This window comes from Pleurodeles waltl, chromosome 4_2 (genome assembly GCF_031143425.1).
Source record: "Pleurodeles waltl isolate 20211129_DDA chromosome 4_2, aPleWal1.hap1.20221129, whole genome shotgun sequence".
NCBI classification, from domain to species: domain Eukaryota; kingdom Metazoa; phylum Chordata; class Amphibia; order Caudata; family Salamandridae; genus Pleurodeles; species Pleurodeles waltl.
The window spans coordinates 355,526,328-355,598,416 of NC_090443.1; positions in this window are offsets into that span (position 1 = coordinate 355,526,328).

Below are 72,089 nucleotides of genomic sequence, written 5' to 3' on the forward strand. Positions count from 1 at the left end.
TCTGCCTAGAGCTTGAGTTGAGAGGGTTCGGTTCAGCTGTGGAGGAGTGGCTTTGTGAGAACATGGATCATGCATAAATGCTGTTACTGGCGCAGCCACGACCGAACAACCATCCTTTCCTGTGTTTACTATTAGTCTGCTGTTTCCGGGGGTAGCAGTTTCTTGCTTTGCCATTTTCGCTCTTACATCAGCCACTTTGGTAGGTTGGAACCTTTGCCCATGTGTATAACTTGGAGGTGGCAGCTTTGTGCTTTTTTGTCTAGTCTTGACTTGTTGGGCAGAAGACCTGTCCCACGTGAGGCACCTTAGTTGTTTAGTTGAACTTGTGTTGCTTGACTCCTGCTGGCAGGCTGAGGGAGGAGTATGAGCCTGCAATGGTTTCTGCCCCTCCTGCGATCTGTGGTTGGTCAGGTTCTGCAAGTCCAGTGTGACAATGAGGGGGAGAGGGTGTTGCCCTTTGTTGATGGACATGAGCTGGTTGTCAGTGTTGTCTTGTGTTCCATGTGATTCCGGCCAGGTGACTTGGAGTTGGGACTGAACAGTTTGTAAATGTTGATCCTGTTGCAGAACAATTTTTCTCTGAGTCTGGGGGTAGGTTGGAGCCGGCCTGTTCTTGTTCCTGAGATGTATTGCATTACGGGGGTGGTGGAGTCTAGCATTGATACTGACAGAGAAGATTCTGCCAGAACTGAGGTGCTGTTATAATCCTTTGTGCTAGTGTCTTTTTCCACCTTCTTTTGAGCAGAGTTTTCAGATTGTTTAAGGAACATTGGATATATTCTATTTCTTGTTTCATCCTTGTGTTTGGATTGTTACTTCCTGGCTTTTCTTAAGCGTTTGCATTGTCTTTTGGTTATTTTCAGAAAGGGGAATAAGTTGCTGTTTGTGGATGACTCTTCCAGTGAGGCTTCTTTGAGACATGACTGAGTGGCTGGGATGATCGTGCAGGAGTCGCTGATCGGTTTGTTTTGAATGAGATCCACTTCGTGTGTTTTGTGCGTCGTCATTATTACTTCAAGTTTGCTGTCAGGCTGTAGAGCTTTTAAGATGTTTGACATTCTCTGTGGAAGTGCTGCTAGTTTGTCAATAATTGGGCCACAGGAACAGTGCTCTCAGATTGATGTAAAGCCTGCCTGGAGTTGCACTATTAAAGATGATAGAGTCTCCATTTTATTATTTATGCCTGCAATTTGCTCTGCCACTAGGTTCATGATGTTGATATGTGTGTCCAGCTTGTTTGACTGGAAATTTAAGACCTCACTGGATGATTGCAAGGTTGCAAGTAAGCTGTACCACCACTGGGGCATGCTTGATGCTTGATTGAGTGCATGATTAGGAGCTTGAGTTGTGTCTTCCCGGCTTGTTTGGTCATTTTTCCAACAAGAGGGAAGAGGTTTGCTGAAGGTTTTTTTTAAAAACACCTCATTGCGGACCTGCCTGGGTGTGCACTGTATCAAGTGGTTAGCTGGAGAGGTCTTGAAGCAGAGGGGATCTGTGGTGCCCTACGCAGAGACAATGCCAGGGCACTATCCCCTTTTTCAGACCCCAATAGTACGGATATCGGCTTGATTTCACGAGCACTATGTGCACTGTGAGTCTGTACTGAGGGTCCTTGCATTATGTAGCCTGGTGCTGGAGTTCCCTGGAGTTTCACAGGACGAGATGGATGGTTTTGACTTCTAGGGCCTGTATCATGTTGGCATTATTTGAGAGTGAGAGAGAGCATGACCAAATGTCATCTGTGTACGGACGTACCCAACTGGGGTTGTCGGCAAGGAGCAGGCAGCTGTGGGATCCTGGGCTATACAATGGGTTGGGGACAGAATGTAAATGTCTGCATTGGTCATTGTGGGGGGCCAGTGGACTTGTGCTGCCGTTACTAGTGTATTTGCAAGATGCAAGAGCAGAGGTGATGTGGTTGGATGCTGTGTGGTCTTGGTTGGAGGCTCATGGGTTTCTAGGACTCAAGGCAGGTGGTGACGCTTGATGTGTACCTCTTGTGCCACTTGTATCCATTGTTTCCACTATGACACTCCTCTTGAGTGGGATAATAGTACTGGGAAGTGCTGGTGTGTCGTCTGGGATAGCGTAGACCATCCGGGTGATATAGTTTGCAATTGTGCTCTTGCTATGAGCGGGAAGGTGCTTCTTGTGTGGCCTGTTTGTAATTGTAATTGGCTGCCGGTTCATACCAGATCTCATGTTCCTTTTATTTGCGTTCTACTGAGTAGTATGCCGGGATTGTTCGAGGAGTGCTGCATGCACCTGCAGCTGTGCCTGCACCTGCACTGTGCGCCTACTGCACCTGTTGTGGGGTTCAATTGGGCCGCACAAGTCTGTGTGTAGAGGTGAGACTCTGGAGGGAGGGAGCTTCACCCCACCACAAACTGCACCAACACCTAGCTTGGCCACTTCTGTGGTGCAGAGCTCAATCTGCTTACAGGGGGTCTAGTGCCACGCATACCCTGCTTGTTCAATTTTGCTGCAGCCTTTCTGTAGCTGGGCTGTGCGGAGCCAGGTATTGATCTAAGGGGGAATATATGTTTGTGAAGGCTGCTAGCTCTCATGAGGTTCTTCTAGGCCCTCCTAACGCTTCTCTAATGTTTTCTGCACCGCCTTTTCTCCTGGTTTAACCTCTCTTTCGGGAGTGGGGTGGGAGGGGCACGAGCATGCAAACTGCATGCAATCAGAAGGTCAGAATCAAGGTCGAAATCAGAGACCATGTTGTGCCGTGTCAAGGCAGCCTTGCAGCCGGGCTGGGGTGGATTAGAAGTGGGTAGTAGTGGATGGTGGGTGGCAGGCAGGGGGCAGGAGACAGGTAGAGGTGCATTGGGCACTCTCCCTGTGGGCTGCCGAAGTGGGTCAGGCCAACCAGCGTCGCATACCACCTCAGAAAGCTGTGGCCACCTCGGTGCACAGAAAGCACAAGATGCCACAGAGATCGGCCACAGTAGGCCGCCAGCAGTGCCTTCAACCACCTCAGAGCTGACCACACCAGCTCCATGCCCTGGAAGTTGGCGCGATCAGCAGCAGTGGTGGTGGCAGTGAGGGCTGACAGGGGCTGCGGTGAGCAGCAGTTGGCAGGCAGGCAGTTGACAGGCAGTGGTCAATGTGGTTGTGGGGTGGTGGGGTGACTTCCTACCTGCTTCCTACCCACACTTCGAGTTCTCAGTGCTCAGCGCATCCTCAGTGCATCCTCAGAGCTGCACTGCACCTCGCGTCTCATGTCACATCAAGTAACTTGAAAATTTTAATTAGAAGTCCGGGGCACTTCTAATGTAGCCATGTTTGATACATTCCCCTAGAGTTCTGCAAATTGACTGACAACATATCCCATTCCACCAACATGTGAATGTCAACTAGTACACTATGAAGTTAGGCTGAAATTAAATGATCCATTACAAAATGTGTCACAACAGCCTCAGATTAGCAAAGGTAAGTATGGCAAAGTAGAGCCTGCAACAAAATAAAAGGCACAAAGTACAAATTAACACATGATGTAGGTAAAAAAACATTGTATGATGCACCCATTTAAGTACGGTCCTGACCTGTGTAGCATGGACAAAATACGTACCATAAGGGATGAGCAGACTAGCCACCTACCTTTTCAATACCATATACACGGTACAAATTGTCTGAACACATGTCATTGATAGGTCCTGTACTGTTAATGTATCATTACCATCACGCATGATGTCCATCCTGATCAAACATCACATTTGCTAATGTATAGTTTAGACATAACAATGGGGACACTTCTTCACATCTCAGAGGGAGTGTAGCAAGTGTGCCATGTCAAATTCCTGATTGGGATAACACCATCACATGGAGTTTCCATCTATTTCAGAACACAGGAATATTTTGCCCTGTTACTCATCTGTCAGACTCTATGTTGCACACAGAGTTAGATCAAGTGGAATAGAAATGGTCAGAGACCATAGATCTGGACAACTTGCCAATTGGGTATATGGACTGTGGCTCAGTAGGTGGGAAGGGTGACACAGCAGGTTACACATATATACAGCAGTGTAGAGGTATACATATGACACAGTTACATGTGCATCACCACATGCTGTCATACGATTTGGTCAGCATAGGTGAGTAATATTCCCCTATACACAATACTATGTACACATCTGTATATCAATGTTGGCAACTGTAGTACTATCTCTTCCTAGGACACCCTTTACCTGTAGCACTTGTCACAGCTGGGATACTTAGACATCATACACTTAACTGGCAGAGACATGTACATATGTGTAGTCAGTACTTACCCCCTTGTGACTGGCTGATGTGCTGCCCTCAAAAGCCCATCCACCTCAGGGTAGGCCACCTCCAAAATTCAGTCCATTGGGGGGTCAAGTGTGAGAGATCAACCTCTCACCTCAAAAGCAAGTCATCTGCAGAGACGATGACAGTTCCCCTGTCCTCCCAGGACACTTCTCGGCACTGTCGATCTTAAAACGGGAGTCCCGGCAGGTGTCCCCAAAGACTGGGTTATTTGGATGACACAGACAGAGAGCGAGAGAGAGAGATACTGCCTATGCTGCCTGGTCCAGCCAGGTTCTACACTTGGGGGTGCAGGTGGTCGGTGTCACTACATTGTTGAGGAGTCAGGAGTTAGTTCAATTTGGGAAAGGAACAAGTATGAGTGACATGCTGCCCACTAAGCAACTAACACTTGCACTCTCACTCAGACCCCCAGATAATCACCTGTCACTCAACTCGCTTCCTTGTCCTTTCTCTCCACCCCATAGGGCTGGCAGGAATGCACCACTATTACCTGGGAATTCTCTCTGTTCTATATTGTGTTAAGTAATCATTCTTGATTTTGCTGCACACACTAAACATGTAATTTAACTAAAACACACAAAACAGGAATATTTTCTTCCCACAAGCAAATATGCATAAGCACTAGAAGACGTCCTGGATCCTGGTTGCCGAGCAAAAGTGAGAAAGCCTTGGGGAATTCTCTGCTGCGCTGGCTCTCGAACTCAGCTTAGTCCTTTCCCTGGTTGCCTGGCAACAGTGAAGAAGCTTGGAAGAGTTGGCTGACCCTCTTGAGCTCAGCTCCGCAGAAACAGGAAACAAACCCAAGCACTGCCTGACTTGTGTGAGGCTATTTATAGTCTCTCTTGGAAGAAGTCACGTATAGCACATGGCAAACAGGAGGGTGTTGCCTAGCAACCAGGACAGCAGCTGTCTAGAAACGGGCAGAGGCTCAGGTGTTTCCAAACCAGCCTCCTGGGAGCAGAATAAAGCAGAGTAAACAAGGTTTGGCAATGGCAACTGTGCACAGTAACAACAAGTCAGCAACAGCAATTCAATGCAGTTAACTGCATTTATTATTTAATGTAACATGATTGAGCCAGCACTCCTAGCGTAGCAGGCTGGACACAACACAAAAACTAGACCTAGATGAGGAAATCACAACATCAAGGTCTGATGGGCACCCCTCCCTCGTTGGGAGTACATCCCCAGCTGGACATTTGCTGTCTTCTGGGTCCAGCATCTCAGGTCCTCCCAATGCTTCCTATGGTGGGTGCTCCACCGACTGTGGCCCGCCAGGGTCCGCACTTGTTTGGCGAGTGCATGGCAGATTACATTTTTTGATGGGCAATGACCTGCATGGATGACACAGACCAAAGGAAAAAGTTATGTCTACATGCACCATCCTAACACAAGTGGTCAGTACACTTCAGTTACTGCAAGTATGCAAACGTTCCCATCCTCTTAGTTTACACTCATGAACAATGTGGCATCTGCAAGCAGTAAAACCTTCACAAATCAACATTTCAGGTACCCCATCACACACCCACATCTATCACACATTGGTATACCATTAGACTCACCTGCTACTCTGTTGCACCATATGGCTGTCCGTACAAGGGTAGGACCTCCTTCAAATTTTTGTCCAGCTCTTCTGAGGTGAAGGCTGGGGCCCTATCGCCTGCAGGACATGGCATAATAGCTCCCAGAGGCAGAACACAGCAGCTCAGGTAGTGGAGGTCTTGCTGGCAGCAGTGTTAGGAGTCAAGTGAGCAATACAGCAGAAGATGGTGGTCATGTTTGCCACATACAGGACCGTCACTGCCGGCGGACATCACCATTGGCCCAAGTCCACCAAAGGCAGCAATGTGTTCCAATGGCAATTTTCACCACAGATGTGACTGCCTATTGCTATTATGACATCTGCCAGCAGAGTTAGGTCACTTCCACATGTTCAGTACAATAAGTCAGGTGGCTGCCAATTTGAGCACATTTCATGTATGGAAAAGTTTTGGAATCTGCGTCATGTACGATTTCCTATATTGTGCTAAATAACAATTAGAACTGCGTTCTGATTTAGTAGTCTATTTGTGCATGTGAGTGGTTAAAGCTGTGTAACAGAGGTATTTGTGGTGATAAAAATGTACACCTATTCTCAACATCCTTTGTGCATCGTTAATGTAGAATAGGTGCTACAAAATGTGTTTCACATGTAAACTTGTTTGGACTATCAAACACTGTCAGTCACAGTTAAATATGCATGTAGTGTACATTAGATAATTCAGGGAATGTCCACCAATGGGAGTTTCATAGAATGCATAGCAAAATGCTGTACTGTAGATGTCAGATATTGTAACTAACCTCAACTTCAGATATGTGTGACTTGTATATGGATATTTTCATTATGTGTGCATTGTTCATGTCTGATACAACATTTTCATTTTTCCACATAGTTGCCCTGGCACGAGGAGAAGAAGACAACCTCCAATGTACAGCCCACTAGTAGACCTACCCACCATGGACGAAAGGCATAGTATACAGACATATCGCCTGAATAGCCATACAATCATGGATCTTTGCGATCAGTTGTAGACAGATTTGATGCCTGCCATTCGCAATCCCTATAGCATGCAAACCATCATTCAAGTCATGTCAGTGTTACACTTCCTGGCCACTGGGTCCTTCCAGTATGCAGTGGCCCTAACTGCAGGGATGTCTTAGCTCATGTTTTAATTTGATTTTGAAGGATGTAATGTGTGCATTGTTGAAACGCATGGACAGCTACACCAGGTTTCCCCAACATGTGGATTTGGCCTATGTGAAGGCACACATTCCATTGATGGCACCCATGTGGCCTTGGACCCCCCCATGCCAATGAACAGGTATATGGGAACAGGAAAAACTATTATTCCATCAACGTTCAAGTGGGTTACTTGGCAGACCAGTACATTTCACAAGTCTGTGCAAAGTATCCAGGAACAGTCCATGATTCCTTCATCATGGGGAACAGCAATGTCCCACTGCTGATGAAACAACTCTACACAGAGAGGGCCTAGCTAGTTGGTAAGTCGGATTTGACATGTGTGTTTGCAAAGTATATCTTCTGCTATCACAATGTGCATGTCCTTGATATATGTTTGTGTTGTTTGTGTATGTCTCTACAGGGGACTCTGGCTCTGCAAACCATCCTTGGTTGTAGACACCAGTAAGGTACCCAACCACCCAGAGGAAGTCTGCTACAGTGAGGTCCACTGAAGGACGAGGCATGTCGTGAAGCAGACTTTTTGGTGCCTGAAGGCAAGATTTCGCTGGAGCCCTCCTCTACTCACCCTACAAGGTATTTCAAATAATTGTTCCATGCTGCATGCTCCACAAACTTGCCCTGAGACATCAGATACCATTCATACCAGAGGAGGGGGAGGCATCAGAACCTGTGGGTGGAAATGCAGATTTGTCAAGTGACAATGAGCCAGATGAAGATGAAGTTGGAGACTTCAGGGCAGATCTCATCAATGAGTACTTCAACTGAGTCAAGGTATGTGATGTCTTCTTAATTGCTGAGATTTCAGTTTGTAACCTAGAGTTGATGGATAGCATGTCATCTCTTCTTTTATCATCATCTATGAGGTTTTAGGTAGCTCCAATGAGTTAGTTGGCCATGCAGATTGTAATGAGGTATTGTGTACAGAACAGAGTGGTTTAAACTGTCATGATTTGTTGCTGCACATGCAAAGTCACACTTGTGAACATGACTTGTCTGAATTGATTAATGTTTTCTGCTATGTCCTATCCCTTATCTCTGTCAAACACAGCTTTGCCGAGTTCCAGTTTGGCTTTTCTTCCTTGGTAAGTCACAGACAGAGTCAGAAGGAGATGGGGATTGCAGGTAGACATGTGAAGTGCACATGGCTGAAACCAGGTACTACTTTCCATGAGTCTGTGGAGTTTGTGGAGTGCAACTAACATGGCCAGATTGTCTGGACACTAGGATGGAAATGATTATTCACATCAAGATGACCTGTAGGTTACTGGAGGTGGTCAAATGATGTAATTTGTGTGTCGATGTGTGTCTGACACATGTGAAAATGTAGAACCATTGCCTCAACCATCACAATGGCTTCTGTTGTATATAATCTACCTTGTACATAGCTGTCAGTGTGTTTCTACTTTGCAGACCAATGTGCACATCATAGGTGAGTGGCAAGCCTACAGGTATGTGACCAATGTAATTGGATGATCCCTTGAAGGGGGACATCAGTACTGATCTCTGTCTGTACCATGGGGTATGATCATTAGGAAGCTAAGGTATGGGTATGTGATAAGGCTTTACCAGGTGACACAAAGGACCAATCTGTATGCCTCCTGACTTGTAGGAAGACTGACATGCCTAATTTCTGGATCCTGCGGTTTAGTAGTATATGAGACCTTAACAAACATCCTGATGTCACTATCTGTTATACTCTATGTGCTGTTTGCATATCTAGCAATATATGTTTATACCTGTAATACACACCTGTTTTTTAATCTGTCCATGTTACAATCCAAATGTACTGAGACCCCTGCTGATAGAGTCCATTTGTGTTGTCCATAACAAAGGTTGTACATTATAGAGGGACATATTGATACAAGAGTTGGCATGCATAACAGTTGTACATGGTTGAGTGATGACACTAACACAGGACATGTGGACAATAAAACAATATGTGTGATTAGTAATTAAAAAAACACAAATTAAACAGTGAAGGGTTCAGTCATAGTGGCTGAAATCATCAGGGTAGCTGCTACACCATTAGGAAACAAAGGTCCAGTGCCTTGCACTACTGGAAATTGGAAATAGGTTTCAAAGCAGTCAACAGGGTATATCTGTGGCACATAAGGGGAACTAGTCAGGAGAGGTTCACTTCCTGGCCATGGCTTGTGTCTTGACATCTGACCCTCCTGGATGTCTGGGTGGACGTCCACATTTGCAAGGGGGGTTCCTCTGCTACAGAGGGTGGGGTGTTTAAGGCAAGTCCTTCCCCCGGCAGGGCATCAATTCCACTAGCAGCCACAGATGTTGATATGCCTGAAGAATCATTACTAGTGGAAGAGGCCTGATGTTGTCTGGCAGACCTACCCAGGGTAGTGTTGATGTCCCTCAGCACCCCAGTAATGGAAGCCAGGATAGCATTCTGTGTCTGCCACTGCTGCATGACTTCCTGGTGGTTGTCCCTCTGCAGCTTTTGGATTTCCCCCATCATGGTGATTACCTGGCCCATTATGCCTTGTGAATTTTGATAGACTCCCAAGACTTGTGAGATGGTTTCCTGGTCAGTATTGTCCTTTTGGGCACCCATCCTCTGGGCTCCCTCCCACACACCCTACTCCCAAGTGCCTGTACCCCTAGCATAGTGTGCCCACTCCCAGTCGTGGCAGGACCATCATTGTCAGGGGTGATAAGAAGAGGCTGTGGTACCTGTACTGTGGGGCACATGATGGATGAGACAGTCCTTGAGACACAGGTTTGTGGGCAACTAGTTGCCTGTGATGTTGACGCAACAGGGTTGACAGGAGTCGATGTGGGCAGGGTGAGGCTGACAGTTGTTGACTGACCAGGTGTGCCTGATGGGCCAGCTTTGTCTTCAGTGTCCACACATCCAGGGGGGTAGTGAGAGTCTCTGGTATTCTGTCCATGGTGACAATGGCAAGGCAACCTGTGGGAGAAGTGGAACACAGAGTTGCTGTTAGATTTAGGGTATTACTGATGTTGTGTGAGACACAGACAGTGCCTTAACATGATCCCCAGAAATGTCAATGACAGCTGCTGCACAATCTTACTTAGTACAACATGAGATTATGTAATTTTAATACCATGCACCATGGTTAAAGCTGTTTTACTATGTTGGTAGTGTTGGACTGCTGATACCATCTTATGTTGTCTTATTATTGTCATGGGTGTTCATCTTTGTTGCCTAGTGAAGTGTCAGACATGATACATGCAGAAGAAAGAGCACAATGCACATTAGTGCCAGAGTAGGGATGCAGTATGGGAGTAAGCACTACACATTAAACAGTAACTGGATGTACTGCATGTGCATCCACTTTGGCATCTAGATTTCCACCCCAGATGAGTACATTTCAATCTTAGGAATCTTTATTAAGAGGGCATTAGGATTGAGCACTCAGTTATAGCTGTGTTTTGCTTGTGATGATATTGGGAGTGGGCCATTGCATTGCTGTCATTGGCATTAACCGTTTCCTACTTGCACATACAAGATAGGTTAGATTGGTAGTTAGTTTCACGTGCATGACGTATCACATTTGGTGCAATGTTCAGGTTTTCACAATGGTGGGATATTCTGGGAGTAGTAGTGCTATGAGTTGCCAGTACTTCAAGACCCATATCACAGGCCTGTGGAGCCAGGTGAGTTTAGTGGATATGTTGCATGCCAGAGAGGGGTATTAGGACATTTGGACAGAGTTGTAGTGGGTGGTATGATAATTGGGGTGGGCTGAGGTGGTGAGGGAGCATGCATGACATGACTCTTGGGTGACATGGATTTTGTGGGGACTTATCCGACTCCACTCCCCCAGGTATTCCTGTCATGCCCTCAGGATGCAGTATGTCCAAGACCTTTTCCTCCCAAGATGTGAAAGTAGGGGGAGAAGGTGGGGTCCCACCGCCAGTCTTGAGGACTGCCAGCTGGTGCCTGGATGCCATGGACTGTACCTTCCACCTGAGGTCATTCCACCTTTTCCTGACGTCCCTCCTTGTGCGTGGATAGCTATCTACAGAATTGACCTTGTCAACTATTCTTTGCCACATCTCCATTTTCCTGGCAATTGATGTCTGCTGGATCTGGGCTCCAAGCAGGTGTGGCTTTACCCTGACAATTTCGTCCACCATGACCCTTAACTCATCATCTGTGAAATGTGGTGTTTTTGTGATGGGACATGGTAGTAGTAGTGAAGTTGGAGTGGTAGGGTTCAAAGCAAAAGGCTGCAGAAAAATTGTAAATGGTGAGGTGTAGGCACTGTGATGTGAGTGGATGATGGTTGTTGTGGATCATGTATGGTAGTAAAATGTGTGTTGTGTATGTTGTGTAGGTGTGTGATGTGTGCATAGTGAAATGTAAATGGGTGCCTATTCCTGCTTTTTGTATTCCTCTAAGACTTTGGTTGTCTGTGGATGTGTGTGGCGTTCTGGTTGCAAAGGACTGTGGATTGTGTAGGAGTGTGTTATATAGTGCAATGTGTAGGTGTGTTGGGTGTGTGGATGTGTGTCAGGTGTGGGGTATTCGAACTATCCAATGTGGTGTTGTGTTCAGTGTGATGTGAGGTTAGCCAGCCACAGTTCGCACCACCAATGGTTTTCCGCCACTATTGTGACTTGTAGATTGTAATCTGATGGGTTGAATTTTGTCAGGCTGGTGCTGCTGGTGGTGGAACTGCCTCTTTTCCATGCTCCAGTGTCCTATTGGTTTCGGAAATGTGGCTGTTTTTTGGCAGACCTCACAGTGTGACTCTTAATACAGCGGTCAAATTACTGCCAACATGGTGGTCTTTTGGCAGTCACCACCGCAGCAGTCTTCCCAAAAGACCACCAAACTCGTAATCAGACCCATAATATGGTGGGCATCTTGACCAAAGTGGGCTATGATAACCATTCTGGAAAAGAAGAGGGACCTCATTGTATGGATGATGTGGAAATAATCCTATGAAAACACAGCAACCCTGTATTCTAAATGGAATCTTGGTAAATCAGCAAAACAACCAGCAAAAGATAATAGGAATATTCCATATGACATTATTGTAAGAGAGCTGTAAAACATTATCAGTAGAAAAACAGAAACTAATGAATAATCAGTAGGAAAACTGATCAGGGTGGATCAAAGCAGGCTTGAAACCTAAATACATCCATGATCAAGAAAAAATGATTTCATGATAAGTATAGAAACAATTTGGTTGAAAAAACTACAACAACTACAAACAATGCAGCAGTCGGTGTTCTGGTGAGTGGACAGTAGTGCAGAATACAAAATAATATTAAAATGACCCATAGTGCAAAACAGACCATTAGTTGCAAGGAACAAAAGCATGGACATCATTGGCAATCTGATGATGAAGAGAAGTCATTGTTTTGACCACTCTGGTCGGCAATTGTCAGGGGTCACCTTCATTGTAAGATGATACTTGGAAATACATGTTCTCCTTTCATCTTGACACAGAAGAGCGCTAACAATGTCAAAGATGTAGGCTTCAAAGAGATAGAAGCAGCAAACGTGATCAGTTTCAATTGACTACGTTCTTAACTTACTAGAGATGGATTAATGTATGATGGAACCACGCATGCTTGAAACACGCATGCCTTAACAACACGTTTGGAACAACGACTGTGTTGTTACCACGCATGCTTTTACCACGCATGTCTTTACAAAAATCTTTCATTGTAAAAGCATACCTAGTAAAGGCATGTGTGGTAACAGTATGTGTGGTTCTATCATATCACCCCCTCACCCGCCCTAAGGCCCAAAAGTACCCCACACCAACACCTAAAAAAAAAAAATTGCGCTAGCCACACCCTAAAATACCCAACCTCCCCAGCCCTGCCCCTAAAAATAAGAATTACCCCAACACCCCCACCCATCCCAAGCCCTTAATCCACCCCCCTAAAACCTAAAAAAATATTAGTGCGACCCCTACCCTAAAATGCCCAAGCCCCCGCTCAGCCCAAGCCCCTAATCCACCCCACCCCTAAAACCTAAAAAACCGAAAAATAATGTGGCCCCTCCCCTAAAATGCCCAAATCCCAACCACCCCAAGCCCTTAGTCCACCCCACCCCGAAAACCTAAAAAAATATAGTGTGACCCCTATCCTAAAATACCCAACCCCTGCCCCGAGCCCTTAATCCACCCCACCCTGAAAACCTTTAAAAAATAGTGTGCCCCTACCCTAAAATTCCCAACCCCCCACCCCCCCAAGCCCTTAATCCACCCCACCCCTAAAACCTAAAAAAAAATAGTGTGACCCCTACCCTAAAATACTCAACCCCAACCCTAAAAAAATTAAATTAGCCCAACCCCCACCCACCCCAAGCCCTTAATCCACCCCACCCTGAAAACCTTTAAAAAAATAGAGTGACCCCTACCCTAAAATTCCCAACCCTCCACCCACCCCAAGCCCTTAATCCACCCCACCCCTAAAACCTAAAAAAAATAGCGTGACCCCCCCCTAAAATGCCCAAATCCCAACCACCCCAAGCCCTTAGTCCACCCCACCCCTAAAACCTTAAAAACAATAGTGTGACCCCCTACCCTAAAATACCCAACCCGCCCCTAAAAAAATAAATTAGCCCAACCCCCACCCACCCCAAGCCCTTAATCCACCCCACCCTGAAAACCTTTAAAAAAATAGTGTGACCCCTACCCTAAAATTCCCAATTTCCCCCAACCCACCCCAAGCCCTTAATCTACCCCACCCGTAAAACCTAAAAAAAAATAGTGAGACCCGTTAAAATACCCAACCCCTGCCCCTAAAAAATAAATTAGCCCAACCACCACCCACCACAAGCCCTTAATCCACCCCACCCTGAAAACCTTTAAAAAAATAGTGTGACCTCTACCCTAAAATACCCAACCCTGCCCCTAAAAAAATAAATTAGCCCACCCCATCCACCCCAAGCCCCTAATCCACCCAACCCTTAAAACCTTTAAAAAAATAGTGTGACCCCTACCCTAAAATGCCCAACCCCCCTACCCACCCTGAGCCCTCAACCCACCCCACCACTAAAACCTAATAAAACAAATAGTGCTACCTCCTACCCTAAAATACTCAACCCCAACCCTAAAAAAAATTAAATTAGCCCAACCCCCACCCACCCCAAGCCCTTAATCCACCCCACCCTGAAAACCTTTAAAAAAATAGTGTGACTCCTACCCTAAAATTCCCAACCCCCACCCACCCCAAGCCCTTAATCCACCCCACCCCTAAAACCTAAAAAAAATAGCGTGACCCCCCCCTAAAATGCCCAAATCCCAACCACCCCAAGCCCTTAGTCCACCCCACCCCTAAAAGCTAAAAAACAATAGTGTGACCCCCTACCCTAAAATACCCAACCCGCCCCTAAAAAATTAAATTAGCCCAACCCCCACCCACCCCAAGCCCTTAATCCACCCCACCCTGAAAACCTTTAAAAAAATAGTGTGACCCCTACCCTAAAATTCCCAATTTCCCCCAACCCACCCCAAGCCCTTAATCTACCCCACCCGTAAAACCTAAAAAAAAATAGTGAGACCCGTTAAAATACCCAACCCCTGCCCCTAAAAAATAAATTAGCCCAACCACCACCCACCACAAGCCCTTAATCCACCCCACCCTGAAAACCTTTAAAAAAATAGTGTGACCTCTACCCTAAAATACCCAACCCTGCCCCTAAAAAAATAAATTAGCCCACCCCATCCACCCCAAGCCCCTAATCCACCCAACCCTTAAAACCTTTAAAAAAATAGTGTGACCCCTACCCTAAAATGCCCAACCCCCCTACCCACCCTGAGCCCTCAACCCACCCCACCACTAAAACCTAATAAAACAAATAGTGCTACCTCCTACCCTAAAATACTCAACCCCAACCCTAAAAAAAATTAAATTAGCCCAACCCCCACCCACCCCAAGCCCTTAATCCACCCCACCCTGAAAACCTTTAAAAAAATAGTGTGACTCCTACCCTAAAATTCCCAACCCCCACCCACCCCAAGCCCTTAATCCACCCCACCCCTAAAACCTAAAAAAAATAGCGTGACCCCCCCCTAAAATGCCCAAATCCCAACCACCCCAAGCCCTTAGTCCACCCCACCCCTAAAACCTAAAAAACAATAGTGTGACCCCCTACCCTAAAATACCCAACCCGCCCCTAAAAAACTAAATTAGCCCAACCCCCACCCACCCCAAGCCCTTAATCCACCCCACCCTGAAAACCTTTAAAAAAATAGTGTGACCCCTACCCTAAAATTCCCAATTTCCCCCAACCCACCCCAAGCCCTTAATCTACCCCACCCGTAAAACCTAAAAAAAAATAGTGAGACCCGTTAAAATACCCAACCCCTGCCCCTAAAAAATAAATTAGCCCAACCACCACCCACCACAAGCCCTTAATCCACCCCACCCTGAAAACCTTTAAAAAAATAGTGTGACCTCTACCCTAAAATACCCAACCCTGCCCCTAAAAAAATAAATTAGCCCACCCCATCCACCCCAAGCCCCTAATCCACCCAACCCTTAAAACCTTTAAAAAATAGTGTGCCCCTACCCTAAAATTCCCAACCCCCCACCCCCCCAAGCCCTTAATCCACCCCACCCCTAAAACCTAAAAAAAAATAGTGTGACCCCTACCCTAAAATACTCAACCCCAACCCTAAAAAAAATTTAATTAGCCCAACCCCCACCCACCCCAAGCCCTTAATCCACCCCACCCTGAAAACCTTTAAAACAATAGTGTGACCCCTACCCTAAAATTCCCAGCCCCCCACCCACCCCAAGCCCTTTATCCACCCCACCCCTAAAACCTAAAAAAAATAGCGTGACCCCCCCCTAAAATGCCCAAATCCCAACCACCCCAAGCCCTTAGTCCACCCCACCCCTAAAACCTAAAAAACAATAGTGTGACCCCCTACCCTAAAATACCCAACCCGCCCCTAAAAAAATAAATTAGCCCAACCCCCACCCACCCCAAGCCCTTAATCCACCCCACCCTGAAAACCTTTAAAAAAATAGTGTGACCCCTACCCTAAAATTCCCAATTTCCCCTAACCCACCCCAAGCCCTTAATCTACCCCACCCGTAAAACCTAAAAAAAAATAGTGAGACCCGTTAAAATACCCAACCCCTGCCCCTAAAAAATAAATTAGCCCAACCACCACCCACCACAAGCCCTTAATCCACCCCACCCTGAAAACCTTTAAAAAAATAGTGTGACCTCTACCCTAAAATACCCAACCCTGCCCCTAAAAAAATAAATTAGCCCACCCCATCCACCCCAAGCCCCTAATCCACCCAACCCTTAAAACCTTTAAAAAAATAGTGTGACCCCTACCCTAAAATGGCCAACCCCCCTACCCACCCTGAGCCCTCAACCCACCCCACCACTAAAACCTAATAAAACAAATAGTGCTACCTCCTACCCTAAAATTCCCAACCCCCACCCCTAAAAATAAATTAGCCAAACCCCTCACCCACCTCAAGCTTTTAATCCACCCACCCCTAAAACCTAAAAAAAAAAGTGCAACCCCCTACCCTAAAAAACCCGAATCCCCCACCCCTGGCCCTATAAAAAATAAGCCACCCCACCCCAAGCCCTTAATCCAACCCACCTCTAAAAATTAAAAAACAAAAATAGCGTGACCCCCTAACCTAAGCCCTGCCCTAAAAAAAAAAAAAACACTCCCCACCCTGTCCATAAACAAAAAATAACCCAACCCTCCCATCCACCCCATGCCCTTATTCCACCCCAACCCCTAAAAACTACTCCCCAGCCCTGCCCCAGCCCTACTTTTCTCACTGCGTCCTCTCCCGATCCACTCTGCCTTTTTCTGTGCCTTAACAACACTTATGCGTAGTTCAGCACATGCATTGTTAAGCCACAGAAAAAAAACAGTCGTTGTTCCAGCAAGCCTGGTTATGCTTGCACGGGAAATGTCTGCAATGTTCCCAACGCCTTGTTTAGGATGTTTACAGAGATAGGTTGCTACAATGCAACAACTGGACAGCAGTTATTCAAATATCTGTCAAAAATAAAACTATTTCAAAATAATTGCAGAAACAAAATGGCAGCAAACAAGACAAAGAATTTCAAAAGGCCAATGTTCAGGTAGGTGTAGAGTAATGCAGAATAAAATGCCAATACAAAAGACCAAATGTAAAATGTAGGACCGTCAGTTGCAAAGTTCAAACGTTTGAACATTTTTAGCAATCCAATGGCAAAGAGATATTCCAACCACTTTAGTTTGCACTTGAACAAATCTATCATTAGAGCAAGACAATGTTGAGAGATAAAGTTGCTACCATTGAATTCATATGTGACTGAGAATTGAACCTGAAAGCGCTAGTAATAAACTGAATTAGTATCAAGAATGATTATATCTGTGAATCCGGGAAACATCTAACATAACATACATCTGACAAACCAGTTGAATGTATTAACATAAATGCAAACATCTTTACTAAAATACTGAATAGGTGGTTAGAGTTACGGGCTTGGAAGGGTGTACAATTTTATTACATCAGCGTAGTAAGGAAAATCATAGCATTTCTGCAACTGGGAAGTAGCTGATATTTTCACATTTTACCAACTTCAAGCAGCAAAGTCAAAAATTACTGCCTACCTACCATGGTCATTTCCCACTACTCGATATCCTCCTAAGGCCATCTAACAGAAGGAAATAGTGTCAGAGCACACTGGGAAAGTCTACGCTTTTTCATCATCACTGGTGGTTCTTGGGAAGTGTAGTTGCCATGGACAGGGATGGGACATACAAGGTGGTGACAGGTGGGCCCGGTGAACCTGGCAGTGGTAGAAACAGGATTCAGAGCTGGACCACTAGGAACTTGGCTTGTGGAAAGGGACAGTCTCATGACATGGAACTGTCAGTGGCTTTTGGTTGATGCAGTCACCCCATAACCCTGAGAAGCTATGTGCAGCATCAGGAAGTGTTTCCTGTTCCCACAAAGGGCCATTTACATTTCTCTTTATTTTTAATCTCTAGAAAGCTGTACGCTTTGTATCCTTAAAATAAATATGTGAATTTTAAGAAGTTGGTCATTGCACAACCTTAGGTGCAATCCACCTGACTACAACTGATGAACCCAGCATAATTGGGATTTGTGCAAACTCATAACAATATTGAAAGCATAATTGACCTAGAGGAGGAAATGGAAGGTATAGGCTACAATGCTGTTGTATGGAGTCCATCAAAAAAATTTGATTTGAAGCTAGTCATAGGAAATAAGTATTAGCTAACAGCACTGTAGTATGAAGCAATAGGATGGAATAAGGCAGAATTTTGGTTACCGGAAGCCCAAAACAGGAATGTATCTCTGTTCTTTGCTCTCTCAATAGAACCCTTCATGTAAAAATTGAGGGCCAACAAAGTACTACACCAGCTATGTTTACAGGGTCAGGGGCACAAACTTTTAATGCTTGCTGTTGATATTCTGGTGGTGATGGACTCCCCTCATATTTCTGGTTTCCAAAAAAAAAAAAACTGAATATTTCATGCAAGAGCCGTGGTTCAAAGTGAAGTTTAGAAAATAAAAACATTGAAACGTTTTTTATCTTTCTCCCACACCAGTAGGATGAAAGGAACAGGGTTCCAGGGAGTGTTTTGTGCCTTGTTTCATCTAACAAATTGTGCTATAATTGTCAACTGAACAGCATGGCTTTACACACACCTAGAGAAGGAGGGGTTTAAACGCTCTGAACACTGTCAATAGAAAGTGCGTTCCGACTACTTTAAACCTCGTGGTATGCTATACAAGTCTTCAGAAACTGATTACCTTGTATCAATCACTAACAGGGTGGTGGAGAGCATATTAGTCATTGGCATCAGGTAGAACACAAATATCTAGAGTTTAGGTGGAGACCAGGGACAATAAAACTACAACTGCCATCACAACTTGTAGGACCTTTTTTTCAGTAGCCAGCTTCCCCTCCTCATGCATGAAAGGGCGCTCCTTTACTTACTTGGGTCCAAAATTATGGAACTCTCTGCCTGAGCCCCTCAGAGCCTGCACTTCATTGCTTGGTCTGAAGACTTGTCTTTTTTAGCTGTAATTTCTTCTCCACCCGTGTCTCGCTGTTTGCGCTGGGAAACCTCTTGAGGTAGCTGTGTGCATTACAAATTCTATTATTATTATTATTAATGATAATAATAATATTAATAATAACAACACTTGCAGGACCAATGATTATCCAGAGTTCTGATTGGTAGCACAATGTTCGATCCGGAAGTGCTATAAAAACCACTTCCGCCTGTATAACAGAGCAGATTATTCCTCTAGTGTGACCAGTCCCGTATTCCTCAACAATTTGAAGCTCCTGTGTGCAGGGTGGTAAGTGTTCTGAGAGAGATCAAGATTTATTAATATGTTAGAGGCATAGAAGTTAGCATATGGTGACAAATTATTCTACATTTAGAGTCCTAACAGAGAAAATAGCACAAGTTGTAAAATGTGCATGTTTGAATTATGGTAAACCATGTGGCCGCTATATGTATTAAACACTACGTTGTAACTTGAGAGTTTTGCATTCATATTAAATGAAGTACTTAAATGAGTTAATGTAAAGAGTGTTTTTATTAAGATGTAGATTAAGAATTGAAAGTAATAAATGAATATGAATTAATTGTACTTATATTGAATTATATTAATTTTATTAATGCAAATTACGTGTGTGCAGAAAAAAAAAAAATGCACATTTAAATCAGTTCTAACATGTCATAAATAATGTTTGCAATGAAATAATTTGCAATAGGTTTATTAATGTATGAATGTGTATTAAGGCTTTCTTAGCTTGACTAGGCCTAAATGATTCATTTTGCAGCAGTAATGGAAAATCACTCATTTATTTTGTCCTCTCTGCCTGAATTATTTCCTAGGATGCTAGTCTGCTGTTGAATGTCCTACTGTATTGAAGGCAGAAACATGTTTCAGAATTAACAATGTTGCATTATTTGTTCTAACTGTTGAAGAATACAGGAATCTCATGATTCTTATATAAAATAGGTTTAGTTTCATGAGAGAAAACTCTCAAGTAACAACTAACTACTGAATGTAATAATTTGTCAGAAGTGTGTGAAATCGTCCAAATGACAAAGCACTTTAGCTGATAAAATTTGGAATGGTTGCAAATTTAATGGTTCTATCAACAGCCATTGGATATCGAACTTGACGTCCGAAGTGAGACTACCTGAAGGACCAATTATTGGATCGTGTATACTTCTAATTAGTGAGAATCTTTGAAATTTGAAGTTAGTTCACTCCTGCCTCGAGGCTGCCCATAACCCTGTTTGAGTCTGCTGTCACCTTCTGTTTCTTAAGTCCCCAGATGCGTTTTCACATCTTAGTCTTAACTGCCCCATTCTGTTATGTTGTTCAGTACTAATTCGGCCCACTAATTCTGAACTGCTGATTTTGTCCTATGTGCAGTCAGTGTTCTACATTGTCCTGTTACTGCTGTCAACTAACGCCAGAAGAAAGTGACTGTTCTGCTTAAAGAAATATCGCTGCATGCTGTCTCATGAGGAGAGATATAACTAAATATGATTTCTTGTTTCCTTTTCACATAGATAATTACACCAGCGTATTTTTATAGTGAGTTGTCCTTGTTAGATGTTTTCCAAATTACTTTTGCCTTTCTTTATTTTTATTTTTGCCCACATGTGTTAGTCCGTCCTCACACATGGAAATCTAAATTTGTGTTAGTGATATGAATGGCCCACCTCTGAAACCTGAAATTTGAAATTGAATATTAATTTGTATTATGATGATTTACTGATGTCACCATCATATGCTTTGAATTCAAACAATAATGTGCATATTGTGTTGTTGCTAATTTATATTATTCTTTTGGAGTGTTTAACAGTATTGATGTTTAATAGGTTAAACCTTTTCAGACGTTTTGGTCAGTCTATGGTTTTCATGTATGTTTATAATATAATTTTGTGTATCATTTACGTGACATTGGTTTTGGGATTTTTAATAAAGCTTTGAAACTTTATTCAGTTTGGAGCTTGATTTAGTGTTAATTTGTTTATGGCATCTAGAATTCTTTATGGTTTATGTCATTGATTTGTGATTGAATGATTCTGACTACTACAATCTTCACAAAGTCCAAAGATCTAGTCCACCTTAATAGGTGAGAATAGTGATGGTGCCTCACCTGTGTGTTTGTGGTTTCTGAACCGGAAGCGGGAAAAAGATCTTCCCGGCACAACACCCCAACAGTGCCTTGCACCAACTCGTTTGTTCACTCCGGTCTTATCCTGTAATGATGTGTGAATGAGACCACCTTGGCTTTACAGCGATGGCATGATGTTCAGCAAACCTTTTTCAGGAGTTCTGTGTGATTACAGCCAGATTAAGGCCATCTGGTGTTTATCTCTAAAACTGGTTGGTGTGAGTCTTCCATAGTCCTGGCCTCAGGCCCTCAGAATAGGGCCAGATTCTGTTCTTATAATTTATGGGACAGATGCAGTCATTTGATTTTATCGAGACTTGGGCTTACCAGGATTAAGCAAATACTTTTTACCTGATCTCTGCATGGTGGATACATATGGTGATGAAGCATTGTTTAGATTGCATAAAACACGGCATATTATAATGAAACAATAAACGCTGTTTCAACTATTGAGAGGAGAAAACACTATGATAAAGAACGTGCACACATTTCTCTTCTGATATTCATTCTGGTTATCATTTTACAATTTTAACATGGGTGTCATTGAGTCCTTGAAGTTGGTTCTTCCCCTGTGAAGCAAAGCTTTGTGTTAATATTGGTGGGCATTGCCATATTCATCATAACTGAAGAATAGATTATAGGGAATCTTGGTAAACATGAGTAACAGGCTCTTACTATTTCAGCAAAATACTGAGGGGACGTGTAGTAACACAACAGTACTGTCTTGTACTCTATACATCTCCACTGAGCTAAAGTAAAGAATATGTTTTGTTACAGGTAATACATGTTGAAAGGGATTGGAATATAACATGTCAAAAAAGTTTTTTTAGAGTAATAATTATATAATGTTTACATTACAGGTCTCCTTCCCTCCTGTCTCCTTCTCTTCCTTTCCTCACTTGATTATCTCACGCTTCTGTGCTGTAATAGCAATCAGAATTGAGGCTGTCAGGTGGTGGGCCTTATTGAAGAGCGAGCCGACCTTGGGGGAATGGATTACGAAATATGCAACGTAAATACTGGTCAGTTTCCTGTTCATTTTCACTTGTGAATGCCCCCAGGAATGTAAAAAGGAAGTGGTCAGAGAAATTCTGTACAAATGCGGTAACTTTATTGATGCTCACAATCATTTTAAGTTAATTCTTTACACTAAACTGTGTGCTTAAATTACAATTTTAACGCCAGAATTAAGTACTATAGAAAGTGTATGAAGAACCAACTAGCATCCCAATTTCAACACTGGGAGGCAAGCAGTGCTTAATGTGTTAAAAATTACAGGTCCCAAAGATTCTTACAAGCCTGTGCCAGCTCTACTAAATGTCAGAGCTGCCAAAGGCAAAGTCTGCCTACGCTTGATTCCACCCCATTCCCCTTTCTCTCACTACCTACATTCCCTGTCTCTTTATCTAAGTCTTGCAGGTTCTTATCCTGTTGTTTCCAATATCATAGTTTAATGTCTTCCTTCCTCTCTCTGCATTCTTTCTCTTGCTCTGGGTGAAATTTTCATGATGATAACGAGGTCCAAATCCCCAAAAAATGAATGGTAGCGCTCACCACCTGCGACCACTTGCTTAAAGCGATATCGAGAAAGAAGGACCTTGTTACGGAAAATAGTTTTAAAACAGGGAAGAAAGGATTTTGAAAGTTACTTTAAAAAGTGTAAACATGTATCAATCTCACATGGGCTTATTATTATTTTGCACACATTAATTATACTATAGAATACGTGACCAGGATTGATTTGAAGTGTTTCATGCTGACTGCAGAAACTATAGTGAGTCTCTATGCTGTAGTTAAAGAATCTTTTTTTAAACTATGGCCCAGATTTACAAAAAAGTTGTGCAGCACGGCGGTGCGAAAAAATTTGCAGTGCCGCACTATGCCACTTTTAAAATGCAAGGATGCGCCATATTTACAAAAATACAGTGCACCCTGTGTTTCCATCTGCGCCACTGCTAAATTTAGCTGCCAACGCAGGCATCCTTACACCATAGTACAAGGGTGTCTGTGTTGAGGGGATTGATTGTTTATGTGCAGGAAGGTGTCCCGTAGAACAAGCAAAAATGAGGAGAAATAAAAGTATTTCTCCTCATTGTGCCATGCCAACGTCACCCCTGGAGTTTTTGGTGTTGCCACAGATTTATGATTTCTCGTAAATCTGAGGCAGCGTCAAAAAGAAATGGATCTTGCAGTGGAACATCCACAGCAACACTCATTGCACGCCCCTCTGCCGCAGAAAGCTGCGTCCGAGGGTCCCATATTTACAAAGAGGTGTTCAGCCACAAAAAGTGGCTTAAAGCCTCCTTGTAAATATGGTGCAGTGAATAGCGCAGGGAAATGGCCTCAACAACGACTCTGGAAGAACGATGCCATGAACAACGCAAGCGTAACCACGCTTGCTGGAACAACGACTGCCTTTTTCTCTGCCTTAACCACGCGTGTGCTGATCGGGGGATTGGGGTAGTTCTGTTTTTAGGGCCGGGTTGGAGGGGTCGAGTAGTTTGGTTTTAAGGGGCAGGGTGGGGGGATGGGGGTTGTTCTGTTTTTGGGGGTGATGGGCGTTTTTTTTTTTTTTTTTTTTTGGCTGGGGGTGGGGTAGTTTTGGTTTTAGGGGTGGTGTAGTTTGGTTTTTAAGGGTGGGTGGGAGGATTGAGGTAGGTCTGTTTTTAGGGACAGGGTGGGAGCATGGTAGTTTTGTTTTGGGGTGGGGAGTTGGTGTAGTTTTGTTTTTGGTGGTGGGGCCAGGGTGGGGGAGTCAGGGTAATTTTGTTTTGAGGTGCAGGGTAGTTTTGTTTTTGGGGGTGGGGTTGAGTGGGCAGGGTAGTTTTTTTTGGTGTAGTTTTGTTTTTAGGGGCAGGGGTGGGCGGATCGGGTAGTTTTATTTTTAGGGGCAGGGGTGGGGGGGTCAGTATAGTTTTGTTTTTAGGGTTGGGGGATCGGGGTAGTTTGGTTTTTAGGGGTGGGGTAGGGGGTCGGGCTGGTTTTGTTTTTAGCGGTGGGGTGTCGGGGTAGTTTTGGTTTTAGGGGTGAGCGGTGGGGGTCAGGGTAGTTTTATTTTTAGGGGTGAGGTGTGGAATGTCAGGCTAGTTTTGTTTTTAGGGGTGGAGGTGGGGGATCACAGTACTTTTGTTTTTAGGGGTGGGGTGGGGTCAGGCTACTTTTGTTTTTAGGGGTGGGGTGGGGGATCGGGGTAGTTTTGTTTTTAGGGAGAGGGTTGGAGTAGTTTTGTTTTTGGATGGAGGTTCAGGGTAGTTTGGTTTATGGGGGTAGGGGGTCGGAGTAGTTTGTTTTTTAGGGGCGGTGGGGGCTTGGTTGTTTTTAGGGCAGGTGAGGGGGTTAGGGAAGGTTTTAGGGCTCAGGTGGGTGGGGGTGTTGGGGCACTTTTGTTTTTAGCAGTAGGGGTTGGGGGTTCGGGTAGTTTTAGTATTAGGGGTGGGGTACTTCTGGGACTTAGGGCAGGTGGGGGTGGCATGCTAGAACCACTCATGCTGTTCCCACACATACCTTTACTAGGCATGCTTTTACAATGAAAAATAGTTGCCAAGGCATGCGTGGTAAGGCTTTTGTGGTAAGAACGCAGTCGTTGTCCCAACCGTGTTGTTCAGGCATGCGTGGTTGGTTCTCACATTAATTGTTCCATCATACATTCAATAGCGCCACAGAAGCCCAAGTAAAAGTGATTCTCCGGGGAAGCTAGGGCCTTGTAAATCTGGCCCTATGTTTAGCAATGCTAAGTAGAAGAGACCTCGGTCATCCTGTGGGTTCCAGATATCCGGAAGAATAAACACTTGAACGGCACACCTAAATCATGGGTAACCCTTTGCTCGTTAACGAAGGCTGAGAGCAGTTATCACATCAATTACAAATGAATTTGTGAAAAATCCTATAATGATCTTCTTCACGTCAAGTTGTGAACAAATATAAAGTTTATTGGTAAAAGAGAAGCGCCTCCACAATTAACAGACATACATCAAGGAGAAAAGGCCATGATTTTTTTGCTTTCCTGACGACTTTAAAATAAATTGAATACAAGTTAGTTAAAACCTTTAATGAACAACCTCAACAATAAAAATCTGGATTGTGCTCGTCGCTTTTGTAATTAAACGTCATATCTGCAAGTAGCAATTGCTGTTTCAAGCACATTAGGTTTCCTGGTGAAACACAAGAAATGACACTGCCCCGTTGTTAAAATGTGACTGTACAACAGATTGCATTCAGTTTTTAACTTGTAAAAAACATAAGTGCCAGGACCTAACATAGTTCTCAAGAGGGCATAGCAGCTTCACCATCCACTGTCCCTAGCAATGGTGCTGAATGCCTGTATCAACACTACCTATCAACCATCATCCTTCTACATGTGAAAATTGGGACTATTACAGGTCAAGCAAAATTTTAAAAAGGTCCTGGGCACTCTGGTATTAGCATACTTTGACATTGTTATGACACACTAACCTGAAAATCAGGAACCACCGGAGTGAACGTTGTTTTGAAACTTCACCAATTCCACACACAGTTCCACACCACCATCATGGATATTTGCAGTTGGCCTAAGGAAAGAGTAATTTGGCCAAGAGAGTGAAACAGAAATAATCAATACGGTTACATGCCTGATTGCACAGCTTTCTTTAGCTTGCACTACATGTGCCGTGTTATGTACAATGTGAACTGTCCAAGACTGTGCTTAGCCATACGATTAAATGGGTGTGCCAGGTGCAGACCTGATGAGTGAGCCCATTTACTGTGAATATTATTTTCCCCATGGCAGCTACAAACTCTAGCCTGCCTTTGGGGCAGTGTATTAGTGAAAGGCAGACTAGTTTTTTGAAGCAACCAGTCCTTCTTTCACTTTACAGTCAGCATTCCAGCCCACCTTTCCAAGGTAGACAGAGATCCCCCTATAGGCAGGTGTAATGAATAACCTCTACTATCAAGGGTCATCCTAGAGGCCGTGTACTGCCTGTGCACCACCTCCTTATGGCACACAGCCAGTGTACCCCATGATAGCTCCTTTGCCTCTGCACCTGCATCTATAATAAGGCAAAAAATATTCCCAATTGGATGGGGCATGCTCACATGTAAATGAGCAAATACCTACTTGAGATCATGCAGGTGCACATGTAGCCCTGCCATGATCTATAGTACAGAAAGGGCTGTCATGCGTGTGTGGCCACCATGTAACACCAAGGTGTACTGGGGACAAGCAACATGTGCACACACCTGTGGTGTCCATGGAGCCCTCAGTGGACTATGGCATAAGAAGTATTGATATTTAAAAAGTAAATTAGATCTTCAGCATGACCATCATTTGGGCACTGGCTTTTAAACTTCAAATATTGTCTATGGAATACCTGCGTTGTATTTTCACTCTCAATTATAAATTGTAACTCAATTTTTCTTCTTAGCTGAAACACAATTATCGTAATTGTGAATTACACTCAGGATTAAAATAGCTTGTTTGCACAATAGAACTGATTTCATTATAAGGCAATAACATGTTGCACTTGGTAGATTTTCAAAGTAATATGTGGATGACTATAGCATGAGAAGCAATTGTTACTACTGTATGTTTTGTGTTTAGCCCTGGACAACATATATTAACTAACATTGATATTAGCATACCATATAACAACAATTTAGTGCAAATACGCTTTTACTGGTCATAAATCACATGGGTAACTCATAGTGGAATCCTAAGCCTTGATGTCTTGTGAGACAAACAAATGTTATAGGATTTGCAATCCTACTGTATAACTTCCTGTACAAACATATACATGCTAATAAATTCATAATCCTAATGGAATACTCCTTACAAAACAAGTGCAAGTATATACCCTTACAATATAGTTCTAATATGTCTTACATCCTCTTCACACGAGAACAAATGACAGAATTACAAATGCGAGTTCCACCTGCAGCAACTCTGCATCACAACTGTCAAGCAAGGATGCTACTGATCACTATGTTTTCGAGACTGCTGCCACTAATGACAAGTCTTGTGAGACTCCTGCAGGCTCATGTGACATGTAGTCCTTCTTATCTTTACTCAGGTGTTTCACTGGTGTTGTTCTGACATGTGAGGCATCCGTTCAAGCAGCGTCCATTCCCTGGGCACCCTTCTGTCCTCTTCTACTCTTGAAGACAGGCATGTTCTGGAATCTTGGAGTAGTACATCATTCAAGACCAATGCACATAGATAAATGCATTCCTCACTGCATCCTGACACAATCAGTTATCCATGTGGGGCAACCCTGCTTTCATGGGCTTGGACACTGTTATGATGATAGTCCCATTTATGCATCCATATCTCAATGTCTCAACTCTACCTAGACTAATAGTGCTCACTTTCTTCAATCCTCACCACATGCCTAGCTCGTTGTTTCAGGAATCCCATCAGCAGTTATTTTCCTCTGCTCAGGGACATTCTGACCCAGGGTGCTCCGATTTACTGTGTGGTCTATGGCGGTGGTCTATTCAGAAGATTGGTACATGGTGTGAAGTTGCAGAGGGTATTGTGTATTGCATTACAGTGGTTTCAATGACAAGGAAATGCAAAGAACAGTGAGAGAAGAGTGGCTTCGGGATGGGATTAGGAGGAAGATATAGCGAGGACACAATATATTAACTTTTCCTTCTAAGCAAGCAAATTAAGCAATCAAAGAAAGGTGTGGGTGAAGTCACAGCAAAGGTACAGTGGGCCAGAATAATCACGCAAGTGGAAGGAGAGAGACAGACTTATGTGAAACTGAATTTCTCTTATAAAAGTGAAAATCTTTAGAAAGAAGATGTGTTGCTTAATTATGCTGCTTCTTTACCTTTTGCAAAACTCCCTGAAGAAACATACAATAAACTTCTGTGAGCCTACTAATGAAAGACTGCCCTGGAGAATCAGAACACGTTTTAAACTCTGGAAAGACCCACCAGAAGCAACACAACTTTACACTAAAGAAGGTGTTAGGAATAAGTGCAACACTGAAGAAAGGGGTGAAAAAAACACTTTATTTTTTATTTATGAGAAATACAACGCCTAACCACTGTGAACACTACATTTTTACAAATAAATATTCATGTATTCTGAATGCTGAATCTGCATAGGATTTGACTTAATATAGAAAATAATGCACAACTTGGAAAATGTACCTACTTGAGTGGCCGTCAGCAATCACAAAGTGTCCTTATTAATTGCTTATTAAAATGAATTGACGTGCTCATGTTTAAATTAATGTAGTGGTGTGTTATATTAATGATTACTTATTATGTATTTGCTTTACTAATTGTAGGCCTTAAATTAGCAAGGTCCTGGGCCTAGTTGCACAGCCTCATGCACATCTTAAGTTCCAGAGCTGGCTTACATTAGTTAATTGTGATTATAAGCCAACCTTCACTCCAATGGATTGATCTGATCACAGAAGTGAAACCTCGCAGCTCAAATGTCCACCTTCAAATGCAACTTAGTTATAAAGCAAAATCCAGCATGTTCCATAAATAGCTTTTGGTATGTCGAATTATGGAGGTGGAGAAAAGACATCCCTTCCCAATGTTTCTGAATGATAGTTGCATTCTATCTCCGATGTAAATTGGTGCTTGTTTCGGTCCTAACTGCCACCTCCCCCACCCCCCCCCCCCCAGCCCCAATCATTGCCACAGGCTACACTGAGCCTAATCTAAGGGGCCAGGTTGGTTCTTCTCTGAAAGAGAGACCCACTGAGTATTAGGGTATAATTTAGCATTTAAGTCTCGCCAGGTGACAAAAGTATCAGCTCAACCAATGAGCAGACCATACCGCAGGATACCAGCCACCTTGGCAGGAAGATGGTTTTAGTACTGAGGTAGTACTGAGCAGAAATAATCAGATACACTAAAAAATGAAGGGGTTCGGCCAGCTGTGTAGCAGCACCGATTTAACATGTCAGGTACTTCTTATGATGTGCCTGTGTTTTGGGTGGGAGATAGTGGGGTGTTGATTCATTCTGTATTATTAGCGTCTGCATGTTGGGTGAGTTGCATGGATAATGATGTAACCTTTTTTCTAAAATTAACAGTGTAGCACAGACAAAGCCAGGTGGTTAGGCAGCAGCTCTGTGCCACTAAGGGAATGCAGAGCAGTACCATCGTTTCCCCATCCAGGGAGTCCCAGGCATGTACTACATTCTCACAAATCATTTGGACCCTCCCCCGACACATACGCAGTGTGAAAACAAGGTGCAGGTCCAAGTACACAGTCTTCATGGTAAAATTATTTGGTGCCATCTTTTCGGAAAGGAGAGATCCAAAATTAGGTGTAAGGTGACCAGAATGTTTCAAGACTAATTGGTAGGTCTGACTCTGACTGACTATACAGCCTGGAGCACAGTCCTATGTGTCTGTGATTTACACAAACTGCTGTGATAGAGACTCTGTCAGCACACCATAGGGCACTGGCTAATGTGTTTTTGGCTGTCATGCAATAAGTGGCAGAATCATTTTTCCAATCACAGCTACATAATGTAAAACTGCTAAATACTCCCTGGGCTGACGTAATGTTACAAACTGCTAAAGGAATAACTCCAAAATTCAATAAAGAGCAAGGATTCACAAGTGTAGAAACTTTATATACAAACTCTCCAAGGTGAACACGCAATCCATTTAACATTAACAATAATTTTAAGGGATGGCTGTCAATTGCATTCAAAGTAGCACAATATTTGCTGTGCATGGTCCCCATCACAAATAACAAAAAAATAAAAATAAAAGTGGATTACAAAATGTTGTAATGGTCCTCTGGATGTACTCTCAAGGAATCTTTGGACTTTCTGTTTTGTCAGGCTACCAAAAGCAATGATGATTTGTGGATTGCTTGCTTTGAGATACAGGGTTTTGATTTGACTCCCCTAGATGTTTTTGATTTTTGACCACTTGTTTTTTAGGGCTTTGCTGTGAATGTATCTCACTGAAGCTCACTTTCACTCAGTGTAAGCTTACGTAAAAAAGACGGGAGTGCTGCCCACCACTGTCCGTCTTTGAAAATAAGGTCTGATGCAGTGCGGCTGGAATAGGAAGTTCTTTGCTGATTCCATGTGAACACCTATGCCCGTGTGTGCAGACAGAGTAGCGCTACTTTTCAGCACAGCACCCGTGGACCGATATCCTGCTACTGATGAGACCTTGAATAAATCGGTTAGACACATGCCATGTAATTTAATTTGGAATCCATCTCTATTTCTTTTTGGCTATGATGTGAGTTTGTAGTGCATTGCTGTGAGTCTGATGTTTCATGGCAAGTCTGTACTGCTTTAATGTATTCACATTGTGTATTAAGATGTCATTGGCTCAAGATAGTGAAAAGATAAAAGTCTTTTAACATATGTTGAAAAAGGTCTAGATTGCAAATACATCATTCACGTGGCCATACTCTCACACCTGTATTTATTTTGGATTTTGCAGTATTTTCCCGTGTCAGTCTTAATGAGAATTGGTTTTGATCTACCAAGCAGTGCTAAGTTAGTTCGTCTGCAGGCTAATAGGTAGATCAAAGCCTTCCTCGGACAATAGGCCCATTGGGGGAAATTAGCCTTTTCCTTGCCGAGAGAGAGGGTGGGGCAAAATCTACACAGGATAATTAATTCCTACTTACTGGCAAGCTTGGGCATGCCCCTTGTCATAGAGACAAAAAAGGGCAACCAGTCCTCTGACACCACTCACTCCAGAGGCTTCCTTTGGAAGGTATGGAGGAAAGGAACCAGTTTGCTGCGTCTTGTGGAGGAGTAATGGGTGCTAGAGGAGCAGTTACTAACCAAAAATTGATTTCAATATTTTGAAAAATCCCAGGATGCTATAGAGAGGGGATGCATCAGGGGTGGAGGTATCATTTGGCATCTCTGGATTAGTCAGAGATGTCCACCTTCTGGAACACTCCATCTCTACTTCAAACTGATGCACATTGGAAGAACTTTGAGAACAGGGAACCATAGAGGCAGGACGATGGACCAGCTTTCTGAATAATCCATAATTCGAAGGACTAGACTTGTACTTCTATGGACTTTAGCAGACTGGTCTCTCCAGGGCTAGTGGCACTGTCATCTCCTCTCCCTCTGGTGCACGCAGAAAATGAACTTGCTGTGGACCCTGGAAGAGAGGCTTCTTTTGGAATGTTTATAGGCCGATTTTGTGGTGGGATACCCTTACTCCGGCTGGACACAGAAGCACGATGCAAGGGGAAAGGAGGCAGTGGAGTATGGTGAGTGCAGGCAGGGAACATAAACTACATATAGGGCTGCAGGGTGCAGCTGAAGGAATAACCTGGGTAAATAGGTTACCAGACACCCAAACAGGAGAACAGTTCCTCTGCTCTTGGCAGTTCCCTGATGTTGGAATGAAGCAGCTGAGTTGTGAAGCTGCAAAAGCAGGTAGTTAGGAGCAAAAGGGGAAGGAGAATAGTTCACATCAAACTCCAAACATTTCTGACAATTTAGAGGCTAGGAGGCTTTGAAAGAGTACTTCTGGTGGCTAGCACATGCCACCAGAAGCAAAGCAAAAACCTGTTGAAAAAGACCCAATTGAACTGAAGTCAGCATTTGTACTGACCCTTCAGTAGTGATGGCAATTAATTCAGGGGCCTCCTCAGCAAATGGTGCATATGTGGTGACCCCTTTCTGTTTTTTCACCCTTAGGAGTGTTACTCCCATGGGGGTACTGATGTCTGAAGCCCTGTCACATTCCACTGCTCAGGATTGTCGTAGAGTGCTAGTGTCCCTTGAGCATCTCTTTGTGCCTCCTCCCACTCTTCAGTCCTGTGTGTGGCATAGCTAGGAGCACAAAGCAGTTCATGCCCGCCCACATTGATAACAGGCAGGCTAGAAGACAGGGAGCTGGTTCCCTCACCTGCTCAATCATTGTCGGGTAGTTGGTGTACAGGATGCACTGAATTGAAATTATATGTGCCACCTTCCCCTGACGTGGGTGCCCTACATGTGGGAGCAAAACAAAAGAAGTTTCAAAGAGCAATCACACTAACTGTTACTTTTATGAAAAAAAGCTGAAACAAAAAGGAAAAACTCACTGTCCTAAGGTGGTTGATTCAAAGGGCTTACCATAGGCAGTAAGCCGCGATCCATAAGGCACAATGGCCTTGTATCAAATGTGCATATTTGCCCAAAGTGGTGGTACTGGAGGAGCAGCTTCAGTGGTTTTAGGGGCTGCCAGGAGAGTGGCATACTCCAACAGGAGGCTAGCCTTAAGGTCTGAAATGTGCCCCCTTAGTCTCCCAGGTCAATGAAAAGCGACCTGGAGACTGTTTTTGATAGCAAATCAGACATTCCTGTTGGTAGCACTTTTGCACAGGGGTTTATTTATTGGGTGGAGGGGCGCCTTGGTTACTTGGTTTTGGAGATGCTTTGTAGCTGCACTAATGTTAGAAGAAAAGCTGTCATTCTGGAATGTATTTGAATATTGAGTACATCATTGATAGAAATCACTAACTACTAAATTACTGTCTGTAAGGTTTCCTGTCTATGAAGAATTGTACCATCATGAGGGGGTTTGAATATTGTTTTGTGCTGTGTTTGACTCAGTATTTTGCCCTTACTTATTGTGGCAACACATTGACAAAGCCAGTAGCCTTCATCAATGCATTACTCATCTTTTACCAGCCTCATGTAGAGAAGGTGTCTTCTGTTTTAAAAAAATGGTGTCTTATGGTATACAGGTTTCTCCAGCACATCCATCCAGAGTACTGTTAGGAGCATATCTGACCTGTGAGACATTTCTTTCATTGCGCTTTGGAGGGACTTACCATAAGCATTTCCTTTTGACATGTTGTATATATTTGTTAATTTGTGCACAGTATTTAGTAGTGAATACAATACAGTACTTGCCTTTTCTTAAGAAAAAAACAGGTGTGTTGCTTCCTGCAACACTGAATTCTAAGGGGGTTATTTACAAGAGGCCTGCGCCGCTGAAGTGCCACTTTTTTAGATGCCCCGGTAGTGCAGGTCTCTTAATCATATGTATGAGGCGATGCAAAGCCAACTTGTGTGGCTTTGCATGCCTCATAGATATGGAGTAAGGCAAGGCTGCTTTGCCTTACTCTGCATCAAGGAGGCGTTCCATTGGCATTGTGGAGGGTGTTCCTACACAACAGCAATGGATTTTGACGCTACCTCAGATCTACTAAATTACATACATCTGGGGCAGGGCCAAAACCTTACGCCTCCCCAGAGCAGGTGTAATGAGGAGAAATGTTATCTCGTTTTTTCCCCATTCCATGTTCAGCTACTTCAGCACACTCAGAATGAGGAAAACACCTCTATTGATTTTTTTTACAATCCTGCCAACAATGCAGTCACCCTTGAACCATGGTGCAAGGTTGCCTGTGATGGTGCTAGACACAAATTGTGTGCCAGCACTGGCTGTATGGACAGGTCTGCATTGTATCCCGTAAATATGGTGCATTCCTGCCCTTTTGATTTGGCGTAAGGCAGCCTAGCAAAAAGACTTTCGGTGCTGCCCAACGCCAAATCTTTGTAAATGAGTGTAGGAGGCTGGACTGGCTTGTAGTGAGTACCAAGGGGTACTTACACCTTGCACTAGGCCCAGTTATCCCTTATTAGTGTATAGGGTGTCTAGCAGCATAGGCTGATAGATAATGGAAGCTTAGCAGAGCAGCTTAGGCTGAACTAGGAGACGAGTGAAGCTCCTACAGTACCACTAGTGTCATATGCACAATATCATAAGAAAACACAATACACAGATATACTAAAAATAAAGGTACTTTATTTTTATGACAATATGCCAAAAGTATCTCAGTGAGTACCCTCAGTATGAGGATAGCAAATATACACAAGATATATGTACACAATACCAAAATATGCAGTAATAGTCTTAGAAAACAGTGCAAACAATGTATAGTTACAATAGGATGCAATGGGGACACATGGGGATGGGGCAACACAAACCATATACTCCAAAAGTGGAATGCGAACCACGAATGGACCCCAAACCTATGTGACCTTGTAGAGGGTCGCTGGGACTATTAGAAAATAGTAAGAGTTAGAAAAATAGCCCACCCCAAGACCCTAAAAAGTGAGTGCAAAGTGCACTAAAGTTCCCCAAAGGACATAGAAGTCGTGATAGGGGAATTCTGCAGAAAAGACACAAATCAGCAATGCAACAATGATGGATTTCCAGTCGAGGGTACCTGTGGAACAAGGGGACCAAGTTCAAAAGTCACAAGCAAGTCGGAGATGGGCAGATGCCCAGGAAATGCCAGCTGTGGGTGAATAGAAGCTGCTACTGGACAGTAGAAGCTGAAGATTCTGCAGGAACGACAAGGGCTAGGAACTTTCCCTTTGGAGAACGGATCCCCCACGCCGTGGAGAGTTGTGCAGAAGTGTTTTCCTGAAGAAAGACCGCCAACAAGCCTTGCTAGCTGCAAATCATGCGGTTAGGGTTTTTGGATGCTGCTGTGGCCCAGGAGGGACCAGGATGTTGCCAATTGCGTCTGGGGACAGAGGGGGCGTCGAGCAAGACAAGGAGCCCTCTCAGAAGCAGGCAGCACCCACAGAAGTGCCGGAACAGGCACTACAAAGTGGAGAGAAATGGTGCTCACCTGAAGTCGCACAAAGGAGTCCCACGTCGCCGGAGTACAACTTAGGAGGTTGTGCAATGCAGGTTAGACTGCCGTGGACCCAGGCTGGACTGTGCACAAAGGATTTCCGCCGGAAGTGCACGGAGGCCGGAGTAGCTGCAAAAGTTGAGGTTCCCAGCAATGCAGTCTGGCGTGGGGAGGCAAGGACTTACCTCCACCAAACTTGGACTGAAGAGTCACTGGACTGTGGAAGTCACTTGAACAGAGTTGCTGGATTCAAGGGACCTCGCTCGTCGTGCTGAGAGGAGACCCAGGGTACCGGTGATGCAGTTCTTTGGTGCCTGCGGTTGCAGGGGGACGATTCCGTCGACCCACGGGAGATTTCTTCGGAGCTTCTAGTGCAGAGAGGAGGCAGACTACCCCCACAGCATGCACCACCAGGAAAACAGTCGAGAAGGCGGCAGGATCAGCGTTACAGAGTTGCAGTAGTCGTCTTCGCTACTTTGTTGCAGTTTTGCAGGCTTCCAGCGCGGTCAGCAGTTGATTCCTTGGCAGAAGGTGAAGAGAGAGATGCAGAGGAACTCGGATGAGCTCTTGCATTCATTATCTAAGGAATCCCCAAAGACAGAGACCCTAAATAGTCAGAAAAGAGGGTTTGGCTACCTAGGAGAGAGGATAGGCTAGCAACACCTGAAGGAGCCTATCAGAAGGAGTCTCTGACGTCACCTGCTGGCACTGGCCACTCAGAGCAGTCCAGTGTGCCAGCAGCACCTCTGTTTCCAAGATGGCAGAGGTCTGGAGCACACTGGAGGAGCTCTGGGCACCTCCCAGGGGAGGTGTAGGTCAGGGGAGTGGTCACTCCCCTTTCCTTTGTCCAGTTTCGCGCCAGAGCAGGGCTGAGGGGTCCCTGAACCGGTGTAGACTGGCTTATGTAGAAGTGGGCACCATGTGTGCCCATGAAAGCATTTCCAGAGGCTGGGGGAGGCTACTCCTCCCCTGCCTTCACACCATTTTCCAAAGGGAGAGGGTGTAACACCTTCTCTCAGAGGAAGTCCTTTGTTCTGCCATCCTGGGCCAAGCCTGGCTGGACCCCAGGAGGGCAGAAACCTGTCTGAGGGGTTGGCAGCAGCTGCAGTGAAACCCCGGGAAAGGCAGTTTGGCAGTACCCAGGTCTGAGCTACAGACCTGTGGGATCATGGGATTGTGCCAACTATGCCAGGATGGCATAGAGGGGGCAATTCCATGATCATAGACATGTTACATGGCCATATTCGGAGTTACCATTGTGAAGCTACATATAGGTAGTGACCTATATGTAGTGCACGCGTGTAATGGTGTCCCCGCACTCACAAAGTCCGGGGAATTGGCCCTGAACAATGTGGGGGCACCTTGGCTAGTGCCAGGGTGCCCACACACTAAGTAACTTAGCACCCAACCTTTACCAGGTAAAGGTTAGACATATTGGTGACTTATAAGTTACTTAAGTGCAGTGTAAAATGGCTGTGAAATAACGTGGACGTTATTTCACTCAGGCTGCAGTGGCAGGCCTGTGTAAGAATTGTCAGAGCTCCCTATCGGTGGCAAAAGAAATGCTGCAGCCCATAGGGATCTCCTGGAACCCCAATACCCTGGGTACCTCAGTACCATATACTAGGGAATTATAAGGGTGTTCCAGTAAGCCAATGTAAATTGGTAAAATTGGTCACTAGCCTGTTAGTGACAATTTGTAAAGAGAGAGCATAACCACTGAGGTTCTGGTTAGCAGAGCCTCAGTGAGACAGTTAGGCATCACACAGGGAACACATACCTATAGGTCACAAACTTATGAGCACTGGGGTCCTGACTAGCAGGGTCGCAGTGACACATAACAAACATACTGTAAACATAGGGTTTTCACTATGAGCACTGGGCCCTGGCTAGCAGGATACCAGTGAGACAGTGAAAACACCCAGACATACACTCACAAACAGGCCAAAAGTGGGGGTAACAAGGCTAGAAAGAGGCTACTTTCTCACACAACCCCCCCCCAAACGAAGGACAATAAGGCTAACCTTGGCCAGTTGAGACTTTATTGTCTAAGTGGTGATAAGTAGAGAGTAGCTCTGCAATAGACTGGTTACTCCCTTTATCATCCACTATATGGTTACTTCCCTGTGGGGAGGTAAACCACCCTGTTTGAAGTTTTTTAGCTAAGCAACAATGTGAAGATGTATTTTCAGAGTTTCTATCAGTAAGTTTTAGTTTAGAGCAGTGGGAATTGTCCACTGAACCTATTTGTAGTGATGGAAATGCCAGACAGGGATGCTGTCTCAGAAAAGCCATAGCTGGGCAAAAACTTTGTCCATATGGCTGGAAGAGAGAACAGGGATGCTGTTTCTCTTGGGTTGGAGCAGGGCAGGGATGCTGTCCTATGAGCTCCACACTAGGGCAGGGATGCTGTCCTAAGTGTTGTGAGGCAGTGCAGAGTTTCTGCACTAAAGTTTCTCTGGGAGGGTTGGAGGGATGCTCCATGTTAACTAAAGTGGTGCTCTTTTTCTCACCAATGTTAGTTATCCCACAGAGAGGTACTTCTACCTCAGGGAGTACAGCTTTGCCAGCTGATGCTTCCCTTGGAACAGGTGCCACCCCAGGAGAGGTTTCTCCCACCACAGGAATGGTATCCTGAATGGCAGGGTGGTTAGGGGATACTGTGATACCCTTTTTACCTGTTGATGGAGAGGGATCCTGAGTTTTCAGGCCTTCTCTCCTTTGCTTTTTCATTTCAGTAGAAATGAGAGGGAACAATTCCTCTGGGATGCCCAGCATGGCTGCATGGGCATAAAACTCTACATCAGCCCAACCTGAGGCCTCTAGGTCATTACCTAAGAGACAGTCTACAGGTAAGCTAGGTGATACCACCACCTGCTTAGGGCCAGTAACTCCACCCCAACTAAACTGAATTATAGCTAAGGGAAGAAACCTAGTGGAGTTATGGACATCAATAATTTTATACTGTTGTCCAATGATGTGTTGTTCAGGCGCCACTAGGTTTTCAGTCACCAAAGTGATACTGGCACTTGTGTCCCTGTAGGCCAAGGCCTCAACACCATTTATTGAAACTGTCTGCCTGTACTTATCCATTGTAAGGGGACAAGCAGCCAGTGTGGCAAGGCCAATGCCACTAGGTGTGACAGAAACTGTCTGGGGACTGACTACCCCAGTTTCTATGATGGACCCATAAGTGAACCCAACTACACCCTTTGCTTGACTGTTGCCAGCAGTCCCACCACTAATACCACTACTGCTAGGGGCACTAGAGCTTGATGTATTAGTGGTGGTAGGCTCAGGGGGTTTACATGGACAGGACTTATCCCCTGGCCTATGGCCTCTGTTTTTACACACAAAGCACCAAGGCTTTTTAATGTGTGTGGATTGAGAAGAAGATGAAGAATTAGTTTTATCCCCACCCTCTGAAGAGTGTTTAAGATTTGAAGTGGGATCTTTGGTTTTACCCTTATCCCCATGCTTATCTTGAGATTTTTCACCATCTTTCTTCTTGCCATCCTTGTCACCACCTGTATGAACTTTTCTGTTCACTCTTGTTCTGACACATTTGTCTGCCTTCTTTCACAATTCTTGGGGAGAGGTCAGATCTGAGTCCACTAGATACTGGTGCAACAAATCAGACACACAATTATTAAGTATATGCTCTCTCAGGATTATGTTATATAGGCTTTCATAGTCAGTCACTTTACTGCCATGTAACCACCCCTCCAAGGCCTTCACTGAATGGTCAACAAAATCAACCCAGTCTTGTGAAGACTCCTTTTTGGTCTCTCTGAACTTCATCCTGTACTGTTCAGTGGTTAAGCCATAACCATCCAGGAGTGCATTCTTAAGAACTGCAAAATCCCTACCCTTTACACTAAATGATAGCCATAGGATAGCAGCCCACTGCCTTTGAGGGACATCCTGTACAACACAGGCCCTCTCAAGTGCAGCAAACCACTTGTTAATGTCATCCCCCTCCTTATAAGGGGGAACTATCTTATGCAGATTCCTGGAATCATGCTCTTTTGCAGGATGACTATGGGGAATACTGCTGCTGCCACCATGGGTTTCTAAACCCAATTTCTGTCTTTCTTTTTCTAGTTCAAAGGACTGTCTATCCAAATCCAGATGTTGCTTCTTGAGCTTCAGTCTGGTTTGTTCCACTCTCAATTTATTGAGCTCCCTTTCTAACACTCTGTCATCAGGGTGGGTGGGTGGGACATTCCTTGAAACAGAAGTATGGTGAGAATGTACAGAAGGAGAACCATCCCTTACAGAGGGCATCCTAACAGCTTGGTTAACAGAAACATCACTTCTACTATGATGTGAAGGAATACCCTTGTTAAGATGTGAGACAACACTATCAGTATGGTGTGACTCTACATCAGTACCAACTATGCTAGGCTGTCTTGTAATGGGCAGGCTAGGAAGTTTCTTTCCTGACTCTTTTTCTAGGGGTGTCCCTGGATCAGATTGTGAACCATTAGCTACTTTTTCAACAGATGGGGCACCTCTAGCCTTATCCTGTTCTATAAGCATGTTAACCAATAGTTCTCTGGGGGGATTCTTCCCTACACTTAAACCTCTTTCTATGCAGAGACTCCTTGCTCCTTTCCAGCTAAGGTGATCATAAGCAAGTTTGGACAGATCAACAGTTTGGCCTGTGCCAGACATTTTAGAAAGTGTTTTAGTGACAGAAAAAGGAAAAAAAAAGTTTGTCAGAACTTTTAGAAAGACAGGAAAAAAAAACTTTTAAAACTTTTTAAGAACTTTTTGAAAGTGTAGAAGTACTTTTCAGCACTTTAGAAAAGAAGTGAAAAAAGAAATGCAAAACTTTTTGGTTAGGTGTACATACACTGAACTTGTTTTGTATATTTTTCTCTTATGAAAAGTACAATGACAAAAGTGGTAAGTAGTCTCAAAGCACTTATCCCACCACTGCACAACCAATGTAGGAGGCTGGACTGGCTTGTAGTGAGTACCAAGGGGTACTTACACCTTGCACCAGGCCCAGTTATCCCTTATTAGTGTATAGGGTGTCTAGCAGCATAGGCTGATAGATAATGGTAGCTTAGCAGAGCAGCTTAGGCTGAACTAGGAGACGAGTGAAGCTGCTACAGTACCACTAGTGTCATATGCACAATATCATAAGAAAACACAATTCACAGATATACTAAAAATAAAGGTACTTTATTTTTATGACAATGGGGGTGATTCTAACCCTGGCGGTCGGTGATAAAGCGGCGGCCAACCCGCCAACAGGCTGGCGGTCCAAAAAATGGAATTCTGACCCTGGCGGGAACCACCAACACAGCCCGCCACATTAACACTCCGCCCGCCACGGCGGGACAGACAAACAGCGCGGAGGTCACCGCCAACAGACAGGCGGCAGACAATGTACCGCCCACACTATCATAACTCACCAATCCGCCACCTTTTCGGGGGCGGGAGCCCCGCCGATAAAAACACGGCGGAAACAGACTACGAACGGGAAAACGCTCACCTCTACGCACTCCACGAGGAAGGAGGACAGCATGGAACCCGAATTAAACATCCTACCTGCTCTCGTCTACCTGCTCATCTACCACGAGTACGAACGCCGGTGCAGACGACAACGGTGAGTACTGCACCTACGACACACGGGAGGGGGGAGGACGAAAGCTTACGGCACACACATATGCCACCCCCACCCCCCCAAACTATGTACACACCAATGCTGAGCAACAAGTCACAGTGACACCACCCAAACCCCCCTGAAAAATGCAAAGACATAATTAAATTGTGAATAAAAATTTATGTACAAAATAGGCTCTGAAAAGTATTGGTCAACTAGCCAAAAAATCAATATCAAAATAATTCTATATACAGTGCAATGGATAACCGAGGCAATTAGTCCTGCACATCAAAAGAAAATCGAAGTGTCCGTGGGCCAAAGTGTAACAACACAAGGGCAAAGCCCACACAGGAGACCTGAGTCCTTTGGAGAGAACAATGCAGGGGCATCTGATGAAAAAACTACAGGCACCTCAGGGGGAAGGGAAGGGGGGGGCACCACAGCCACATGAGTCCACGACGCCAGATCCACGAAGGGGCCACCATGCCTACTGTGCCATCCTGGGGAGTGCAAAGCCACAGTCTCTCAAGTCTCTACAGTAGGTGGGTTGCCCACTGTTACATCCTGGGGAGTGCAAAGCCACAGTCTCTCAAGTCTCTCCAGTGGTTGGTTTGCCCACTGTACCATCCTGGGGAGTGCAAAGCCACAGTCTCTCAAGTCTCTCCAGTGGGTGGTTTGCCCACTGTACCATCCTGGGGAGTGCAAAGCCACAGTCTCTCAAGTCTCTCCAGTGGTTGGTTTGCCCACTGTACCATCCTGGGGAGTGCAAAGCCACAGTCTCTCAAGTCTCTAGAGTTGGTGGGTTGCCCACTGTGCCATCCTGGGGAGTGCAAAGCCACAGTCTCTCAAGTCTATACAGTAGGTGGGTTGCCCACTGTTCCATCCAGGGGAGTGCAAAGCCACAGTCCATCAGGTGGATTACAGTCTCCACTGGTCAAGGAGGAGGCATGGTGGGCACAGTGAACCGTTAACAGTGCATGCAGGAAGGGCCCAACGGAGCGGTGCCTGAGACGGCGGGGCCCAGCGGAGCAGTGCTTGAGACGGCGGGGCCCAGCGGAGCGGTGCTTGACAGGAAGGGCCCAGCGGAGCGGTGCTTGAGACGGCGGGGCCCAGCGGAGCGGTGCTTGAGACGGCGGGGCCCAGCGGAGCGGTGCTTGACAGGAAGGGCCCAGCGGAGCGGTGCTTGACACGGCGGTGCCCAGCGGAGCGGTGCCTGAGACGGCGGGGCCCAGCGGAGCGGTGCTTGACAGGAAGGGCCCAGCGGAGCGGTGCTTGACAGGAAGGGCCCAGAGGAGCGGTGCTTGACAGGAAGGGCCCAGCGGAGCGGTGCTTGAGACGGTGGGGCCCAGCGGAGCGGTGCTTGAGACGGCGGGGCCCAGCGGAGCGGTACTTGACAGGAAGGGCCCAGCGGAGCGGTGCTTGACACGGCGGGGCCCAGCGGAGCGGTGCCTGAGACGGCGGGGCCCAGCGGAGCGGTGCTTGACAGGAAGGGCCCAGCGGAGCGGTGCTTGAGACGGCGGGGCCCAGCGGAGCGGTGCTTGAGACGGCGGGGCCCAGCGGAGCGGTGCTTGACAGGAAGGGCCCAGCAGAGCGGTGCCTGAGACGGCGGGGCCCAGCGGAGCGGTGCTTGACAGGAAGGGCCCAGCGGAGCGGTGCTTGACAGGAAGGGCCCTGTTCAGCGGTGCTCTTCTGCACGGCGGGGCCCTGTTCAGCGGTGCTCTTCTGCACGGCGGGGCCCTCTTTAGCGGTGCTCTTCTGCACGGCGGGGCCCTGTTCAACGGTGCTCTTCTGCACGGCGGGGCCCTCTTCAGCGGTGCTCTTCTGCACGGCGGGGCCCTCTTCAGCGGTGCTCTTCTGCACGGCGGGGCCCTCTTCAGCGGTGCTCTTCTGCACGGCGGGGCCCTCTTCAGCGGTGCTCGTCCAGTAAGTCAAGGGAGCCAGACCTGGCCTGGACTCCCTGCTCAGTCGCCCTCCGACCGTGCTGTTGCTGGACCCTTCGGTGACGGAGTCCCTGGCCCTTTGGTGTTCTCCCTAACACCCGGGATGGGGCTTGTGGGCCCCTCCTGCTCTGCGCTCCTGCTGGCTGACTTCTCCGCCCTGCTGCCCTTTCGCTCCTTAGATGGGGCTCTCGGGCCCTTGCCTCCCCTAGCTGTTGTGGCTGGTGAAGTGGGCGAACTTGGCTCCTTGGGGGCAGCCGTGTCAGTCCTCTCACGGCGGCCCTTTAGTTTCCGGGTCCTCTTGCCTGGGGGGGGGCTGGCTGTCCCCTTGCTGCTGATTGAAGTGTCACTGCTGGCAAAGGGTGGACTCCAGAACCCATGCACCACAGTGACACTCGAAGCTGGGCTGGTGGTGGCTGAGGTGGGACTCTTTGCAGATGGAGGGGGTGGGTCAGTGGAGGGAAAGAGGTCAAGATTAGCGAGGAAAACTTTCTTAGGACCAAGGTAATAGGTAGGAGAAGTGGTGATGGGAGTGGAGGAAGAGGATGTGGTTGTGCTGGAGGCTGTCGTGAGGTGGATGGCTGTTGGGTGGGTGTCTGCCTGCGTTTGTGTGTCTTGGAAGAGGGGGTGACAGACACAGTGGGAGAGGACACAGGGGACGTGTAAATGGTAGTGGGGGTGGTGACTGCACGTGTGCGGACTGGACTGGAGGGTGTGCTGGTGATGGAAGCACTGTCTGATGGTGGTGTGCATGCAGGTGTGAGTGTAGACGTCACAGGGAGGGAGGAGGGAGACGAGGAGGAGGGGGACACAGAGGTGGTAGTGACTGTTGGAATGTCTGCATCTGGGTGTTGCTTGGGTGAATGCTTGTGGGTTCTGTGGTGCTTGTGTCTGGATGAGCTGCCCTTGGGTGTTGAGGTGTGTGCAGGCTGGTCTGATGGTGTGGATGGGATAGGCTGAGGAACAGGAGACAGAGACAGGCTGGAGGCAGTCAGAAGAGGGAGGCTGGAAACAGGGACAATGGCTGCCGTCAGTGCTGAGGCCAGAGCATTGAACGATCGTTGATGGGCAGCCTGACCCAAATGAATGCCCTCCAGGTAGGCATTGCTCCGATGCACCTCCCTTTCTACCCCCTGGATGGCATTCAAAAGGGTAGTCTGCCCAACAATGATGGTCCTCAGGAGGTCAATGACCTCCTCACTGAGGGCAGCAGGGGTAACAGGGGCAGGGGCTGAGGTGCCTGGGGCGAAGGAGACGCCCGCCTTCCTGGGCGAGCGGGCACGGAGCGTAGGCTGAGGGGCTGCTGGGAGGGCGGGGCTGGTGCGCTCGGTGGCGGCTGTACCTGTAGAGGCGGGGGCCCGGATGTTGCCGCCACCGCTAGGGAGCTCCCATCCGAGGACGTGTCGCTGTCGCTGGTGTCACCACCGGTCCCCGTTGTGGTGCTCCCCTCGCCCTCCGGATCACTGGTGCCCTCGGTGTCTATTCCTGGTCCCACCGGGGCCTTGTGACTTGCAGCTCCCTCGTGCTCCGATGCCAAGTCTCCTCCGCCTGATGATGCTAAAGCACACATGCACAAGAAGATGAAGAAGAAGGGTGGGGGTAGAAAAACGAAGACCAGGTTGAGTGCATGCAATGTCAACACCGTGGGCGGAGAGGACAGACACAGGAGCTTCATGCACTAAGCCGCGCATTCGGGGTACACTACTCAGTACTTCTGACTAGGACAACAGGTCTAGAGACGACTAAGGCGCACATGTGTGATGCTGGACCATCGATAGCTGTACTTGTCACCCTACAGAGGTGGGGGCCGGGAGCACAGGGCCATGCCTAAAGGAGAGGACTACACTACAGAAAGCGCCCTGGCCTAATGTCACCCACAACCCTCCTCCCCCACCCAGACGCCTCCACTGCGCAGAGAGATAGCAGAATGGGCTGATACTCACCCCCTTGTGTCTGCTGTGATGTCCTCAAGCGCCCATCCAAATCAGGGTAGGCCACCGCCAGGATCCGGGACATCAGTGGGGTCAGGGTACGACTTGCACCCCTCCTAGGTTGGGAGGCCATCCCCAGCAGTGACTCGGCGGTCTTCCTGGTCCCGCGGCGGATGTCCTCCCACCTCTTGCAGCAGTGGGTGCCCCGTCTGACGTGGACCCCCAGGGCCCGGACTTCATTGGCGATGGCACGCCAAATTTCCACTTTCTGATGGGCGCTGACCTATTTGACATGTACAGGGTGGGAAGGAAAAATTCATCAATTTTCCGCATGTTAGATGTGATTGGCCCCCCCTCCCCAAACTTGCCATATGGCACATGCTCTCATCTGTCGTGCGTTGCACTCCTCATTCGCCCCCCACCCCACCAACTTACATCCACCCCACTCCACACAGGCATAGCCCATTCAATGTGCACCCAGTGTACTTACCTGTTGGTCTGGAGGACCGTAGAGTAACGCATACTGGGGGAGGACCCCATCCACAAGTTTCTCCAACTCCTCATACGTGAAGGCAGGGGCCCTTTCCCCAGTTGCAGCAGCCATTGTCACTTCCAGACCGAGGTCACAGCAGCACTTGCAGTATAGGTCCTCTCCTGTGGATGATCAGGTCTCGAGTGATTAAGCAGATAGAGAATGGCGGTCACGCCCGCGGCGGTGCGTAACGCGGCGGTGCGTACAGCAGCGGTGCGTACCGCGACCGCCGGCGCACCTCGTCATTGGCTCCTGAAACCCATAGGCTTCAATGTTAACCAATGCGGCTTCGTATAGCGGTCTTCGACCGCCTACCGCCACGGTGTGCCACGCCAGCGCATTGACCTCACATCCCATTGTCCCACTTCACAGGTCAGGCAGCCGCCATTTCAAGGGCCCATCTGGCATAATTTGTACTGCGTCACACAGGCCTAGGCCTTGCATTGCCACACATACACGCCTTTCAATACATAGATAATCGTGTGCTCGGCATGCTGTGGTGAACGTACCTGTGATTTGCTTGACTCTGTGCTCCATGTTGTCCTTCCTAGGCACCGTACGCTGGGACTTGCGAGGAGAAGGATGAATCCTCGCGTGTACCGACCGCTGGTGGACCTGTCGACAATGGAAGAACGCCATATCATACTACGATACCGACTTGACCGAGCCACTATACATGAACTGTTTGCCAAGCTGGAGCCAGCCCTGATGTCCCCATCCGCCAACCCACAGGAATTCCCCCTCTAGTGCAGGTTCTGTCAGTCCTCCATTTTTTGGCAAGTGGCTCATTCCAGACAACAGTGGCCATGTCATCTGGAATGTCTCAGCCTATGTTTTAAAAAATGTTGTCTAGAGTGTTGTCTGCCCTGACGAAACACATGCGGAGCTACATTGTATTCCCTGAGGAGGTTGATTTGGCCACTGTGAAGGGTGATTTTTATGCCCTTGGACATATCCCCAACATAATTGGTGCCATTGATGGGACCCATGTGGCTTTAGTACCCCCAAAAGACGATGAGCAGGTGTACAGAAACAGGAAAAGTTACCATTCTATGAACGTCCAGGTGGTCTGTTTGGCTGACCAGTACATCTCCCATGTGAATGCCAAGTTCCCTGGGTCAGTGCATGACGCGTATGTGATGCGTAATAGCAGCATCCCTTATGTGATGGAACAGCTACAGAGACACCGTGTGTGGCTAATTGGTGACTCTGGTTACCCCAACCTGCCTTGGCTATTGACCCCAGTGAGGAATCCCCGGACCAGGGCAGAGGAACGGTACAATGAGGCCCATGGGCGAACTAGGAGGACCATAGAAAGAACCTTTGGCCTCCTGAAGGCCAGGTTTAGGTGCCTGCATATGACAGGGGATCCCTGATGTACTCACCAAAGAATGTGTGCCAGATCATCGTGGCCTGCTGTATGCTTCACAATCTGGCATTGCGACGTCAGGTGCCTTTCCTGCAGGAGGATGGTCCAGATGGTGGTGTTGAAGCAGCTGTGGATCCTGCGGAGAGTGAAGAGGAGGAAGACGAAAAGGACGACCCAGACAACAGGGACAGAGTTATCCAACAGTATTTTCATTAGCACACAGGTAAGAATCACCCACGCCATTTAATATTTACTGAAAGCCCCCTGCATCTTTACTTTGTGTATTTCCCCCCAGTTCTTTTAAACTGATGTTTGCTTTTCCCTTCCCTTTTCAGTGCTGTATGACCCACTGCGTGACTTCTGCTTGGTTAGCCCATGGACTAATGCTTATTGACATCGGTATGTTGTCATCACAAAAATAACAGAACATTATTGATCAGTAATGTGTTATACATTTGTAAATAATACAGGCTGACTCCTGAATGATTTCAGTGCAATGAGTGATTTATTTTTAGTGCTAGATATTGGTACATGATATTAAAACGGTGATGGGTGAGGGTGAAGTTATGTCCATGGCAGAGTCCAGTTCTCAGTTTCGCAGGTGCATTTTCCATGTGCCTGTGGAAGGATGGAGCAGGGGCAGTTCAAGGTTGGACAGGGTGACACTGTGGGACAGTGGGATGACATCAGGGGGTATCTTATGCTGGCGGGGGTCTTGGCATCCTACTCTGTCTTCCTGTGAGATCTCAGGTTCCTCTTGCGGGGTGGTTGTTCTTCAGCAGGAGGTGGGGTTCTGGTGGGCCGTCATTCTGTGGGGGCCTCCTGACCACTAGCGCCGGCGGAGGTGGTAGGCTGTTCCTGGCTAGTGACAGGGGCCCTTTGTGGTGCCACATGGTCCCGCAATGTGGTTTCTATCCGGTTGAGGGCCTGGACTATGGTCCCCATAGCGGTAGCGATGTTCCTGAGTTCATTGCTGAACCCCATGTACCGTTCCTCCTGCTGTGCCTGGATCTCGGTGAACCTGGCCAGTACCGTCGCCATCGTCTCCTGGGAGTGATGGTATGCTCCCATGATGGTGGTGAGGGCCTCTTGGAGAGTGGGTTCCCTGGGCCTGTCCTCCCCCCCCTGTCGCACAGCAGCCCTCCCAGTTGCCCTGTTTCCCCGGACCTCTGTCCCCTGGACGGTGTGCCCACTACCACTGCCCCCAGGTCCCTGTTGTTGTTGGGGTGTTGGGTCAGCCTGGGTGCCCTGTAGTGGCGGACACACCGCTGATTGATGCGTCCGCGAGACAGAGGCATGGGCCCGCTGGGTGGGAGCTGTGCTGGTGTTCCCAGAGGGGGTTGGGTCTGCTGTGGCCTGTGTCTGTGTGTGGGGAACCGACTGTCTAGAGGTCCCCGATGGTCCGGGCTGGTCATCAGGTTCTAGGTCGACAGAGCTGCTGTCCTCGCTGGGGGCCTGTTCTGGGGGTGGGATGGACAAATCTGGACCCTCTGTGGCGGTGTGTTGGCGTTCGGGCCCTGCAGGGGTAAAGGAGTATGGTTATTGTTTCTGTGTGTGCCATGGCGTGCATTTTGAGTGCCCTTGTCCACCAGTGCTGGCATTCCCTTGTGGGAGGTGTTGTGAGGGTGGTGGGGGGGGGGGTGTATGGGTATGTGCAATGGTCATGCTTTGGTGGTGGCTGTCTATGGTTTGTGTTGGCATTCAGGGGTTGGTGTTGTTTAGGGTGGGTTGTGCTGGTGAGACATTGGCAGGGAGGTTGTGTGCTGGGGGGTTGAGATTGGGGGTGAGGGGGGGGTTGGCATGCTGGTGGTTGGGGGGGGGGTGGAGTAGTTGAGATTCGACTTACCAGAGTCCATTCCTCCGTGTACTCCAGCGAGGCCATCAGGATGCAGGATGTTTACTACCTCTTGCTCCCATGCTGTGAATTGGGGTGGAGTGGGTGGGGGGCCGCCGCCAGTCTTCTGCACAGCAATGTTGTGTCGCGACACCATCGAGCGCACCTTCCCCCGTAGGTCGTTCCATCGCTTTCTGATATCTTCCCGATTTCTGGGATGCTGTCCCACAGCGTTGACCCTGTCTACGATCCTTTGCCATAGCTCAGCCTTCCTTGCTATAGTGGTGTGCTGCACCTGTGTGCCGAAGAGCTGGGGCTCAACCCTTATAATTTCCTCCACCATGACCCTGAGTTCTTGGTCCGAGAACCTGGGGTGTCTTTGGGGTGCCATGGGGTGGTGTGGATGAGGTGTGGGGTGGTGTTTGTGGTGATGTGCGTGGTGATATGTGGTGATGTGTGCGTAAATGTGGTGTGGGTGATGAAGTTGGGTTCCTGTGTGTGTTGGGGTTTTCGATTGCTGTGCTCGCTCTCTCTATCTCTATCTCTATCGCCTTCTCTCCGATTTCCAACTAGTGGGGGTTTGTGGGTGATGTGGGTGTGTGTTTTATAGTTGATTGGATGTGTGGGAGTGTTGTTTGTATGTGTGTCAGGTGTGTGTATTTCAAATTGTCCAATGTGGCTGTGTTTTGGAGCTGTGTGTGTATTTTGACAGCGGCGGTGTGTACCGCCAATGGAATACCGCGGTTGAAAGACCGCCGCGTGGATTTGTGGGTCAGAATGGCATGGGCGTGTTTGTGTTGGCGTGACGGTGGAGGTTTGGTCATCTCCAGTTTTCCGCTGCCCGCTGATGCGGCGGCCTTCCTTGGATGTCGGGTTTTTGGCGGTTTCACAGTTGGTGGTCAGAATGACCGTGGCGGTTTACCGTGGCCGCGGCGGTAGAATGGCGGAATTCTGACCGGCGGTAAGGGCCTTTTACTGCCGAGGTCAGAATGACCCCCAATATGCCAAAAGTATCTTAGTGAGTACCCTCAGTATGAGGATAGCAAATATACACAAGATATATGTACACAATACCAAAATATGCAGTAATAGTCTTAGAAAACAGTGCAAACAATGTATAGTTACAATAGGATGCAATGGGGACACATAGGGATAGGGGCAACACAAACCATATACTCCAAAAGTGGAATGCGAACCACGAATGGACCCCAAACCTATGTGACCTTGTAGAGGGTCGCTGGGACTATTAGAAAATAGTAAGGGTTAGAAAAATAGCCCACCCCAAGACCCTGAAAAGTGAGTGCAAAGTGCACTAAAGTTCCCCAAAGGACATAGAAGTCGTGATAGGGGAATTCTGCAGGAAAGACACAAATCAGCAATGCAACAACGATGGATTTCCAGTCGAGGGAATCTGTGGAACAAGGGGACCAAGTCCAAAAGTCACAAGCAAGTCGGAGATGGGCAGATGCCCAGGAAATGCCAGCTGTGGGTGCAAAGAAGCTGCTACTGGACTGTAGAAGCTGAAGATTCTGCAGGAACGACAAGGGCTAGGAACGTCTCCTTTGGAAGACGGATCCCTCACGCCGTGGAGAGTCGTGCAGAAGTGCTTTCCTGAAGAAAGACTGCCAACAAGCCTTGCTAGCTGCAAATCGTGCAGTTAGGGTTTTTGGATGCTGCTGTGGCCCAGGAGGGACCAGGATGTCGCCAATTGCGTCTGGGGACAGAGGGGGCGTCGAGCAAGACAAAGAGCCCTCTTAGAAGCAGGCAGCATCCGCAAAAGTGCTGGAACAGGCACTATAAAGTGTAGAGAAACGGTGCTCACCCGAAGTCGCACAAAGGAGTCCCACGTAGCCGGAGGACAACTTAGGAGATCGTGCATTGCAGGTTAGAGTGCCGTGGACCCAGGCTGGACTGTGCACAAAGGATTTCTGCCGGAAGTGCACGGAGGCCGGAGTAGCTGCAAAAGTTGCAGTTGCCAGCAATGCAGTCTGGCGTGGGGAGGCAAGGATTTACCTCCACCAAACTTGGACTGAAGAGTCACTGGACTGTGGGAGTCACTTGGACAGAGTTGCTGGATTCAAGGGACCTCGCTCGTCGTGCTGAGAGGAGACCCAGGGTACCGGTGATGCAGAACTTTGGTGCCTGCGGTTGCAGGGGGACGATTCCGTCGACCCACGGGAGATTTCTTCGGAGCTTCTAGTGCAGAGAGGAGGCAGACTACCCCCACAGCATGCACCACCAGGAAAACAGTCGAGAAGGCGGCAGGATCAGCGTTACAGAGTTGCAGTAGTCGTCTTCGCTACTTTGTTGCAGTTTTGCAGGTTTCCAGCGCGGTCAGCAGTCGATTCCTTGGCAGAAGGTGAAGAGAGAGATGCAGAGGAACTCGGATGAGCTCTTGCATTCGTTATCTAAGGAATCCCCAAAGACAGAGACCCTAAATAGCCAGAAAAGAGGGTTTGGCTACCTAGGAGAGAGGATAGGCTAGCAACACCTGAAGGAGCCTATCAGAAGGAGTCTCTGACGTCACCTGCTGGCACTGGCCACTCAGAGCAGTCCAGTGTGCCAGCAGCACCTCTGTTTCCAAGATGGCAGAGGTCTGGAGCACACTGGAGGAGCTCTGGGCACCTCCCAGGGGAGGTGCAGGTCAGGGGAGTGGTCACTCCCCTTTCCTTCATCCAGTTTCGCGCCAGAGCAGGGCTGAGGGGTCCCTGAACCGGTGTAGACTGGCTTATGCAGAAATGGGCACCATGTGTGCCCATGAAAGCATTTCCAGAGGCTGGGGGAGGCTACTCCTCCCCTGCCTTCACACCATTTTCCAAAGGGAGAGGGTGTAACACCCTCTCTCAGAGGAAGTCCTTTGTTCTGCCATCCTGGGCCAAGCCTGGCTTGACCCCAGGAGGGCAGAAACCTGTCTGAGGGGTTGGCAGCAGCTGCAGTGAAACCCCGGGAAAGGCAGTTTGGCAGTACCCAGGTCTGAGCTACAGACCTGTGGGATCATGGGATTGTGCCAACTATGCCAGGATGGCATAGAGGGGGCAATTCCATGATCATAGACATGTTACATGGCCATATTTGGAGTTACCATTGTGAAGCTACATATAGGTAGTGACCTATATGTAGTGCATGCGTGTAATGGTGTCCCCGCACTCACAAAGTCAGGGGAATTGGCCCTGAACAATGTGGGGGCACCTTGGCTAGTGCCAGTGTGCCCACACACTAAGTAACTTAGCACCCAACCTTTACCAGGTAAAGGTTAGACATATAGGTGACTTATAAGTTACTTAAGTGCAGTGTAAAATGGCTGTGAAATAACATGGACGTTATTTCACTCAGGCTGCAGTGGCAGGCCTGTGTAAGAATTGTCATAGCTCCCTATGGGTGGCAAAAGAAATGCTGCAGCCCATAGGGATCTCCTGGAACCCCAATACACTGGGTACCTCAGTACCATATACTAGGGAAATATAAGGGTGTTCCAGTAAGCCAATGTAAATTGATAAAATTGGTCACTAGCCTGTTAGTGACAATTTGTAAAGAGAGAGCATAACCACTGAGGTTCTGGTTAGCAGAGCCTCAGTGAGACAGTTAGGCATCCCACAGGGAACACATACCTATAGGTCACAAACTTATGAGCACTGGGGTCCTGACTAGCAGGGTCCCAGCGACACATAACAAACATACTGTAAACATAGGGTTTTCACTATGAGCACTGGGCCCTGGCTAGCAGGATACCAGTGAGACAGTGAAAACACCCTGACATACACTCACAACACAGGCCAAAAGTGGGGGTAACAAGGCTAAAAAGAGGCTACTTTCTCACAATGAGGCCCTCTGTTTTTAGCCCCTTACAACCACGAGCGCAAGTCTTCGACTGCTCTGCCTCACTGTCCTGAATGCCAAGTGCTAAAAAAGGGGTACTTGTTTTGCAGTTAGGGTCCACAATAAAGTAATCTCAGGAAACCAGTGCTGAAAGACCCCAGATTTTACAATTGTTTCTCAGTATGCTCTGTCTGCCCTGGGACCCTCGAACCCTGATTTACAACTCTTAATCCTTCTTTTCACTTAGGGATGCAAAAGAGCCACAAGGAAAGAGGTGGCAAACTAAAGTGTTCATCATTCTGTTCAACCCCTTAGCAATGTCACTGATGGGCATAAATGTTCTGGAGGCACATCTCTTAAATATATAGATATTATAGAGTTGACAGACCTTGTGTAAGTATCTCAGACATTGATTAATCTATTCCCAGGTGAAGGATCTTCATAGCATGGCTCTCATGTATATCTTGTATAACATTGGACAATGGTGCATTGGAGACCATGGTTATCATTAGCAATTGAAGGCATGTAAGGACACTGTGACTTGCATGGACCTCATTTTCCCATGTTATAATTATTAACACCGTCAGCCCTAAGCAAGAAGGCTTTAATTGGATTTTTTTTGGGACCTTCTTTTTGGAGAGACTGTCTCAATAGGGGGTCCAACAGTTGCTTTATGGACTCACTTATTATACCAGCATAACTATTTAAAAGTGAAATTAGAAAGGAAGAGTATCTCTACCCCCGTTCAACATATAGAAAGGCAATTGAACTTCATTGGTGTCATAAAATGCTGACATTATGCTCTCATATCTCCACATGCTGCACACTCCTGAGCACATTTGGGAAGGTGGCCAGGAGATAGGAAGTACGAGTGTGTGACCAACCAAACTTTCCTCAATTGTGCATGACCATTTTTACTAATTAGTGTCTCTCTCCAGTACTATGCAAACAGTTACTTCCACTGACTTGTGCACCAGACTCCTAAATTGCTACATTCTTGGAATCCTAATTTGCCATTTGCAGTTGGCATTCGCAGCACGGCTGATTGACACTGGTAGTGACCAATTGCAGCTGGTAGTCAATTACAGCTGAAAGCCACTTGCTTGTGCTTCCATCTCGTCTGCAAGAAATCCAGCATCCCTCACTCGGCCTGCCCACAGCACCAAAGGTATAATATTGAAACTCTAAGTTACAGGTCTTCAGTGTTTATCACCCACAGTCTCCAATTGGCAGGCACTGCACAAACAGCTTAAGGGACATCCCTAAGGACACCACATTGAAAAAGTACAAAATATCACAGGCTATGATTGAGATATATCTTCATAATACGCTGTACTTATCGCTATCAGCAGCATATTTTGTTCAGCTAAGGAATCTTAATTAGGGATGTTCTGCAGGGTTTATAACGTCACCCAGTGCTCAGGGAGTTATTACCAATCAAGTCAGACAGTAGTCCAGAATATGAAAGTGTTCAGGTCGGAAAAACAGAATACACCACAAATCAAGTGGTACAAATGTCCATCTAGTGCCATGAAACGGTACCCTGAAAGGTGGACACTTTCAGGAGATGTTACTGCTCAATTTTGTCTGGAGTTACATTCAACCTGCACAATAGGGTTGATTAACAGAAGGGCAATGAGAGATCTAATGCTAAAATGCCTGGACTGCGCCCGCCCCCCTCTAGAATTCCTGACCCTAACAAGGACGCAATGGATGGCAGCCACTTTCTGTGAAACAGCCTCTATTGCTTGTGCCATTTGGAAAATCATGAAAATAGAGGCACATCAGACACCTAATTGAATCTCGCTTTATTTTGCCACTTTTTTTGGCAATACCTACTCCGTACATGATTGATGTGCAAATCACATCAGCCTTACACCAAAAGCCAATGTGAGTGCCCTTAATGTACTCTGAGTTGGGTGCACATTGTGGACACTGGTCATGTGTGTTTTGACAATTCCACTACATCAAAAGGGCTGTGGAGATTCTCTCACATGCTGGCTTTCGCTATAGTGTTAACAGCTAATTTAGAGGCTAAACGCCTGCCATTGTAGAAGTCCTTTCACACTACTGCGACCATTTTTTGTAATGTGTCGCGGTGTGCACTAAGTAGACGTGCTAATGGAATATTTGCAAAGTCAGCTTTAAATGATGACTTAAGTCTAATGGAAGGAAATATTAGTAACTTACCAAAATGCTTCAAGTCATGAATTCAACAAGAGTACCTATGATCAATCCAATGAACCCAAGTGCAACATGTGTAGTCACAGTAATATATAGTCACGGTTGCTGACATCATCAGTGCTTGCTTTGTAAAATCAAGGTGTGCTTGCCCAAAAATGTTTATGGCAATAATTCTTATTTCTATTTTCAGAACTTTACGAGAATGCATATATTTCGAGCTAACCAAACAACAATTCACATTATATTAAACGTGACATTTCCATGTATAAATGTAACAGAACTATTCAGTAACAATTTTGGTCTTTCCCAATGTTCTTATTAGGAGACTGCTACTGGAGTTGCCAAATGCGATGTTTGCCAAATACCAAGGCTACCTAATTGTGATGCCTCTTTCTTCCACCACCACACGCTTCGTTTCGCTTTAATCCACTATTGCAGGTTCTTTATTATCCATTTTTCTCACGTTGCCACTGTATTCCTATCTTTTCTTTCCTCCATCTTTCTCACTTTTCAGCCTTTCTATCTGTTACTCTGCATCAAAGGGCCTCATTCAGAGTCTGGTGGTCTGAAAAGCCGACCACCAAAGTCACGGTGAGGAGACTGCCACGGAGCCCAGTGGTTTCCACCAGTCAGCCCAGTGGAAAATGTGAAGTATCATTGGTCTCGCTCCACTTGGAGTCCAAGCTAACACCGTCACACAGGGGGTCCCCCAGCACCATTGTAATGCACACTGTCTGCATAGGAATGGGCAGTGCAGGCCCCCTGTGGCCCACAGACCTGGTTTTTTGCCAGCCTTTTCATGTTGAGGTCCCTGCCATGAAAAGGCTGGTTACAACTCTGACCGCCGTCACCCAGTCGGGAACAATGTTCCTGGTGGGAGTGGCATTCTTCTGGCAGGTCCACCCACCAGGGTTGTAATGTGTCAGATGGACTGCCACAGATGCGGCAGTCTGACCGCCACCTCGAGGCTGGCGGTTCTAAGACCATCAGCCTAGTAATAAGGTCCAAAGTCTAATAATGAAAAATAAGCAATGGTTCCAAAGAACAAGTGCAGCTTTCACCATCTTCAAACACCTGCACAAATTAAGAACTAACGTTATCCACCTATCAGGGAATAATACAAGCGATGTCTCCGAAGGTTCTAACAATTTGCCTCTTCTAGGTGATCTCTAAAGGGGGTCATTCAGTGCTTGGTGGAGTTGGAGTATTGCCTTATATACAGGAGAGAACCTGTGAGTTTCATGGGTTGAGAGCTTCACTTATTTAGAGCACTGCTCATGCCTGGTCAAACTTGCAGTTAGAGTAGGGGGAAGTGCTAGGTTTCACACCATCAGAGTATCAGCTGATAGTCCCGAGAGAAACCTCTGACCTGGTGGCCTGCCTGCCACTGAGCCACAGGGTCATAGTTAACCATGGATAGGAAAGTCGCTCAAATGACCCCCCACAGGAGGAAGAAAAATCTCTGCATCGCAGGCCATTGATTTTTCAATAAAAAATCGTTCCCTTTGGTTGATTAAAAACAAACAAAATTGCAGTGCAACTCAACAAAAATGGTGATCACTCGGCAAAGTTTAGTGACTTAAGTGAGCTGCTGCACTTTTAGCTCCACTGGAGGCACAGAGATCTCCATCTTCCTGGTTGAGATCTCTAAATATCGACAGGTTCTACACTGGGGGACTGGATGCCAAAGCCTCCAATGATCTAGCACCACTATGGTCTAAATGACCCTGTAAGGACCTCTGAAACCAACAATCCAAAGGTAACTATTGCAGCTGAATTACGTACTTTGTGTGTGTGAAACTACTCCGAGAAGGATTACAAACAACCATATAGGCCCTCATTACAACCCTGGCAGTAAATCCCGCTTACCGCCGTGCAGAAGACTGCCAACATACCGATGCGGCAGCGGAATTCCGCTACAGGTATTACGACCCACAGCCCCTAATTCGCCACAATACAGACACCCACACAAGTCCGCCACACCAAAGGTCAGTGATAAACTGGTGATACCAAAACCAACACCGTCACGCCAACAAGAATACACCCACACTATCACGACCCACGAATCAATGGGGCGGTCTTTCAACCGCGGTAAACCATTGGCGGTACACACCGCTGCGCTCAAAATACACACACATATACAAAACACAACCACATTGGACAATTTGAAATACACACACCTGATACACATACACACACCACACCCACACACCCACAACACTATGAAACAACCAACCACATTACCGACAAACCCTTACTACCAGAAATTTGAAAGCAGAGAGACACTACCTAAAACAACACCAGCATCCACAGACACACAACACCATCACTTACTCAGCATCCACGCACCTCAAACAACACACACCAACACACCCCCTCACACATCACAACAGACAGCACCTCACACACCACCCACACCACATCATGGCATTTCAACAACACCCCAGGTTTTCTGAGGAGGAGCTCAGGGTCATGGTGGAGGAAATTGTCCGGGTAGAGCCACAGCTATTCGGATCACAGGTGCAGCAGACGTCCATTGCAAGGAAGATGGAGCTATGGCGCAGAATTGTCGACAGGGTCAACGCAGTGGGACAGCATACAAGAACACAGGATTACATCAGAAACGACCTACGCGGGAAGGGGCGTTCCGTGTTCTCCAGACATCAGATTGCTGTACAGAGGACTGGCAGTGTACCCCCACCTACTCCCCCACAACTAACAACATGGGAGGAGCAAGTCTTGGTAATACTGCATCCTGAGGGCCTCGCAGGAGTAGCATGAGGACTGCTAGCAGCAGGTAAGTCAAATCTTTACTACTACAGGGAGTGCCGAATTATTAGGCAAGTTGTATTTTTGAGGATTAATTTTATTATTGAACAACAACCATGTTCTCAATGAACCCAAAAAACTCATTAATATCAAAGCTGAAATTTTTGGAAGTAGTTTTTAGTTTGTTTTGAGTTTTAGCTATGTTAGGGGGATATCTGTGTGTGCAGGTGACTATTACTGTGCATAATTATTAGGCAACTTAACAAAAAAAAATATATACCCATTTCAATTATTTATTATTACCAGTGAAACCAATATAACATCTCAACATTCACAAATATACATTTCTGACATTCAAAAACAAAACAAAAACAAATCAGTGACCAATATAGCCACCTTTCTTTGCAAGGACACTCAAAAGCCTGCCATCCATGGATTCTGTCAGTGTTTTGATCTGTTCACCATCAACATTGCGTGCAGCAGCAACCACAGCCTCCCAGACACTGTTCAGAGAGGTGTACTGTTTTCCCTCCTTGTAAATCTCACATTTGATGATGGACCACAGGTTCTCAATGGGGTTCAGATCAGGTGAACAAGGAGGCCATGTCATTAGATTTCCTTCTTTTATACCCTTTCTTGCCAGCCACGCTGTGGAGTACTTGGACGCGTGTGATGGAGCATTGTCCTGCATGAAAATCATGTTTTTCTTGAAGGATGCAGACTTCTTCCTGTACCACTGCTTGAAGAAGGTGTCTTCCAGGAACTGGCAGTAGGACTGGGAGTTGAGCTTGACTCCATCCTCAACCCGAAAAGGCCCCACAAGCTCATCTTTGATGATACCAGCCCAAACCAGTACTCCACCTCCACCTTGCTGGCGTCTGAGTCGGACTGGAGCTCTCTGCCCTTTACCAATCCAGCCACGGGCCCATCCATCTGGCCCATCAAGACTCACTCTCATTTCATCAGTCCATAAAACCTTAGGAAAATCAGTCTTGAGATATTTCTTGGCCCAGTCTTGACGTTTCAGCTTGTGTGTCTTGTTCAGTGGTGGTCGTCTTTCAGCCTTTCTTACCTTGGCCATGTCTCTGAGTATTGCACACCTTGTGCTTTTGGGCACTCCAGTGATGTTGCATCTCTGAAATATGGCCAAACTGGTGGCAAGTGGCATCGTGGCAGCTGCACGCTTGACTTTTCTCAGTTCATGGGCAGTTAATTTGCGCCTTGGTTTTTCCACACGCTTCTTGCGACCCTGTTGACTATTTTGAATGAAACGCTTGATTGTTCGATGATCACGCTTCAGAAGCTTTGCAATTTTAAGAGTGCTGCATCCCTCTGTAAGATATCTCACTATTTTTGACTTTTCTGAGCCTGTCAAGTCCTTCTTTTGACCCATTTTGCCAAAGGAAAGGAAGTTGCCTAATAATTATGCACACCTGATATAGGGTGTTGATGTCATTAGACCACACCCCTTCTCATTACAGAGATGCACATCACCTAATATGCTTAATTGGTAGTAGGCTTTCGAGCCTATACAGCTTGGAGTAAGACAACATGCATAAAGAGGATGATGTGGTCAAAATACTCATTTGCCTAATAATTCTGCACTCCCTGTATATCCCCCCCACCCCACCTGCATGCCATCACATACTCCCACCCTTACCCTCACACCCATCACCCCAACAACCCACAGATACCCCACGAACACAACCCACACATCCTAAAACCAAGCCCTGCATGTAACACCAATGCATGGACACTCATCACCCAAGCATGTCCAGTACAGAGATTCACTCATGCCCCAAAATCACCAATCACACAAGGGCCAAGCCAATAATGCAAGCACTGGAGTAGAGGGTCAACCACCCATTGCACACAATGGCACACACAGATACAATAATTATGCATTTACACCCCAACAGGACCCCTACTCAACGTCACTGGACAGTTGGTGCCAGACGTATCCAGTCCCCCCACAGAAGAGGCCCACAGTGATGACAGCAGCTCTGCAAAACTGGATCCAGATGACCAGCCCGGCCCATCTGGGACCTCAGGACAGTCGGTTCCCCTGACACTGTCACAAGCCACCACAGAGCCTCCCCCCTCAGGAAACACCAGCACAGCACCCACCCAGCGGGCCCATCCCTCTGTCCCCAGGACACGTCAATCAGCAGTGTGTCCACCACTACAAGGAACCCAGGCAAACCCACCAACCCAAGAAAATCAGGGACCTGGGGCCGTGGCAGTGGGCACACGGTTCAGGGGACAGAGGCACATGACAACAGGGAAACTGGGAGGACTGCTGTGCGACAGAGGGAGGACAGGCCCAGGGAACCGACATCCCACGAGGCACTCTCCAGCATCATGGGAGCTCACCATCATTCCCAGGAGACAATGGCAACAGTACTGGCCAAGTTTCAGGACACCCAGCGGCTTCAGGAGGAACACTACCTGGGGATCAGGGAGGACTTGAAGTCCATTAACACTCCCCTGGTCACCATTGCAGGGGTGCTGGCAGACCTTTTCAACACCAGGAGGGACACAGTGGCACAACAAGGGACCCCTGACACTAGCCTGGATGACGACCAGCCCTCCACCTCCGCCGGCACAAGTGGACAAGAGGCACCACCACAGGAACAACAGGACACCAGCACCCCACCCCCTGCAGATGGAGAACCACTCCACAAACGATCCCTGAGATCCAGGAACAAGGCAGAGAACATTGCCAAGACTCCCGCCAGGAAATGAACCCCTCTGAATGTCACCCTTCTGTCCCACTATGTCACCCTGTCCATCCTTAAACTGCCATTGCTCCACTTCCTATGCCCCTTTGGACAATGCACCTGTGAAACCAATAGACTGGACTCTGCCATGGACATTCCTCCACCATCCCCCCAGCCCATTTTACAACCTCCTCCACTTATTAGCACAGGAATAAACACACTTCAATCACAAAACAATCTGGAGTCAGTCTGTGCTTTCACAAATGTGTAATTGCAATAACTATGGAATATAGCAATGTCAATTAACTTGTTCACATACCAATGTAACACAGCTGTAGGCCAGCAGTAAACATAGCAGAGGGCACAAAGTGGGACTCAGATCTGTGAAATGGAAAGTCAAAGTGACAAGTCAGGGTCCATACACTAAATGAAAATGACAGACTTATGCTAGCTCAAACAATAGTATGAGATGTGGGAAGCAGTGACATCTTCTTACCTTTGTCTCACTGGAAGTATTGCATGATGATGTTGTTTCGGTTGTCGATATCCTCTTCTTCTGCCTCCTCTTCTTCAGTGTCCACAGGCTCCACAGCTGCCACAAGACCACCATCTGGCCCATCCTCCTGCAGAAAAGGCACCTGGCGTCGCAAAGCCAGGTTGTGCAGCATACAGCAGGCCACGATTATCTGGCACACCTTCTTTGGTGAGTAGTATAGGAAGCCACCTGTCAGATGGAGGCACCGGAATCTGGCCTTCAGGAGGCCAAAGGTGCGTTTGATCACCCTCCTAGTGCGCCCATGTGCCTCTTTGTAGTGTTCCTCTGCCCTTGCCCTGGGATTCCTCACTGGGGTCAGTAGCCATTACAGGTTGGGGTAACCAGAGTCACCTGCAAATGTCGAGGGACAACTGTTACACACACACTAACCATTAGGGACAGCCCCATACCCAGACAGCAAATGAAACTGTGTGGGGACTTTAGGCTCACCTATTAGCCACACACGGTGCCTCTGGAGTTGCCCCATCACATAAGGGATGCTGCTATTCCTCAAAATGTAAGCGTCATGGACTGAGCCAGGATACTTGGCATTCACATGGGAGATGTACTGGTCTGCCAAACACACCATCTGCACATTCATAGAATGGTAGCTCTTCCGGTTTCTGTACACCTGTTCATTCCGGTGGGAGGGTAAAAATGCCACATGTGTACCATCAATGGCACCAATGATGTTGGGGATATGTCCCAGGGCATAAAAGTCACCTTTCACTGTGGGCAAATCCTCCACCTGAGGGAACACGATGTAGCTGCGCATGTGTTTCAGCAGGGCAGACAACACTCTGGACAACACGTTAGAGAACATTGGCTGGGACATCCTTGATGCCATGGCCACTGTTGTTTGAAAAGACCCACTGGCCAGGAAATGGAGTACAGACAGAACCTGCACTAGAGGGGGGATTCCTGTGGGATGGCGGATAGCTGACATCTGGTCCGGCTCCAACTGGGCACACAGTTCCTGGATTGTTGCACGATCAAGTCTGTATGTGACTAGGATGTGTCTCTCTTCCATTGTCAACAGGTCCACCAGGGGTCTGTACACCAGAGGATGCCGCCATCTCATCACCTGCCCCAGCGGACGTGCCCTATGGAGGAGAACAGCAAGCAGAGAGTCATCCAACACTGAGGTATCACAATATGTTATTTGCAGAAATATTAATAATCTGCAATGTGCCGGTATCTGTCTATATTCCCGGCCTCGATAGGTTTGACACAGTTAACATCCATCCCATGTGGCCTCCTGAAATGGCGGCTATCTGACCTGTAAGGTGGGACAAGTAGATATGAGGTAACTGCGCTGGCGTTCTACACCGTCGCGATGGGCGGTCGAAGACCGTGGCGCAATTCTGCATTGGTTAACATTGGGCCCTATTGGGTCCCAGGAGCCAATGACGATGTACGCCGGCGGTGACGGTATGCACCGCCGCGCACGTGACCGACATTTTCTCTCTGTTCAATCACTTGATACCTGACCTTCAACAGGAGAGGACCTACACTGCAAGTGCTGCTGTGACCTGTGTCGGTAAGCGACGATGGCTCATGTGTCTGGGGAAAGGGCCCCTACATTCACTTCGGAGGAGTTGGAGAAACTAGTGGATGGAGTCATCCCCCATTACACTCAACTGTACGTTCCTCCAGACAAACAGGTGAGTAAACTGTGAGCATGCTGCATGGGCAATGCCTGTTTTGAGTGGTATGGATGGAAGATACATGGGGGGGCTGAGGCCTGCATGTGAGGATGGGGAGTGTATGTGCGTCAGGGCAAGGGTGGGAACTGGGGGGCAATGAGTATTACGGTCCGGATGGGTAAGTAATTTCCTTTCCCCCTGCGCCATTCCTCTAGGTCAGTACCCACCAGAAGAAGGGTATTTGGCGTGCCATCGACAAGGACGTCCAGACCCTGGGGGTCTACCACAGACGGAGCACCCACTGCCGGAAAAGATGGAAGGACCTGCGCCGCTGGAGCAAGAAGACAGCAGAGGCCCAGATGGGGATGGCCTGCCAACGTGGGAGCGGTGCCCGTCGCACCATAACCCCCCTGATGTTCCGGATCCTGGCGGTGGCCTATCTGGAGTTGGATGGGCGCTTGAGGGCATCACAGCAGCCACAAGGGGGTGAGTATACTCTCATTCAGCTGACTCTGCGCGCATTACGAGGTGTCTGGGTGGGGGATGTGGGCAGTGGGTTCCCCTAGGCCAGGGCGAACTTGGTAGGAAAGGTCCCTTGTGAGGCAGGCCATGTGGCACCCGAAACCCACCAGTGGTAAGAGCCATTTACACCTAGTCAGGCTCCTGTGACCTCCAGGTGTGCAGCAATTGGTCTTAGGCCTCGTACCCCATGGTCAGCTGAAATTTCTAAGAACTGTCAGTGCATGGCGTAGTGCAGAGGGCTGCTCAATGTGTGTTGTGTCCGCCAACGGTAGTGGTTTTTGGATGCACTGAACATGTCTTTCTTCTGTCTCCCCCCCCCCTTTTGTGGTCTTCCTGTTCTTGTGTGCAATAGCATCATCAGGTGGAGGAGCATTGGCACCGGAGCAGGAGGGAGCTGCAACCCACTTGGCCCTGGAGGGCGAAACAACGGGGTCTGAAGCCACCAGTGTGACGGAGGGCGAGGGGAGCTCCACGGCGGGGACAGGAGCAGACAGCAGTGACAGCGACTCCTCCTCTGATGGGAGCTCCCTTGCGGTGGTGGGCACCTCTGTGCCCACCGCATCAACCGGTACAGCCGCCACCCCCCCTACCAGCACCTCCCTCCCAGCAGCCCCTCAGCGTGTTTCCCGTGCCCGCTCACCCAGGAGGGTGGGCATCTCCTTCGCCCCAGGCACCTCAGGCCCAGCCCCAGTCAGCCCTGCTGCCCTCAGTAAGGAGGCTATTGACCTCCTGAGATCCCTCACTGTTGGGCAGTCTACCATTGTGAATGCCATCCAGGGTGTAGAGAGGCATTTGCAACAAACAAATGCATACCTGGAGGGCATTCATTCTGGGAAGGCAGCCCAACAGAGATCATTTCAGGCTCTGGCCTCAGCACTGATGGCAGCCATTGTCCCTGTGTCCACCATCCCCCCTCCAACTTCCTCCACCCAGACCCAATCCCCTGTACCTCAGCCTATCCCAAGCACACCATCAGACCAGCATGCACACTCATCAACACACAAGAGTGGCTCAGGCAAACATAAGCACCACACATCCCACAGGCACTCACACAAGCACCATCATGCAGACACAGCAACTTCCACTGCCTCCACTGTGTCCCCCTCCTCCACATCCTCCTCCTCCCTCCCTGTCTCGTCTCCACTCACACCTGCATGCACTACATCCTCAGCCACTGCCTCCATCACCAGCACGCCCATCACCACACACCGCTCACATGCACTCACCACCCCCACTACCATTCACACATCCCCAGTGTCCTCTCCCAGTGTGTCAGTGAGCCCTCTTCCCAAAGTACTCAAACGCAGGCACACACCCACCCAACAGCCATCCACCTCACAACAGCCTCCGGCCCATGCACCTTCACCCAAATTCAGCAGACGTACACCTCCTACAACCACTACCTCTTCCTCCACTCACAAACACCCTCCATCTTCCCATCCCAGTGTGTCTAAAAAACTCTCCTGGCTAACATTGACCTCTTCCCTACACCTCCACCCCACGTCCTTCCCCTAGGGCCAGGCTTTCCGGGTCCCAGCCCAGCACCTCAGCCACCACATCCCCAGGCACAGTGGTGCCAGCAACTGCGGGGTCATGGAATGCACCACCCATCAGTGCTGCCAGTGTGCCACGTAACGAGGGCAAGGACATTTCGCCACCTGCCAAGGTGAAAAAGGTGGCGACATCTGGAGGGAGAAGCCGAAAGTACCAGCCACCAAGGGCTCAGCAAAAAACAAAGGGGACAGTGGCAAGACAACTGCTGCACCATCAAAGCTGGGGAAGGGCCAAAAGCTGAAGAGCAGGTCAGGAGAGGGCATGGCGGCACCGACTGAGGGACCAGTGTCACACTTTCTGTCTACGACGATGCCAACCTGTATGGCGGTGAACACTGCTAGCTGCCCCGCCACCACAACCGCCACCTGCACCGCCACCTGCACCGCCCCAGCACATGTACAGCCTCAACGACAGTCCCCAGCCTCTTCCCCAGTGGGCAGCCATCCGAGGCTGCAGGAGATGCCCTGCTGTGTCCCTCACCAGGTGCTGACCCATGCACCGCTGCCAGCACCGCCGCAACAGACACCGCCGCCAGCACCGCCGAAACAGACACCGCCGCAAGCACCGCCGCGACAGACACCGCCGCAAGCATCGCCACTGGCCCCGCTGCATCCTCGGACACAGGCACCACCGCTGACATGGCTACCATCCCCAGTGGTCAGTCGTCTGAGGCTGGAGGAGAGTTCCTGGACCCTGGGCAGCTTCCATGAGGCATTTCTTCCATCACTGTTTGCACCTGCAGTTGGAAGGTGCAGCTGCAGCAGTGTGGGGTATGTGGCTGCCTCCATGGCGTATCATGCTACCTGAAACTCACAAATCTCGTGGCACGCACACCCAGGTGGGGGAATTGTACCGGCCACACTGCACGTGGAGCACTCAGGGCACCATGCCCCCTCTAAAACCAGTGGAGTATCCCATCCACTACCTCAGTCCTTGGCAGGATGAAGCACTCTGGGCACAAAGCCCCTTCCAGAACCAGTGGAATATCACATCCACTACCTCAATCCTTGGCAGGATGAAGCACTCTGGGCACCATGCCCCCTCCAAAACCAGTGGAGTATCACATCCACTACCTCAGTCCTTGGCAGGATGCCCCCTCCAGAACCAGTGGAGACTGTTATCCACTTGAGAGACTGTGGCTTTGCACTCCCCAGGATAAAGCAGTGGGCAAACCACCCACTGGAGAGACTTGAGAGACTGTGGCTTTGCACTCCCCAGGATAAATCAGTGGGCAAACCACCCACTGGAGAGACTTGAGAGACTGTGGCTTTGCACTCCCCAGGATACAGCAATGGGCAAGGAGCCCCCTCGTGCAGCAGTGGCATTGTGTGTTCATCAGGCTGAGGTGCCCCCCGTCCCCCTTCCCCTGAGGTACCTGTATATTTTCAATCTGATGCCCCAGCAGCGTTCTCTCAGTTTCCAGTCAGGTATCATGTGTGGGCCTCACCCATGCATTTTGGGCCCAGTGGTCCAAGGTCAATGATTAGCACACTATCTGGACTTGTGTAGTTGGTGTACATATTTGTATATACTGAATTTTGAGTTTTGACTAATGGATTTTTAATGATTACAATAATTACAATCATTTCCTTTTGTCCTTGCGTTCTTCCAGTGGGTGGGGGGGTGTATATGTTATGTTGCTGCATGTATTTGTGTGTATGTTGTTGTGGGTGAGGGTGCGGGTGAGGGTGGGGGTGTTGCGTGTGTGTGTCACTCTCTTTCTTCCCCCCCTCCCCTGTGTTGAAGGTGCAGTACTCACTGTGGTCGCCGCCGCCACCATTCGTACTCCTGGTAGAAGAGGAGGTAAACCAACATGGGCAGTACGTGTAGTTCGGGCTCCATGGCGTCCTGGTTCTTTGTTGGGTGTTGAGAGGTGAGTGTTTTCCCTTCTGTGTACTGTTTCTGCCGTGCTTTTGATAGCGTTGGTTCCGCCCCGGAAAAGGTGGCGGATAGGCCTCTTGTAATACACTGGGCGGTACTTTGTCTCCCGCCTGTCTGTTGGCGGTGTCCGCCGCGCTTTGTTTCTACCGCCGTGGCGGTCGGAGTGTTAAAGTGGCTGTCTATGTTGGTGGTTTCCGCCACGGTCGTAATCCCATTTTTTTTTCGTCGGCCTGTTTGCGGTATTACCGCCGCTTTAACACCGACCGCCAGGGTTGTAATGAGGGCCATAGTTATTAAAAATTACCCAGTCAATTAAACAATCTATTGACATTTTTGCAATTGTGTTTCGATTTTAGATGATTTGCCTCTCATCAGCAGTAGAGTTATTTTATTGGCAATTGTCTTTTTCAACCACACAGAAACTCCAAGCTATTACAATGTTTTACATTTGAAAATGTTTACTCTGACTTAACCCATTATATTTCAACCTGTATTTAGACCTGTTGCACTTTATTATGGATCCTTCTCCTGAAAAAAAGCTAGCTCTGTTACTCTACCTACACAAACTGAACATCTTGGTGATTTCACAGTAGCGTTAGTTCTACCTATGTGTGGTTCTGATTGAGTGAAATTGGGATTTTTTCTATTCATAATGTGTATATTTATTACCTCTTCATGTCATACCACTGGATCGTGTCAATCAACTATCTAATGTTTATGTTGAACAAAACTGACAACAACAGTCTCTCAGGGACCAAACAGCATCCGACCCACAAGTCAGATATAGGAACTACCTAATCAAAGAGATTTCTTTCATGAATGTGGAGAGTCCGGAACACTTGAAGGAGAGTAATTTGAAGGATCGATGTCATCAACTTCAAAGTGGAATGTGTGCGCTCATCTTTCCATACTCTCAGATGACCAGGAAATTCTACAGTCATGCTTTGGGGAGGATTCTAGGTAAACGTGTTAAAAAGATTTACAGTACTTTTGGATGGGTCTTGGAACAAGGCAAAAAGTAATATTAAGGGCCAATTGCAAAATAGTTTTCCATGAGCAGGTATGAATCACTTCAGGGAATGAAGAAGTAGGTTGAGATGAAGTCACACCTTCTATGTGAATAATCCTTTATTTCCAGTTTAGGAGAGGCTTTCTAGAGTTGAACATATTGGTTGTGCATAGACCTTAACATCTATCGCCAAAGTGGTAAAACCGCCTGAGTCTGAAGAGAGATTCAAGCAATAACGTTTGCCTAAACTTCTAAATAATTCACTGAATATGGTCATCTAATTGTCTCTAACTACCCACCCCCATTTCAATGCTGTTTTATTGCCTGCATGGCTGGGGATGCATGTGAACAGTTCAAAATCACACATTGGCCATGACGGAGCCCATTGGATATTAATACCTGTCCTATTTCTTAGTCGTATGACCATTATTTTCATAATGATGCAAACTGACACAAAAGAGCACTTGTAGCGTCTTATTTCAGAAAGCAATGATGGACAGCTTTTATACAATTAAATAACTTGCAGAATTTATTAAAGCAGATTTGCACAAGTAAACTTGTTTTTTTCACTAAGACAACTTTGTCTGCAGACCACGTGGCTTCATTATTTTTTTCAGCAATTTTAACATTAAAACGCTAATTAAGGAACATAGGGCCAGATGTAGCAAGATATGCCTTTGCGATTCTGAAATTGCGAGTCGGTGCGACTCGCAATTTCAGAATCGCAAAAGCATATGCAGAATGGTGTCTCAGACACCTTCTGCAACTCGCTATGGGGTCGCAAAGACCCACCTCATCAATATTCATGAGGTGGGTCGCATTTTGCGACCCCATATTGAGTCCCTGCACTCACAGGGATGGTGGCCTGCTGAAGTCAGCAGACCTCCATGTCTGTGACTGCTTTTTAAATAAAGCAGTTTTTTTTTCATTTTGCAGCCCGTTTTCCTTAAAGAAAAACGAGTTGCAAAATGAAAAAAATACCGAAACCATTTGGTTTCGTTTTTTTCAGAGTAGGCAGTGGTCCATAGGTCCATAGGACCACTGCCTGCTCTGAAAAAATATTTTTGTCGACATTCACAAAGGGGAAGGGGTCCCATGGGGACCCCTTCCCTTTTGCGAATGAGTTACCACCAGTGTGACACTGGTGGTAACTGCGAGTTGCTTTGCGACCGCATTCGCGGTCACAAAGCAAGTCTGAATTGCAATGCGAATCGCAAATAGGAATGGAGCACCCCTTCCTATTTGCGAGTCGCATTCACAAATTGCGAGTCGGTAACGACTCGCAATTTGTGAATGTGCATCGCGGTAGGCCGTTTGCATGGCGCAAACTGCGATTTTCACAGTTTACGACATGCAAACGGCTTGCTACATCTGGCCCATGATGCTCTACCAGTTGAGTGTGGTGTTTTATACTACTGTAGTAGAACTTTATGGGGGTCGGAAGGGCAGATAATTGGGCCTTTAATTAAAAAAATAATATTTTCTTATTATGAAAATTAAACATATTAAATACATTCATATATGTAACAGTATTTCACCAAATTATTTACAAAAATATTGTGAAATACAAAATTCCTGTAAAACATATTGTGATGTAAAAAATAAAATAGGACAGGAGATAAAGCTAGGGATATTGTTTTTTTCATGTGTATTATATCGGGTTGTTTTAAAGATACAGTTGTACATAATGTGTATTTAATTATTTAAATGAGTTTTAGTACCTTTTGTATTGGATGTTATTATTTTATTGATGTGCATGTATTTTTAAAGTGGCATTGTTTTTTGGGGGGGATTTGGCAATACATTTTAGATTTTTAATATTTTATGGCAATTGGTTTTGGTGAGTAGTTGGGTATGAAGGAGGACAGAGTGAGAAGTTTTTTTTTAAATATGTAATTTGAAATTGATTATAGCAATTGTTTTATAATTATCAAGTTATTATTAATATCATTAAGCATATTTTTGTAATACAATAGATAATTGTAACAATATTGTAATAGTAATTTTTATTTCATTGTTTATTTAGATAATTTATTGTATTAAACACTTATGCTGGAGTTCAAATAGTAGTACTGACCCCTTCAAATCCGAACACTTTCCTTAATGTTGCTTAGGTTGGCATGGTAATGGTAATTATAATTTCTCCATAGCCAAGCATTTTCTTGGCTTCTGCATATGGCTGGGTCCGAGCTGGAATGGCATGGCAAGCAAAAAACTGATGGATTAAACCCAGATCTGTGACTGGGGGTGAATGTTTGACTTTTTCTGCATTCCATCCATCTTCTGTTGTTTTTGCATTTGTCACCCCAAGTGGGAAGGGTATGTCCAGATGTGGGTCCTGTGCTTGCTATGCCACCAGTTTCAAGCTAGCCTGGCTGATGAATGGTGATATCCTGAAACCGGTCCCAGGATGCGTGTTTCTGGTCCAGGGAAGACCTGGCTGGGCAGTTCGGGCTGGACTGTTCCCATGGGGAACAAGTTCAAGACTGATTTGCATATGGCTGGGTCTGAGCTGGAATGGCATGGCAAGCAAAAAAACTGACCGATTAAACCCAGATCTGTGACTGGGGTGAATGCTTGATTTGTTCTGCATTCCGTCCATCTTCTGTGGTTTTTGCATTTGTCACCCCAAGTGGGAAGGGTATGCCCAGACGTGGGCCCTGTGCTAGCTATGCCACCAGCTTCAAGCTAGCCTGGCTGATGAAGGGTGATACCTTGAAACCGGTCTCAGGATGCTTGTTTCTGGTCCAGGGAGGACCTAGCTGGGCAGTTCGGGCTGGACTGTTTCCATGGGGAACAGGGTCAAGACTGATTTGCATATGGCTGGGTCTGAGCTGGAATGGCATGGCAAGCAAAAAAACTGATGGATTAAAACCAGATCTGTGACTGGGGGTGAATACTTGATTTGTTCTGCATTCCGTCCATCTTCTGTTGTTTTTGCATTTGTCACCCCAAGTGGGAAGGGTATGCCCAGATGTGGGTCCTGTGCTTGCTATGCCACCAGCTTCAAGCTGGCCTGGCTGATGAAGTGTGATGCCTTGAAAACGGTCCTGGATGCTTGTTTCTGGTCCAGGGAGGACCTAGCTGGGCAGTTCGGGCTGGACTGTTCCCATGGGGAACAGGGTCAAGACTGATTTGCATATTGCTGGGTCTGAGCTGGAATGGCATGGCAAGCAAAATAACTGACGGATTAAACCCAGATCTGTGACTGGGGTGAATACTTGATTTGTTCTGCATTCCGTCCATCTTCTGTTGTTTTTGCATTTTTCACCCCAAGTGCGAAGGGTATGCCCAGACGTGGGTCCCATGCTTGCCATGCCACCAGCTTCAAGCTAGCCTGGCTGATGAAGGGTGATACCCTGAAACCGGTCCCAGGATGCTTGTTTCTGGTCCAGGGAGGACCCAGCTGGGCAGTTCGGGCTGGAGTGTTCCCATGGGGAACAGGGTCAGGACTGATTTGCATATGTTTGGGTCTGAGCTGGAATGGCATGGCAAGCAAAAAAACTGAAGGATTAAACCCAGATCTGTGACTGGGGGTAACTGTTTGATTTGTTCTGCATTCCGTCCACCTTCTGTTGTTTTTGCATAAATCGTTTTCCATGAGCAGTATGAATCACTTCTGGGTATGAAGAAGTAGTTTGAGATGAAGTCACACCTATGTTAATAAGTCTTTATTTCCAGCTTGAGAGAGGCTTTCTAGACTAGAACATATTGGTTGTGCATAGACCTTAACATCCATCTCCAAAGTGGTAGAACCGTCTGAGTCTGAAGAGAGAGTCAGCAATAACGTTTGCCTAAACTTCTAAATAATTCACTGAATATTGTCATCTAATTGTGTCTAACTGCCCACCACCATTGCAAGGCTGGTTTATTGTCTGCATGGCAGGGGATACACGTGAACAGTTCAAAATCACGCAATGGTCATGACTGAGCCCATTGGCTATTAATACCTGTCCTATTTCTTAGTCGTATGACCATTATTTTCATAATGATGCAAACTGACACAAAAGAGCACTTGTAGCTTCTTATTTCAAAAGCAATGATGGACAGCTGTTATACACTTAAATAACTTTCAGAATTTATTAAAGCAGATTTGCACAAGTAAACTTGTTTTTTCACTAAGACAACTTTGTCTGCAGACCACGTGGCTTCATTATTTGTTTCAGCAATTTTAACATTAAAACACTAATTAAGGAACATAATGCTCTACCAGTTGAGTATGGTGTTTTATACTACTGAAGTAGAACGTTATGGGAGTCGGAAGGGCAGATAATTGGGCCTTTAATTAAAAAAAAAAATCTTATTATGAAAATTAAACTTACTTAATACATTCATATGTGCAACAGTATTTCGCCAAATTATTTACAAAAATATTGGGAAATACAAATATCATGTCAAACATATTGTGACGTCAAAAATAAAATAGGACAGGCAAAAAAGCTAGGGATATTGTTTGTTTCAAGTCTATTATATTGCGTTTTTTAAAGATACAGTTGTACATAATGTGTATTTAATTATTTAGATGAGTTTTAGTAACTTTTGTGTTGGATGATATTATTTTATTTATGTGCATGTATTTTTAAAGTGCCATTGTTTTTTTGGATTTGGCAATACATTTTAGATTTTTTATATTTTATGGCAATTTGTTCTTGGTGAGTAGTTGGGTGTGAAGGAGAACAGAGTGAGAAGTTTTTTCAAATATGTAATTTGAAATTGATTATTGCAATTTGTTTATAATTATCAAGTTGTTATCTATATAATTAAGTATATTTTTGTAATACAATAGATAATTGTAACAATCTGGTAATAGTTATTTTTTATTTAATTGCTTATTTAGATAATTTATTGTATTACACACTTATGCTGGAGTGCAAATAGTAGTACTGACCCCTTCAAAACCTAACACTTTCCTTAATCTTGCTTAGGTTGGCATGGTAATAGCAATTATTATAATCCCTCCATAGCCCAGCACTTTCTCGGCTTCTGCTTACGATGGAGTGGTAATGGTAAACCTGACTACTCTAAAATCCAACACTTTCTCTACTGTTGCTCAGGTTGAAGTGGGAACAGTTAATCCGTCCCCTTCAGAGACAAACACTTTCCCTAATGCCTCTTACTTTTGAGTGTGAACAGTAAAATAAGCCCTCCAAAATCCAACACTTTCTATAATGTTACCTACATCGGAGAGGAATAGTAAAATTACCCTCTTCATAGTCCAATACTATGTTGTGGTTAATTGGGGAATAGTAAGTCTGATCACTTCAAAGTCCAACACTTTCAGTGTTGTTGGTCAGGTTGGAGGGAGAGAAGGGGATAGTAGTGAATTTGACTCCTGCAAATCTAATTTTCTATATAATTTTTAAAGTTGTTTTAATTTATATTTTTGTTTGAAATTATAATTCATTTTATTAGTGTTTGTAACGTTTTATCTTTAAAAAATAATTATAT